This window comes from Gymnoscopelus braueri (genome assembly GCF_963280865.1).
Source record: "Gymnoscopelus braueri genome assembly, chromosome: 12".
Classification (NCBI taxonomy): Eukaryota; Metazoa; Chordata; class Actinopteri; order Myctophiformes; family Myctophidae; genus Gymnoscopelus; species Gymnoscopelus braueri.
In genome coordinates this window covers 847,612-919,700 of record NC_137614.1, presented here as the reverse complement: position 1 = coordinate 919,700, position 72,089 = coordinate 847,612, and the positions used below count along the sequence as shown (strand labels likewise).

Genomic DNA, 72,089 nt, shown 5'->3' with positions numbered 1-72,089 from the left:
TTGTTCAGTGTGTAGAAAGGTGTTTAATTTAAAGGGAAATCTGAAGAAGCACATGAGGACTCATACAAAGGAAAAACCATTTACTTGTACAGTTTGTGGCAAAAGCTTTGGTCACGCGCATGTTCTAAAAGCACACATGAGGACTCATCCAGGGGGAAAAAAACTTTAGTTGCAGTTTATGATAAACGCTTTGATCCAAATGCACATAAACTGACAGGTGAAATATTTATGGTCAACAAGAGTGCACTAAAGACTCTTGCTGGAGCCCATGTCATTTTGATTATGCTTGCATCTCTTGGTTCTCACCTCAACGTCATTAAAAACTAAACTTCAGACCTCCCAAACAAACTGATGCGACTACTACTCGGCCTCAAGCTAATGACCCACCTAAAACCAACTCCCTTTGCTAGTCTGGGGTGGCTCAAGGTAGAAGACAGGCTTAAGCAAATATCAATAGGATTGTTATTTAAGATACTCAGAGGATCAGTGCCCACATACCTGTCCAACTACTTCTCCAGAATGAGTGACACCCACAGGCACAACACCAGAGGTGTTGATCTGGTACCCCCCAAATTTAGAACAAAACGGGCAAAAATTCACTCCACTACTCTGCCTCCATAATGTGGAATACCCTGAAAATCTCCTCTTGAAAATGACAAGTGGAGATAGATATTAATTCCCCTTGAAATGAAATACACTGTCGCCCGTTTTCCCCTTTTCCTTTTTCCTCCTCTGTAAATATAGCTATTAGTATTGTTGATGACATGTACTGTGTTAATACTATATGCAAGTCCCCAGAACTATTTTGTGTTATCCTTTTAGCCCAAGTGTTTTACTTCTGTGCTGTTTACATTTTGTATTGATAAAGTATGCAATCAATAAATACATAAAGCATAAAAAAAAATACAGTGTATATATATATGTTTTTATTAATGCAAGGACAATGGCTTCTATCTCAGCATGCTAACTTTCCAGGAAGCGAAAGGATGCAATTTCTGTTAGCTTGGATTCCCCATCGATGATGTCACTGGTAGGCAGGTTTCTGAACTGTCCACAGCCCACCAATGAGACACAGAGTGGAAGATAAGGTTGAAAGTGAGTGTACCAGAAATACCAGAAAGTTTTCGGTGTGGTGTTGATCAGTCACACGTTTGTTTAGCTCTGTCTCAAGTCTGAAATAAATCCTGAAATAAACATTTCAAGTTTTAAATGCCAAGGAAGGACGCAATTCTTTATTATTAGTCTAAGGAACTTATAATGCCGCAGAATAGGCAACCAAACAGAACATTTTACCTTAGGCGTGTAAGTGTGGTCTCGGAGGTGGACAGTGATTTGTATGCCTCAAGCACGGGCGTTTGTTTTCCTGAAGCTCAGGTGCACATGATAATCCTGCCAGTGGAGGTGGAGAGGACATAAACAGCGGATCATCAAGCATGTGCAACAATGTGAGCTCTGGAGATATTCTCAAAGCTATAAGTGACATGAAAACAGAATAATCTATCAAATCTGAAAGCATACTGTCGGCGGTGAATAATGTTGAAACTGAAGTTAAAGAATGCACTGGGCGTGTCACTGAAGCTGAAGAGCGCATTTCTGGGGCAGAAGATAACATCACAGCCCTGCAGACAACAGTCACCGCTTTAGAGAAAAAAATCAAATCACTGTCTTATAAAGTGGCCAATTTTGAGGGCCGCAGCAGGAGAAATTATCTGAGGCTAATACATCTCCCTGAAGGCGCTGAGTGGGGCATGCCTGCTCATTTCTTGAGCAATGGTTGCCTGACGTTTTGGATTTAGGACCTCTCCGTTCCCCTCTAATCGTCGAGAAGGCCCATGGCATTGGTATGAAAAGATCTAATTCGAATGCAGTGCACCTCAGAGGGCTATGATAATGACGTTCCTGAACTACAAGGACAAGATTCCCCCGTAGTCTGTTAAAACTATGCAGCGTACCTGTTTATCAAACTTAGCACTAGATTTGTATTATTATTTGAAAACATACATTAACCACTTCAGCCCTATATATCTACAAGCTCTAAATGTGTCGCATTGTGAGCTTGTAGATCTGCTATTTTCAAAAGGTTTTTATATGTATTTATACGTCTCGAACCATTGGTTCTTAACCTGTGGACCGGGGCCCACTGGTTGGCCGTGAGGATACTGCAAGTGGGCCCCAAAATAAATGATATAACAGTAAGAATCCAATTATAGTAACATTCATATTAAAATAAATAATGAAAAATATAAAAGTATAACATATGTAGCCTACCCCAATACTAAAGCCTGCACTGCAGAAAAAACTAAACAAAACACACATACACATTCTGGTTCGATTCCCGGCCCCGGCAATGTGTCGACAGTGGTGGAAAGTAAGTAAGTACATGTACTTAAGTACTGTACTTAACACATTGTGTGACGAAAACGGTCCGGACTGTTTTTGAAAAGCCATGCGTGGAGTGCCATAAACGGTCCGGACCATTTAATCCAATTTTGGTTTTTTAGATATTTTTTCCACATGGGGCGCTCTAACGCAACTTCGGGATCATCCACGGAGTCTCAAAGAAGGAGAGGACGGATGTGGATCCATGCCAAAAAAACTACCTCTCGTCCGCTCCCATTATAACTCCTTGACAAAAAGCTTCATATCTCCATTTCTTTTTAACGTGGTGGAAACGACCCGTTTTCTATGGGCTATCACTCTGCAATGGCGGATCGCGTTAGAAATATTATTGTTCCAGGCGATAGTCGGAACCCTCCACCGTCGTGCAAGTACCCTTTGTTTACATCCGCGTCCTCGTAATGGCGACTACAGCGTTAAACAACTCAGCGTAAACGGTAGGAAGCGCTGGCACTAGATGTACATTGTTTTAAAAACTGACACATGTGTTAAGTACAATTTTGAGTTACTTTTAGTATTTCCAATTTGCAATACTTTTACTTCTACTCCACTACATCAGAGGCAAATGTTGTACTTTTACTCCACTGCAATTATTTGAAAAAGTTAATAACTAGTTACTTTGCAGATATAGGCTAAGTTACTATATTATAAAACATATACATGAACCACTTTAGCCCTATTTTAAACATAGGCTATTTGAAAATAGTCGATCTACAAGCTCACAATGCATCAGCATTGTGATGATAATCATGTGGTGTGACGCGTTGTGAGCTTGTAGATCTGCTATTTTCAAACATTTACTTTTGGCACTTGAAGTATATTTTGATGCCAATACTTTTGTACTTTTACTCAAGTAACATTTTGAACACAGGCCCTTTACCTGTAACAGAGAATTTTTATATTGTGGTATTGCTACTTTTACTTAAGTAAAATATCTGAGTACTTCTTCCACCACTTTGTCGAGTTGTCCCCGAGCAAGACACTTAACCCCTAGTCTGGGAGACTTCGGCTCAGAGCCTGGACAGCAGGGGCGCGGCCACTGCGTTCTAATTCAAATTAATAGCCAATGAAGAAAAGGGGGCGGGATCCACATGCAGTGGGTGTTGCATGTAAATAGGAGCGACGGGAAGAAATTGCGGCCGCCATTGTTACTGCTGTTTGCCTCTCGTCGGACTGTTTAGACGAGTTGCACAGCTCTCAGACCGGTAAGAGGCGTGTCCGCTCAGATTCTGAGCGTAAGTTACATCCCGCCCACAAATACAGGGGTTTTGGCCCAGAAGTTCCTCGCCCCTCCCGTTTGTATGCAAGAGCTGGCGAAAACTTCTGGGAACTCATATTACTTAACCCCTAACTGCTCTCCTCTGAGGGCAGCACTGACAACTTAAGCTGAACATTTTCCCCTGCGAGAAGAAATGAATCTATGATTGACCTCATGGTCTACTGAAGGAAGACATGATCAGCACAATTACTTACACCTTGCTTGACCATATCACATCGGAGGGAATCTGGGCGGGGAGGGTTATCTTTGTCACTGTCACCTGTCAGGCCAAGCCAGTTTACCCACCCAGGGCCTGAGCAATTTGGAAGGCTGTCATGGCCAATTAGATTGGAATATGGTAAATCGGACTGATACATCTTAATCACATGACTGCACAGATAATATTTACCGATTTGTGTGAGTTTTGAACACAATTGGCAAAAAGTCTGTTTTGAAGAAAACGTGAAATGGTGGAAAATGTCCCGGCGTACAGTACATAGTTGTGTCATGATCCAAGGAATCGAGAGGGAACAAATATGTTGTTTATATGACTTACAGTTCAAGAGTTATAGGCCGCAATGTGAAGTGGGCTGTTATAGCGCCACCATAAGGTCCATTTAAAAACATTATAATAATAATTAAAAAATAGAGAATGGGGTTCATTGCATTTTGTGCAAAACGGGACCCTCCCCAAACTTTCAAAGCCAATTGTATCCAATCCAGAAGGTAATCTAAAAAGCTGACAGATACATCATTATGACTGTCTGGACCACAGAGTTGATGTTTATCAATTTTGGACTAAATCTGTAGGAGAAGAAAACACAAAATGGCTGAAAATCTGTCCATGTCTGGCGGACATGGGCCTGTGTGGGGAGTTGCATCCCAATCCAAGGAATCCAGAGACTCAAGAATTTGTATATGAACTATGGTTCAGAAGTTAAAGACCAAAAAGCTAAATGGCCTGTAGCACCACCATGAAGACAATTAAAAAAATGGGGCTGAGGTTCTTCTTTGGCCTACTGGCAGTGTGTGTGGCGTGCCGCACAGTTTCACGGCGATCGGTGGAACGTGCTGGAGATTAGCTGTTAACAGACAGACAGACAGACAGACAGACAGACAGACAGACAGAATCCCTCACCTTTGGCTGTTCCGGCCTCCAGGAAAGGATAATTATCTGTCAGTATGGAGTCAGACTGTAGGAAAACATCAATCATATTGTTGTCATCGGACAGAATAAACCTTGCATGTAACCTTGTAACCTTATTTCGGACACGAAAAAGTTTGTGAACAATACTGATTTAGAAGGCATTTGTAGAATCGACATCTAGTGCAGCAATCGTTAGTTAAATCTGAGGCAGGGACAGCCAGAGAAGAACCCAGTGCTACACAGCCAGTACCAGAACAGCACCAGAACAGCACCAGGTGAAGTCAGTATCAATCAGTCAAAGCAGGCATTGTGTGGTATTCACAGTCAATGGTGTGATGGGGAAAGGTGTATACACAGCTGGTAGTATGAACTTCGTTTAGGGCCCCAGGAAGGACTTGGACCAACACTGTGTCTCTCAATTTTACAATGCTAAAGTGTATTTTGTTCAAGGAGAAAAATGTATGAAGTTAACAGTTTTATCTGGTGTAAAATGTCTATTTTATTGATTATGACATAATTAATACATTGATTAACTCATTCCCTGCCTAGAACGTAAAAAACGTAATTATTTCCAATTACCAATTCTGCCAAGAACGTAAAAAACGTAATTTTGATAAAACATTTATTTTATAAAGATCTCAACGTCCTTCATCTCTCGAAGTGACACATTTCATTGTAGCACACGGATACAGAAATGACCTCAATCGAAGATTTCCGTTTCCGCCTGCCGCCGCTCTAAACCTTCCGCTAAATCGCCATTATCTCGGCTTTGTCTTTCTCCGCCGCGGAACGCTGTTTAGAAACGCTGTTTAGAAACGCTGTTAAGCGTTTCAAAATTATTATTATTTTACTTATCTTTTGCTTTGAATCGAACTATATACAGCGATATACTGGCCTGATATGCGGATATATCTTACCGCCCATTATCTTTTTTTATTCGTTAATAAATAGCCTACTGTTGACTATATTTCTTACTTTGCTTAAAAGCATTTATTACATTATACCGTCATATGTAAGCTAAAACACCGAAAGCGGACTTTTCTTTTCTTTCTCTCTCTCTCTCTCCCACTCCTTTCCCTTAAATACTTAAAGGCTATTTTACCTTTCTCTATTTTGAACCGTGATTGTCCCATGATCGCCCACTGATTGAAATATAGGCAGGCCACCTATATTTCGCTTTGAATCACGTCACAATTCTTCTAAAAAGGGATAGGGGTCTGGGCTACTATTTAGTTTAATTATATTTTCCGACCTACAAGCATAACTTCCTCTGAATAGAAAGGATAAACAGACCCCGAACTGCGGGTATTAACATTAGCCCTAACCTACTACTATCATACTTTCTATCACTATTATTATTATTATCATTATTATTATCATTAGTATCATTTTATTTATCTTTTCCCTTGAACTGAACTGTATACAATGATATTCTGGTTTGATCTGTGGATATCTCCCCTCTGATTATTTTGATATAACACTGCCACTCCAATTTCTACTATTACTTTACTATTAATTGTTTAGTTCTGTCTTTTGTTTTGAACTGTACTTTTATCCCTGTTTGTCCTGTGGAAATCTTGTCTTTTATCAATGACAGGCGGATAGGCTTCGAACTGCGGGTCTCGCTCTCTTCTCTTTCTCTCTCTCTCTTCTTCTCTATGTCTCTATGTCTCTCTGTCTCTCCCTCTCTCTCCCTTTTTCTTTCTCTCAGTCTCTCTATCTTTGTCCCGCTCTCAGTCTCTCTATCTTTGTCCCGCTCTCTCTCTCTCTCTCTCTCTCTCTCTCTCTCTCTCTCTCTCTCTCTCTCTCTCTCTCTCTCTCTCTCTCTCTCTCTCTCTCTCTCTTCTCTCTCTTTAATGGACGTGCTGGTGTCTTGAACCCCTGGTATTTACTTTTTCCTTAAGTTGTGCCTTGGAGGCTCAGTCAATATCACCATTTTGGATGGAGGGGGGGGATACATGCCATGATGCTTTGAACTGTGGTTATGGTACATAACATTGCTGTAAACTGAACTTTGGAAATAGTTATATATCTGAACAATGTGGAGGAGGGGGGAATGAGTGAATTTGAGGTATATTACTTTACCCTTTTTTTCTTTTTGTCTCTTTCTAACCCAGTTTATCTGTCTTCTACAATAGATAACATAGGGTACTCCTTTTTGCCTCGTATAGCAGACGCCTGACACATACTGCCCTCTTTCCTCTCTTTTTCCTCTCTCCCATCTCTTTTTACTTTCTACTCAGTGGTAGTAGTTGCTGCCATTATTATTATTATTATTATTATTATTTATATTCATTCTCCCCTGAACCAAAGACACCTGGTTGTACTGAGCATTGGATATTTTCTTTCCTCTTCTTTTTGGACTTTTGAATTAAAGACACCTTGCTGTAATGTTCTGTACTTTTCTTTCTTTTGAATTTATAACTTAAGACACCTGGTTATTATTACTCCTTACTACTTACTTTCTTTAAAAAAAAAAATATATATATATATATATATATATATATATATATATATATATATATATATATATATAAAAAGAAAATCTTTTTTGATTATTATTATTTTTTTTTTAAACAATGGTTACTATTATTATTTCTTACCACATATCTTTACTTTGTATTACAATCCTAGTACTCCATTCCAGTAACAACTTAACTTATGCTCTCATAATCACATTTGGTTATTCAACCGCCTCACAATTTTCTTACGCAATCACAATAAAGTTCATTGAACTATCTATATCTCAACACTGGGCGCCTTCTCTCCGAGCCTTCTCTGTGCTCGTTAGGCGTAAAGCTAGAAAGTCACAATCACTACTCTTAGGAGGATGACTCCCTTTGGAGTCTGCATCGCTGTTCCCATTGCCCGGAGATGGGGACAATTTAGATGCAACTGGGGTGGGCTGCGGGTGCCGGGGTATATCTCTGTAGTCAACAGTCGTTTGTATGTTTTTTTGTTTCGTTTTGTTTTTTGTTCTTTTTGTCTCTCCTCCCCTTCCCCACTTTCCCTTCCTCCCCTCCCCATCCCTCCCCTTACCGGGGGGAATCAGTCAGTCGTATAGACCTCCGTTCCACCATTTCTCATTTATATGACTGGCTAGATGGCTAACACAATAACACAAACCCCAGATAAGGGCCAGGGTATCAGGTTTTTGAGTTGGAATGTTAAGGGCATGAACAGTCCAGTTAAATGCTCAAAGATTCTCTCTCACCTAAAACGTTTGAACGCTGATGTTGTATTCCTACAGGAAACACACCTACGGGACAAAGATAAAGCCAAACTCAGGTAAGGCAAGGGGGGTAGCCATCTTATTTAATAAAATAGTCCAATTCACCCCATCCAAGACCATATCCGATAGAAATGGTAGGTACCTGATTATTGCAGGCACTCTATGTCACAAACCGGTCCTATTGGTAAATATTTATGCCCCAAACTTTGACAACCCAGACTTCACAAATAGACTATTCAGCACCCTCCCTCTCCTAGATACCCACCTCCTGATTCTAGGGGGCGATTTGAACTCTACTATCCTCCCGGCTTTGGACCGTTCGAATCCCCGTACTCTCTCCCAGTCCTGTATGTCTAGGTCAATCTCAGAATTCATGGTTAGGAACGGCTGCATTGATCCCTGGAGATTCCGTAACCCACAAGCTAAGGAGTTTTCTTTTTTTTCAAATGTACACCAATCCTACTCCCGCATCGACTACTTTTTCGTTGATGGCTCCCTCATTCCCATAGTTCTTTCCTCTCAGTACCACCCAATTGTTATTTCGGACCACGCTCCCCTAAGTGTGGACATCCAACTCTTAGACCAAAATCGCTCTCCATCACCATGGAGATTTAACCCTCTGTTGCTATCTGACGATGCCTTCAATACCTTTATCTCTTCATCAATCGATGACTTTATGGTTACTAATCAAAACGACTCCACCTCCTCCTCACTGATATGGGAGACACTCAAAGCTTATTTGCGCGGCCAAATAATATCTTACTAAGAGTAATCCCTCTATATAAAAAAGGAAGCAAACTAGATCCTGGCAACTATAGGCCTGTTTCCATCCTTTGTTCCATCTCAAAGGTTATAGAGCGATCAATCCAAGAACAAATCAACAGCTACCTCGGCGAGCGTAAACTGTTGTTTGAATTCCAATCGGGCTTCAGAACATCCCACTCCACTGACACATGCCTACTGTATTTGACCGACTACATCAAACGTGAGGTAGACTCGGGCAAATACTGCGGCATGGTCATGCTGGACCTCCAAAAGGCGTTTGACACTGTAAACCACTCAATTCTACTTGATAAGCTGAGGGCGATTGGTTTTGATTGCACATCACTAAATTGGACGAGATCTTACTTGAGATCTTAGAGCAAGTGGTTGACATCAACGGAACCATGTCCTCATCCCTCCCGGTGAGCTGCGGGGTTCCTCAAGGCAGCATTCTAGGGCCGTTACTGTTCCTACTATACATTAACGACATGAATACTGCCTGTAACTGCAAACTGTTCCTGTTCGCTGATGACTCGGCACTCCTGATCTCGGGTGAGGACAATATGCAAGTTGAGGAAGCTCTCAGCTCCGAACTTTCCAAAATCCGTACCTGGCTTACCGATAACAAACTGTCACTACACCTTGGGAAAACTGAATCCATTCTCTTTGGGACCAAACATTCCCTCAGTAAGATGAAGGTTAATGACTTCAAGGTCAAAGTCGATGACACAATCATCTGTAGCAAAGAAGAGATTACCTATTTGGGATGTATTCTTGACAAATACCTGTCAGGTGAAAGCATGGCAACAAAGGTGGTCAAAGGAGTAAACCAGAGAACCAGATATATGGGGAGAGTTTCCTCTTTTGTCAACCCTCAGGCCCTCAGGACCCTCTCAGGGGCCCTGATTCAGCCCCTTTTTGACTATGCTTGCTCCTCTTGGTACTCCAACACCTAAGTGTCACTGAAGACTAAGCTTCAAACCTCCCAAAACAAACTGATTCGACTACTTCTCGGACTGGGGCCCATGACCCACCTCTCTCCCACTCACTTTACCAGCCTAGGCTGGCTCAGGGTGGAAGACAGGGTTAAACAACTAAAAATGGGACTGGTCTTCAAAATTGTAAATGCAGATTTGCCCGAAATGCCCCCTATACCCGCTTATCTGTCAAAATACCTCCAAAAAGTTAGTGACACCCACAGTCACGAAACTAGAGGGAGCGTAAACAACAATCTGGTACCACCCACCCATAAAACAAACATGGGCAAATTCTCCTTCTACACCACGGCCACCGAGGTATGGATAGCCTAACCCCATCCCTCAAAAAATGCAGTTCGTTGGGCTCATTCAAAACAGCCCTAAAAACTCATCTTTCTGGAGGCCATAAGAGGAGGTAGTACCAATTTCCCTGTAGACAGATGACCCCCCCCCCCCTTTTTTTGTATAGACATTTACTTTTATTTTTCATGATTCTTTTTTTGTACATAGTGGTATTTTTTCTCTGTTTTTTATGTTGATTTGAACTGTTTGGTTGCTATTATATATGTCTATGAAATTAATCCAAGGACCCCAACGGAAACAAGACCGCAAGGACTTTTTTGGTCGGACCTTTTAGACAAAAGTATTATAAATGTAACTGTGTTGTTTTACATTATTTTGCCTAATACAAATTTCAATCAATCAATCAATTCCTAAACAAAAATCGCAAGGCCAAGTTGCAAGAACTGGCAAGAAAAATCCAGGATCTCGACCTTCAAAATGCAATAAATCCCACTCCGACTCTGCAGAAACAGCGGATTGATTTGCAGGCAGAGTTCGATCGCACTGCTACGGCAGACGCGGAACGCCTCTTATTAAAGTCGCGCTCCAACTATTACAAACACGGCGATAAACCGAGCAGACTACTAGCCCACCAATTGAAACAACAAGCCTCCTCCCGATCGATTCCCACCATTAAGGACTCTACTGGTAACCCTACCTCCGACCTAAACACCATTAACTAGATTTTCAAGACCTATTACACCTCACTCTACGAATCAGAATCACCGTCAGACTCCACAGATATGTCTAACTTCCTTGGGAATCTAATCGTTCCCTCCATCGACCCTATCGCAGCTGACCACCTTGACACTTCTTTAACTTTGGTAGAAATTATAGCCTCAATAAAAAACGATGCAAAATAACAAATCTCCCGGCCCTGACGGATTCTCTGTTGAGTTTAAAAAAAAATTGTTAACAAACTAGCCCCTCTACTTATTTCTGTCTTTAACGAGTCTCTAGAATCTGGCATATTGCCCCAAACTTTAACTCAGACATCCATAGCTCTCCTATTAAAAAAAGGCAAGGACCCCACCTCCTGTGCTTCCTACCGACCTCTGTCCTTACTGAACGTAGATGTAAAAAATCTTGGCCAAAGCCTTAGCAACCCGATTTGAATCGATCCTTCCGACCATCATATCGGAGGAGCAGAACGGTTTTTATTAAGGGACGTCAATTGTTCTTTAATGTCCGCACGCTCTTTAATGTCATATATTCCGAACACTCCCCCTCAACAGCAGAAGTAGTCATCTCTCTCGACGCAGAGAAGGCCTTCGACCGTGTCGAATGGGAATATCTTTTTGCAGTGCTCCACAAATTTGGACTCGGAGACAGATTCATATCCTGGATCAAGCTTCTGTATACCTCTCCCCAAGCTAGCGTTCACACCAACGACACCTACTCTGACTACTTCACACTATCTCGCGGTTGTAAACAGGGATGTCCCCTATCTCCCTTGCTTTTCGCCGCGGCCATCGAACCCCTGTCAATAGCCTTAAGATCACTCCCGTCATTCTGCGGAGTCTGCCGTGCTGGCGTTGAGCTCAAACTATCTCTATACGCGGACGACTTGCTTTTATACATATCAGACCCACTCACTAACATCCCGCCGATCCTGTCTCTGCTGGACACATTCAGTTCCTTTTCAGGCTACAAAATAAAAGCGAATGTTATCCCATAAACCCACCCGCTCTGTTACTCACACAATCTGAGATCCCCTTTAAGCTCAGTCCATCAGGGTTTAGGTACTTGGGGATCAACACAACACGAACCTTAACCTCTCTTTACTCTGCCAACTATGCCCCTTTACTCACCCAACTCAAAGTAGACTTACAGAGGTGGAAGTCATTGCCCTTATCACTGATAGGCAGAATCAACGTGGTCCAAATGAATGTCTTGCCCAGATTTCTGTTTCTGTTCCAGTGTATCCCTTTGTTTCTTCCCATTTTTATTTTTTTAAATCTGTGGATCAAATCATTACTAACTTCTTGTGGAATGGGAAGACACCCAGAGTGAGGAAATCCCTATTGCAACAATTCAAATTCAATGGTGGCCTTGTTTTACCCAATTTTATGCTCTATTACTGGTCAGCTCAGATCCAAAAACTGTCTTATTTGCTTTATTCCCCAGAGACTCTATGGTGCAGGCTGGAGGCGCTGCCAAGCTCCTCGCCTTCCCCCATGGCTCTTCTCTCCTCTACATTAACAATAAACCCCTCCAAAATCACACCCAACCCTGTTATACGCTCCACGCTTAAGATCTGGTTCCAATTCAGGCGCCATTTCAAATTGGTCTCCCCCTCCTCTTTGATGCCCTTAACGAGGAATCACTTATTTCCCCCATCTTTTGAAGATGTTACTTATATTGCCTGGCAGAACAAAGGAATCAAATGCTTCAGAGACCTCTTTAAAGACGGCATGTTCTGTAGTTTTGCAGAGTTATCCTTAGACTTCAACATTTGTTCCGCCACTTTCAAATCCGACACTGTGTCTCCTCCCTTTTTCCCTCTTATTCTTCTCTCCCTCCCATTCAGAAATGGGAAGACCTTTTGAAATTGAAACCTAACCAGATATCCCTCATTTCTAACATATATGAGAAACTAATGTCCTTTGACTACCAACCGGCTGTCAAGGTCCGAGCGGCTTGGGAGCAGGAACTCGGTGTAGCCTATACTAACCAGTGCTGGAATGAAGCCTTAAACAGAATAAGATCAAGTACTCCCTGTGCAAGACTAGAACTCATACAGTTCAAAGTAATTCACAGAGTTCACTACTCTAGATCCCGCCTATCTGAGATATACCCATCTATTACAGACCAATGTGAAAGATGTCAAGCCTCCCCATGCAATCTGAGCCACATGTTCTTTCTCTGTCCTATACTTAACAAATTCTGGAGTGAACTTTTTGCCACCCTGTCAAAGGTTCTTGGCTTTGAAATACAGATACATCCTCTTATAGCAATATTTGGGGTCTCAAGTGTCCCCCTCCAGGCAAATTCTACACAACTAGACATAATAGCCTTTACATCTCTCCTGGCAAGACGGCGCATTTTACTGCAATGGAAATCCTCCAAGGCCCCATCCATTTCTATGTGGCTAAAGGACGTCATGTCTCTTCTTAAATTGGAAAAGATTTGTTTCTCTGTTAACGGCACCCCTGCTAAATTTGCCCATAAGTGGAACCCTTTTATTGATTATTTCAATTCCTTACAAACACTACCTTCTGACTGAATCCCCCCCCCTCCTTTCCCATCCCTTCATTCCTTGTCTTTAAAAAAAAAATTAATGTGATGATTCTATTACTATCATTTCCACTCATTATTTCCTTGCATATATATATATATATACATTTTTATTATTATTATTATTATTATTATTATTATTATTATTATTATTATTATTATTATTATTTTTATAATTGTATTTGTTGTATTATTACTCTTACTCACTTGTTCTGTTTTATTGTACATAAGTCTAAACCCTTATACCATGCAAATGTTCTATTACTATTATTATGTCCCCATGCATACAGAGATAAAGGGGGGGGAAAAAGCAACCAAAAAAAAGGGAATACAACTGTATCTATGTACCCATAACTATGTACTCTTAATTTTCCCTAATAAAAATATTTTAAAATAAAATAAACGCTGTTTAGAAACGCTGTTTAGAAACCGCTACTACTGCAAAATGGAATGTCGCCGATTGAAAATTTCTTCTCTGGGCCACTCACACAACTACCCTGTGTGTCTACAAACAGTTGAACTCGCGATCATAAGGGATTTAGCGAGGTCTGTGGCGAGGTGAAAAAGTAAGTGAGTTTTCCGTATACTGTACATAGAAAAAACATGGTGTTTTTACGTTGGGCTGCTGCACAGAGACTCCGCCCCGATCGGAATGTTTGTTGTCTGAGCAACGTGCACGGATCGACTGTGTGTTTAGAAACGATTGGACTTGCGATCATAATGGAAATTAGATTTTTTTAAAGTTAAGACTAAAAAACACTAAATCGCTGGCAGTGGGCAAACACAGCCAGAAATAAGTCTGGCAGGGAATGAGTTAAAAAGTAGAATAATATCATGTATAAAAAAAACTGACTATAGAAAAGGGACTGATATTAGTAGAAAACAGGCAGACTCTCTACCACACATACACACTCACGCACGCACGCACGCACGCACGTACGCGCGTACGCGCGCGCGCACACGCAAACACACACACACACACACACACACACACACACACACACACACACAAAAAGCGATTAAATTCCACAATGCAAAAAATTACAACCTGTGCAATTAAATTATAGATTAACATAGATTAACATGTGACAGAGACAAAACATCATAAAATGAACTAAATAAGTGTGTAGTGTTCGATTTTACATTCCAGATCCAGATATGTCAATGGCAGCTTCCTGTCAGCGTGGCAGCGAGAGAACTGTGACTTTGAAGAGAAACCACACGCTGATAAAAAGATAAAGCTGTAGAGGAGAGCTGACGTGTCACATGTTAAAGTCTCAGAACACAGTGCATCTTAAGTGATGGTCCAGTTCAAGCTAACAGTGCGGCTGAATCATCTGGTGACAAACATGCATCAAACCGTGATCTTTATCCTTCTGTTTTGGAGCTCAGGTAGGAATCTATTTGAACCCATTTAGATCTGAAAAGCCTATCCAATGTCATACCTGTCATTTTAGTTGTTACTATATATCGTCACTGTCGGGCAGAAACCTTGTATCTCCAAGTTTCACATTTTTATGTTTTTTGTTTTTGTAAATTAAAGCCCTACTTCATCATACAAGAAAATAGCCGATCTACAAGCACATAACGCCTCGCCAATGCGCTTGTAGAACGGCTATGTTCACTATTTTAAATTGTTTTTAAAACAATAATAAAAAAGGGAACGGTTTTGGACATAAAAAGTATCCACACGACGACAACAATGTATAGCAACATGTTTTAAAAATGATAATAATTTGAATAAAAAAATTTACGTTTTTTCAGAAGGATTTAGAAGGTGTTTTTAGAATCAGCCTCAGGTCTAAATGGGTTAATGCTTGTTGGTTGATGTCACTTTATTTTTGAAATACTGCTGATTGTTGTTTCAATCACTCAATGGTGGTTTAGGGACAAAATATATCTCTGGCTTTCTTATGACCCGTCGAGAGGTTGTGACTGCATACCGGACGATTTTAGAAGGCACTGATCAGAGCGCCCTTTCTGGCAGAAATGAGCGTTTTGAAAAAAAGAGAAAAAAAAGAATAATACTAGTTTCATATTTTCAGAAAAACGCTTATGACATGTACCACTTTTTTATACGACTGTACACAAATACACAGCTGGTCCTCGGCTGAGGTGATTGTCTCGCTGTGTGCCGCAGTCGGCCACCAAGGCACACACACACACACACACACACACACACACACACACACAGCTCCATTTGGTTCCATATAGTTAAATTAACACTAGGCTATGGGTCCATTTGGTTCCATATAATCAAATACACACTACGAGTCCATTTGGTTCCATATTTATAGTTAAATTAAAACTAGGCTATGGGTCCATTTTGGTTCCATATGGTTAATTTAACACTAGTGTACGGGTCCATTTGGTTCCATATTTACAGTTAAAGGGATATTTCACTTTCAAATAAAATAAACATAAATAAAATAAAAAGTAATGGAAAGATCACGGCCCCCTCACGCATTAGAAGGACATTCTAATGCATGAGGGGTCGTGTTTTTTTTAACTTACTTTTCAGTAATTCTGTATAATTTGTTTTAATGTTTATTTAATTTCAAAGTGAAATATCCCTTTAAATTAACACGAGGCTACGTGTCCATTTGGTTCCATGTACTGTAGTTAATTTAACATTAGGCTACGGTCCAGTTGGTTCCATATGGTCAAATTAAGATTAGGCTACGGGTCCATTTGGTTCCATATAGTTAAATTGAAACTAGGCTACGGATTCATTTGGTTCAATTAACTAACATTTTTGGTTCCATATTAATCGTTAATCCGTATAGATACATAAAAAAATTGGCTACGGATCCATTTGGTTCCATATTTATAGTTAAATTAACACATAGGCTACGGGGTTCATTTGGTTCCATAAAATTAGATAAAAATGTGGCTACAGGTCCATTTGGTCCCATATAATTAAATAAACACATGGCTACGGGTTCATTTAGTTCCATATTTACCCCAAAATTTGGCTAAAGGTCCATTTGGGTCTATATAGTTAAATAACAATTAGGCAGTGGATTTGGTTCCATATAATTAAATTAACACTAGGCCAATACGGCCTTCCATATTTATGGTTAAGTTAACATTAGGTTAAGGGTCCATTTGGTTCCATATAATTAAATTAACACTAGGCTACGGGTCATGTGGTTCCATATAATTAAATAAACATTAGGTTGCGGGTCCATTTGGTTCCATATGGTTAAATTAACACTAGGCTACGGGTTCATCTGGTTCCATATTTATAGTTAAATCACACTAGGCTACGGGTGCATTTGATTCCATCCTATTGGCTATCCTGTATAATTTGCAAAAAAATGCCTATACACATTATACCCAAAGTAAATTGATTATTGTTCTTCAACTAAATGAAATGCATGGGTATGGTCTCATTTTAACACTGTGAAGATTTTTTCCAGAGATAAAATAATCTCTATGTGCAACTGACATGAGTAATGCAAGTTTAGATAGATAACCACAAAATGGTCTGATATGCTCTATGGGGGTTTCTGTTGGTTTCTTGACGAAAAAAACATGGTTTGGACTTCAAATATCACTGGAATAGATCATGTTTACGCTCCCCCGAAGTAAGAATATGTTTTTTTGCGGAAATATATCATATTGGTGGAGTAGAATTCAACTTTGAACTTGTGTTTGCTTGTGTATGTCGGACTTCGCCATTGATTGTAGCGTCAGTTTTGATGTTGGAATAGTTTCCTTAATTTTAACCCTCCTGCAGTGTTCGCTGCACCCCCCTTAATTCAGTGTTCCCGGTCAAATTTGACCAGCCTGTTTTAACTGCTTTTTAAATAACATAAAACACATAAATCATCATTGTGTGTGTGTGTGTGTGTGTGTGTGTGTGTGTGTGTGTGTATGTGTATGTGTATGTGTGTGTATGTATGTATGTATGTATGTATGTATGTATGTATGTATGTATGTATGTATGTATGTATGTATGTATGTATGTATGTATGTGTGTGTGTGTGTGTGTGTGTGTGTGTGTGTGTGTATATATGCACGCGTGCGTGTGTGTGTGTGTGTGTGTGTGTGTGTGTGTGTGTGTGTGTGTTTACAGTATGTACAATCAGGTTGCAGAGTGCCTCATGTTCAGTATCATGGTCAGTATCGTATCAGTATTGTTGTCAGTATAATGGTCAGTATAATGGTCAGTACCATGGTCAGTATCATTGTCATTATCATTGTTAGTATCATGGTCAGTATCATTGTCAGTATCATTGTCAGTATGGTGGTCAGTATCATTGTCGTTATCATTGTCAGTATCATGGTCAGTATCGTTGTCAGAATCAAGGTCAGTATCATGGTCAGTATCATGTCAGTATCATGGTCAGTATCATGTCAGTATTATTGTCAGTTTCAGGTCATTATCATGGTCAGTATCATGGTCAGTATCATGGTCAGTATCATAGTCAGTATCATGGTCAGTATCATTGTCGTTATCATTGTCAGTATCATGGTCAGTATCGTTGTCAGAATCAAGGTCAGTATCATGGTCAGTATCATGTCAGGATCATGGTCAGTATCATGTCAGTATTATTGTCAGTTTCAGGTCAGTATCATTGTCAGTATCATGGTCAGTATCATGGTCAGTATCATAGTCAGTATCATGGTCAGTATCATGTCAGTATTATTGTCAGTATCATGGTCAGTAGCATGGTCAGTATCATGACAGTATTATTGTCAGTATCATGGTCAGCATCATGGTCAGTATCGTGTCAGTATCATGGTCAGTATCATGGTCAGTATATGGTCAGTATCGTGGTCAGTATCATGGTCAGTATCATGGGCAGTATCAGTGGTCATGGTCTGTGTGTGTGTGTGTGTGTGTGTGTGTGTGTGTGTGTGTGTGTGTGTGTGTGTGTGTGTGTGCGTGCGTGCGTGCGTGTGTGCGTGCGTACAGTATGTACAATCAGGTTGCAGAGTGCCCCATGTTCAGTATCATGGTCAGTATCGTATCAATATCATGGTTAGTCACGGTCAGTATCATGTCATTATCATTGTCAGTATCATATCAGTATCATTGTCACTATCATGTCAGTATCATTGTCAGTATTATGGTCAGTATCATTGTCATTATCATGGTCAGTATCATGGTCAGTATCATTGTCAGTATCGTGGTCAGTATCATTGTCATTTTCATGGTCAGTATCATGGTCAGTATCATGGTCAGTATCATGTCAGTTTTGTTGTCAGTATCATGGTCATTATCATTGTGAGTATCATGGTCAGTATCATGTCAGTATCATGGTCAGTATCATGGTCAGTATCATGTCAGAATCATGGTCAGTATCAGTATCAGTGTGTGTGTGTGAGTGTGTGTGTGCGTGCGTGCGTGCGTGCGTGCGTGCGTGCGTGCGTGCGTGCGTGCGTGCGTGCGTGCGTGCGTGCGTGGCGTGCGTGCGTGTGCGTGTGCGTGTGCGTGCGTGCGCGTGTGCGTGTGCCTGTCTCCTGATGGTCTTTCCCATTCATTTCCTATGGCAGTCATTTTTGCTGAAATAACTGAAAATTCAGTAAAAATGATCATCATCATTTGTATATGTTCACATGCCTAGTGGGGAGGAAATCATAAGGTCTCAAGGCACCCAGATGAAAAACACAAAAGTTATATTTTAACATTAGGCTACGGTCCAATTGGTTCTATATAGTTAAATTAACATTAGGCGGCGGGTCCATTTGGTTCCATATAGGCCCACTGTAGTTAATTTACCAGTAGGCTACGGGTCCATTTGGTTCCATTTGGAATACTAACATTTTTGGTTCCATATTAATCATTAATTAAACACCCGGCTACGGGTCCATTTGGGTCCGTTTAGTTATATAAAAAATTGGCTATGGGTCCATTTGGTTCCATATTTATAGTTAAATTAACACATAGGCTACGGGTTCATTTGGCTCCCTTTAGTTAAAATGAAACTATAGGCTAAGGGTCCATTTGGTTCCATAACATTAAATAAAAATGTGGCTACAAGTCCATTTGGTCCCATATAATTAAATAAACTCTAGGCTACGGGTTCATTTAGTTCCATATTTATAATTAAATTAACATTAGGCTAAAGGTCCATTTGGGTCTATATGGTTAAATAACAATTAGGCTACGGATGCATTTGGTTCCATCCTATTGGCTATCCCGTATAATTTGCAAAAAAATATGTAACAGAGACAGATTTGACCGGGACACTGCAGGAGGGTTAATCACAAGATCTGCACCTTTAAAATGATATATAGCTTGCCTAGGTAGGTGACAGGTGACAGACACACTTGTGTACACGTGTGTCAGTGGTCAGTATCATGGTCAGTATATAGTCAGTATCAGTGGTCAGTGTGTGTGTGTGTATGCGTGTGCGTGTGCGTGTGTGTGTGCGTGTATGCGTGTGTGTGTGTGTTTGTTGTGTGTGTGTGTGTGTGTGTGTGTGTGTGTGTGTGTGTGTGTGTGTGTGTGTGTGTGTGTGTGTGTGTGTGTGTGTGTGTGTGTGTGTGTGTGTGTGTGTGTGTGTGTGTGTGTGTGTGTGTGTGTGTGTGTGCGCGTGTGAGTGTTTTCCTTCTCCTGATGGTCTTTCCCATTCATTTCCTATGGCAGTCATTTTTGCTGAAATCACTGAAAATTCAGTGAAAATGGTCATCATCATTTTGTTCACATGCCTAGTGGGGAGAAAATCATAAGGTCTCAAGTCACCCAGATGAAAAACACAAACGTTATAATTTAACATTAGGCTACGGTCCAATTGATTCTATATAGTTAAATTAACATTAGGCTACGGGTCCATTTGGTTGCATTTAGTTAAAATGTAACTATAGGCAAGGGTCCATTTGTTTTCATAACATTAAATAAAAATGTGGCTAAAGGTCCATTTGGTCCCATATAATTAAATAAACTCTAGGTTACGGGTTCATTTAGTTCCATATTTATAATTAAATTAACATTAGGCTAAAGATCCATTTGGATCTATGTAGTTAAATAACAATTAGGCTGTGGATTTGGTTCCAAATAGTTAAATTAACACTAGGCCAATATGGCCTTCCATATTTACGGTTAAGTTAACACTACGGGTCCATTTGGGTCTGTACAGTATATTTAACACTAGGCTACGGGTCCATTTGGTTCCATATAGTTAGTTTAAGACTAGGCTACGGGTTCACTTGATTCCATATTTATAGTTAAATTAACACTAGGCTACGGGTTCATTTGGTTCCATATTTATAGTTACATTAACACTAGGCTACGGGTGCATTTGGTTCCATCCTATTGGCTATCCCGTATAATTTGCAAAAAAAAATATGTAACAGAGACAGATTTGACCGGGACACTACAGGAGGGTTAATCACAAGATCTGCACCTTTAAAATGATTTACTGTATAGCTTGCCTAGGTAGGTGACAGACACACTTGTGTACACGTGTTAGTTTGTCTGAAAAATGCAAAAATGGCCGAGATCCCACGGGAGGATCCACGGCAAAAATAGATAAATACAATAATAGTTTAATATTTTCAGAAACATGCTTATGACATGGACCACTTTTTTATTACGACTGTACACAAATACACATCTGGTCCTCGCCCAAGCTGATTGTCTCACTGTGTGCAACACACACTCAGTTTATTTAACACTAAGCTACAGGTCCATTTGGTCCCATATACTGTAGTTAATTTAACACTAGGCTATGAGTCCATTTCGTTCCATATCATTAAATTAACACTAGGCCACGGGTCCATTTGGTTTCATCCTATTGTCTTAAGGGAGGACCGGCCGGTGGACCACGGCAAAAAAAAGATAATAGTTCAATATTTTCAGAAACAACTTATGACATGGACCACTTTTTTATTACGACTGTACACAAATACACAGCTGGTCCTCGTCCAAGTTGAGTGTCTCGCTGTGTGCAGCAATCTGCCACCGAGGCCCGCTCACACGCACGCGCACGCACACGCACACGCACACACACACACACACACACACACACACACACACACACACACACACACACACATACACACTAGCACCGGTGTCCCTCCTCCTCTTCTTGCCTAACAAAACAGTATATTAAAACTAGAAGGTACTGTTCCTGAAGAAACAGTGTGGGATCGCTAAGAATGTTGATGGTATTGAGTATTAATAGTGTTAGTAGAGTTGAAGGTTTGAAAGGTTTAAAGGTTTGAAAGTTTTGAAAGGTTTGAAAGGTTCTAAAGCTTTGAAAGGTTCTAAAGGTTTGAAAGGTTTAAGAGGTTTGAAAGGTTTAAGAGGTTCTAAAGGTTTGAAAGGTTCTAAAGGTTTGAAAGGTTTGAAAGGTTTGAAAGGTTTGAAAGGTTTGAAAGGTTTGAAAGGTTTAAGAGGTTCTAAAGGTTCTAAAGGTTCTAAAGGTTCTAAAGGTTCTAAAGGTTTGAAAGATGTAAAAGGTTTTAAAGGTTCTAAAGGTTTTAAAGGTTATAAAGGTTATAAAGGTTCTAAAGGTTCTAAAGGTTCTAAAGGTTCTAAAGGTTTGAAAGATGTGAAAGATGTGAAAGGTTTGAAAGGTTTGAAATGTTTGAAAGGTTCTAAAGGTTCTAAAGGTTCAAAAGGTTTAAAAGTACAAATTATTTCAAAAATTCTAATGGTAGCCGACATGTCCTAAGTAGGCCAAACGTTGTAGAGTTGGAACAGAGTTTGTAGCTAAAATAATGAAGGACTAGTTTGCCGTCAAAAAACGAAAATAATGGATTTTTGGGCAATTGAAAGTGAAATATCTCTAAAAGTACAACTTATTAAAAAAAATCTAATGGTAGCCAATATGTCCTAAGTAGGCTGAACGTTATAGAGTTGGAACGGAGTTTCTAGCTAAAAGTATGAATTTCTCCATTGAAATGAATGGGAGTTTTTTAGAAGTAAAAAGTGAAATATCTCTAAAAGTACAAATGATTTCAAAAATTCTAATGGTAGCCAATATGTCCTAAGTAGGCTGAACGTTATAGAGTTGGAACGGAGTTTCTAGCTAAAAGTATGAATTTCTCCATTGAAATGAATGGGAGTTTTTTAGAAGTAAAAAGTGAAATATCTCTAAAAGTACAAATGATTAAAAAAATTCTAATGGTAGCCAATATGTCCTAAGTAGGCTGAACGTTATAGAGTTGGAACGGAGTTTCTAGCTAAAAGTATGAATTTCTCCATTGAAATGAATGGGAGTTTTTTAGAAGTAAAAAGTGAAATATCTCTAAAAGTACAAATGATTTCAAAAATTCAAATGGTAGCCGATATGTCCTAAGTAGGCCGAACGTTGTAGAGTTGGAATGGAGTTTGTAGCTAAAAGTATGAAGGACTAGTTAGCCGTCAAAAAACAGTGGGAAGATATAATAATAAATAGTGGCAATAACATTAGTGTGATCGCTTTAGCGATCCCACAATGATTATTACCTAATGTAATTACATCATATTCACTATATTTACTGTGGAGTATGGCTGTCACAATTACAACATTTAAGTTGAAGATTAATTGTCATAAAAATTATTGTGATTAATTATTTAATTGTGTTTTGGCGTTGAACATTGGAACATTTTTCGGTTTGCCTTTTAGGCTTCGTAATAAAAAATTGCACAGGGCAGATATGACAAATAACTTAAATATACAAAAAACCTCACTGACAGTATATAACAAAACATTTCAAAACTACAGTTAGGGTTAAGGAAATAGCTGTAGATCTGCTATTACTGCATTTTGCCTGAACATTTTTTAACATGGAAACGATTACGATTTGCAAAATAATAGTGATTATCTCGAATGAATGTGATTAGGCAATTATGTAATAATTGTGACAAGCCTAATGTGAAGTTGTATTTTCTTAAATGCAGGCTTATTAATATATACACACACACACACACACACACACACACACACACACACACACACACACACACACACACACACACACACACACACACACACACACACACACACACACATACACACTAGCACCGGTGTCCCTCCTCCTCTTCTTGCCTAACAAAACAGTATATTAAAATGATTATTACCTAATGTAATTACATCATATTCACTATACTGTGGAGTATGGCTGTCACAATTACAACATTTAAGTTGAAGATTAATTGTCTTAAAAATTATTGTGATTAATGATTTAATTGTGTTTTGGCGTTGAACATTGGAACATATGAATACAATAAAAATTTCGGTTTGCCTTTTAGGCTTCGTAATAAAAAATTGCACAGGGCAGATATGACAAATAACTTAAATATACAAAAAACCTCACTGACAGTATATAACAAAACATTTCAAAACTACAGTTAGGGTTAAGGAAATAGCTGTAGATCTGCTATTACTGCATTTTGCCTGAATTTTTTTAAACATGGAAATGATTACGATTATGCAAAATAATTGTGATTATCTCGAGTAAATGTGATTAGGCAATTATGTAATAACTGTGACAAGCCTAATGTGAAGTTGTATTTTCTTAAATGCAGGCTTATTAATATATCATAATTGTATTTATATAAACACACACACACACACACACACACACACACGGACGGACTAGCACCGGCGTTCCTCCTCCTCTTCTGCATAACAAGACAGTATATTAAAACTATTATTACTTAAAGTTATTACGGTACATATTCACTATATTTACTGTGGAATGGGGCTGTCCGATTAATTCTCATACAAATAATTGTGATTAACGATTTCATTGTGTTTTTGGCATTGAACATTGGAACATATGAATAGCCTACAATTTAAATTTCTGTTTGCCTTTTAGGCTTCGTAATAAAAAAAAATTGTTCTGAAAAGGTGGTTAGCTATACGGAATACATTAAAAGGTGTGTATTGTTGATTTCAAAGCAGTATTGTGTTGTAGGGGGTTGGTGTCCCTGGTGGGTTTGACCAGGGGGTTAGAGTGTCTTTGGTGGCTCGTGTTGGAGGGAGGGAAGCCGGGCGAGGAGAGTGATATTTTTCACTGTACGTTCTCCTACGGGCTGGGGGAGGCACCTGTCAGCAGGGAGTGTTGGGCGTTCTGGTAGTCTAGTTACATTTACACTAGGGTTTAGACAAGTTACACTAGGCTACGGGTCCATTTGGTTCCATCAAGTTAAATTAACACTAGGCTACGGGTCCATTTGGTTCCATAGTTAAATGAACACTAGGCTACGGGTCCATTTGGTTACATAGTTAAATTAACACTAGGCTACGGGTCCATTTGGTTCCACATAGTTCATTTAACACTAAGTTACGGGTCCATTTGGTTCCATATACTGTAGTTAATTTAACACTAGGCTACGGGTCAATTTGGTTCCATCCTATTGTCATAAGGGAGGACCGGCTGGTGGACCACGGCAAAAAGAAGAAAAAAATATAAGAATAGTTTAATATTTTCAGGAACAACTTAAATGTTTGTAAATGTAAATGTCACATTTTTCAACGTGGAAACAATTATGCAAAATAATTGTGATTATCTCAAATAAATTGATTCTGATGATTAGACAATTATGTAATAATTGTGACAGTCCTAATGTGGAGTTGCATTTTCTTAAAGGCAGGCTTATTAATATATCATAATTATGTGTCTATAAAAAACAACACACACACACACACACACACACACACACGCACACACACACACACACACACACACACACGCACACACATTCCATGTTGGGCGGGAGGAGTAGGACCGAGGCGCTACGTTCTCCCGGTGGGGGCTCCTGGCAGGTGAGATACAACAGTAGTGACAACACACAAATGTGTGTGGGAGGAATTAATTGGCACTAAATTGGGGAGAAAATGAAAGAAAGGGGAAAAGATCATCTTTGGTGTGGGTTAAATTCCCAGGTGTTGCTCACACAATACTTATGAATCTGATAGTTTGAGAAAAGGTAAAACCATAATTACACATTCACCTTATTTAAAATATATATTTTTTCACTATAATAAATTCCCTTTATGCTTTAATTTAAACATTTTGAATGATCTGTGTATGAAATGTGTTACAAGTTTATTGCATTTAGTAACTGCCAATGAGCAAATATGTCTGTATACACTTCAACTTTTACATTTTACATAATTATTTTGTTATATAGGTTGTTATACCGTGTAATTTTGTTTTTAAAATGTTATCCTGTTTTATCTGACTAGTGCTTATTGCTGATCTGACCTCACTGTTAGCCACGTTTAGACCATATGCTGGAGTGAACATAATAGATGCAACTTGGAAAGTGAGCAGCTTCAGTTTTTGACAGTAGAAAATGTTGTAAGTAATATTCAACTATTTTCTCTATAGAAGCTAAAAGTATGAAGTATGTTTAATTTGGAACACTATGGATTGAGTGGGATTTTGCTTGGTTACGGTTCACCTGTAAACACACCTGCTGCAAGTACAGGAATTTCAATGTGTGTGTGTGTGTAGCACATCTCTGCAATCATCTGCATGTCTTAGTGGCAGACTGTGAAGCTAGAGGTACAACAGTAAGGTCCAACAATTGTCACTTACACTTCCCTTTTGTAACTGGTAGGGGATATACCCTATGTATTGTAATCCATGATGCATACAAACAGCAGTGTCTATAAAAATTGCTTATGTACCAATTTTATTTTATTTTGTGGTGTTGTGATTGCTGAAAAGGTGTCATAATCCCATCAGGGAGGGGTGGGGCCAGTAGGTGGCATGACAGTAAAATAAAAAAATAGGCAATGGGCAATATAACTTGTCTTTCACCAAATACCTCTATCGATATTGTGTCAATATCGTATTGTCACAATACACCTTTTTTTCATGGTGTGTTCTATGGAATTAAAACTGTAGATGACAAAACCCAACCAGGAACATGCTGTAATCTGTTGCACTTGAATTAAATATCTTCACTGCAAAATAAAGCAAGTTTTCTGTCATTATAGTTCTTTATTTGTGAAAAATAATATTTGTGAAAAATAGATCATGGCATTTGCAGTGGAGCCTGTGTAAGTTGAGGATGGGGAGAAATAATATTGGTGAAAAATAATCATGGCATGTGCAGTGGAGGCAGCCTGAAGCCTCTGTAACTTTCAGATGGGTATAGGTAGCCCTTATTTTGTTGACGGCACAGGATGGGATGACACGACGAACACGTCTTCCCAGGTAACCCCAACACCATCTGACGAAGGACCGGTATGCTGTGTGCCGGTAACGTCTAGACAGAATCAATGACATGAATGTGAAAATGAAATAAAAATACTCAAGTGAATAAGAGCAAGGTAAGACAATAATGGAGGTCTTGAATTCGGACCGAACATTGTATTTTGATTACATGATCAAAGTGAAATGATTTGACAAGCAGTGATACAAAGAGGAAATTGACAATGGCTACAGAAATATACAGAAATACAATTGTTATTCATACTCACTCCTCGACTGGGAAATTCTGATCGAAGTCACCGTGGTGCTGCACCATGGAGGCGTACTCTAACTGCTGCACCCATGGGTCGAGGCACACTCCATCGAAGCCAGGGTGTAGAGTGATGCATGTAGGCTCTGGTTCTGCCTCTGCACATTTGTCCATAACCTGCATAAGAGAGCAAAATAAATAACCTGCAACGATGCTGAATGTTCAGAACATATCCCATTTTACATTGTTGTGGGTTGATTGTTTTGCCAATGAAATAGTGTTATTGCCTATCTTTACCTGTGTACATTCAAACATGCAAAATGGCTGGATATACTGTAGGAGGGAAAATTACGGTGTAGGTAGGTTGTATGCAGGGCAACTAAGTTCCATGTGGGTTGTTAGTGGTGGAAAAATACATTTTTTTTTCTACAGGAAAAGTATCAATACTGCAATGTAGAAATACTGTTAGTAAAAGTACAAAAGTATTGGTATCAAAATGTACTTCAAGTACCAAAAGCATAAGTACTCATTTTTCAAGTTTTCAAATGTATAAAATCTATAAAACTCTTTTGAAAATGGCAGATCTACAAGCTCACAGCATTGTGAGCTTGTAGATCGGCTATTTTCAATTGGACGGAATGTATATAGGGCTGCAGTGCTTGTTTTGTAATAATAATTTAAAAAAAAGTATGACATTTGCCTCTGAGATGTAGTGGAGTAGAAGTGAAAGTATTGAAAATGGGAATAACTCTAGTAAAGTAAAAATTCCTCAGAAGTGTACTTCAGTACAGTACTTGAGTAAATGTACTTAGTAACTTTACACCACTGGTTTAGGGACACAAGTCTAAGTCTAAACAGTGAATTGTACCAACATAATGTATATTTATAGCCTGGTAAACCCTCCCTCCGGAAATCTCATTTCTATTTGATTCCTGGAGTGAGTCTGGCATGAACCGCCTCTCTGCAATATTGGCTGTGTATGCCAAACGGCCGCGCCTATCAGCGTCGTCGCTCATTGTTCTGTGATTGACAGCTTACGTTGGCCAATCAGGTGGCGAGTTCGAGTGAGCCCAAAACACGAACGGCAGCCATCTTTTTCTTGTGCGCTATTTTCTCCGCAATTTTTTTACTTCAAAAAGCTCTCTAACTTCTATTTTGAGGCACGGAATTTACTTATAAGATATCGTTTGGATAGAATTTAGTTGTTTAACTTCATATATGTGGTCAATTAATCATGACAAAGCCTATTTAAAAATAAAAATGTAGAGAACCGGTAGGGGCGGGCAGTGACACCCATGTATCCGAATAAGGCAACCCATTTTGGGCATGGATCGTCTCAAAAGTCTCGTTGCGTCACATTAGACTGGTGAACTGCTGATTGGCTGAAGGGGAAAAATTATCATTGGCTGAAGGGGTTGTCAGTCAACGGTATTACTCCCGCCCAACTCCAGCACAGCCAATATTACAGAAAGGCGGATCAGGCCAGACTCACTCCTGAAATCAAATGGAAATTAGATTTCCGGAGGGAGGGTTTACCAGGCTAGTATATTTATGCTGTTGACAGACTGACAGTCATTCTGCTGTAATACTAACCCTGTCAACGTCCTTACAGCACACCCTCTCAATTGCTTGATCCATGTTATGGCAGTATCCACATGTACACCTGAATGATAAGCAGATAAACATAATGTGAGGGCTTACAGTGATTAGTGTGAATGAATACTGAAAATAACTTAGAGCCTAACAATCAGGGCAGAAAGTAAGATTTATCATACATGTAATTTCTCTTTCCTTACAGGCTATTTTCTAGTAGTGGTAGTTAATATTCCATTCCAATAAGCTAAACTTCCACAACTGCTAAATTAATATAACGTTTGGCTCTTGGTTGTAGGAAAGACTAGGTTCAATAATACACACTATAGGTTATCCCACTAAAAATAAACAAAACTACTTCGCCACTCAGATGGAAATTTACTCCTATGAGATCTACAGATCTGGTCAATGGTAATTTATATTGACCAGATCTGTAGGGGGCGCAGTAGAGTAAATACAAAAATTTCCATCTGGCGGACATATTTTATTTTCTGCCCAAAAAGAGTATTATACAGAGAAGGTGGGGTGCTGAGAGGCTTCCCATCGTGGAGAATAAACTTTCAACAAAACAAAACAGACTTTGTTTCGGTGAGTAGCGACGTGGCTTTGGTTATTTGGACTACAGTTGGAGCCCTCGCAGGGCAGTGGAATTCTTTGTCAGGGCTGAGAGCCGAGCGCCTGGGCTAATCTAACATTATTAGTGCCAGCCGTGCGTTCAACCTGCTACAGCCTACTGTGACGTACTTACTCAATACAATACTGATATAAGAGCTAAATAAATAATTGATTATAATGGAACGTTACCATTGAGACACATCGAGGTGCTGTCGTGGGTGAGGTTCGTCTGCTGCTGCTGCGCCTCCAGCAGCTTCACCCCCTGCAGCTTCACCTCCGTCCCCGTCGTTCTGTGCAGGGGGACGGGGTAGAGGCTCGAACATGTACGGCCTGACGCCGCGGACGGCTTGATACTCATCATTTTCTCCGTCTGTCTCTGGGTCTTCCCAGTACCATTCCTCCTCCTCCTCTGAGGATGACTCGTCGTCCGACACTATGGGGGAAGACGGTGGCGAGTAGTCCTCTACCACTGAATGGAGACCAGAAGCAGCATCCATATCATCCAGCTGATCAACGTCCATGCTTGTTTGTTGCTGTTTGGTTTTCGAGTGGCCCGCCTTATTTGCATATTCATGTCTTCAGCGTGTTATGCCCGCCTACTTTTTGACGATCGAATCACATTCCTCCCAGTGCTATGTCCCTCCTTCCTGGCCCGTTTCAGTAGGAAGTGCGTCACCATACGGAAGTGGAACACTTCCGGAAAGGCCGGTGCAGTGCACCTTTAAAGGTTCTATGACATTCATTTAATTTTTTTATGTTTTTTGGGGGGTTTTGTGACCTCAATTACACCCCAAAAAACTGAAATTTGAACATTCAGTGGATTTTCTGTGGTCTGGGGTTTTCTGAATAATTAGGCTGAAAATGGAGTGGAATTTTCAGTTAAAACTTTGTATACACGTTTGAAGGACCATGACAACTACTTTTAATGTGTTGTAAAACTGAATGTCATGAAACCTTTAATGGAAACAAGCCCTGAATGCTTATCTGGGCTATCCTTTTGGCATTCTTTTTTATAAATCTGTGCCACTGTGCCTTGTTTTTGCAAACTGTTAATAAAGTATTCAATCAATCAATCAATCAATCAAAAAGACCTTCAATGATCTGTGGAAATTCAATCCAGAGACCTTCTTCTGGAAGCAGGTTGAACCCAAGGGGAAAGAAGGCCCAGGTCCAATGTAGCCTATTGCTGTTGCATGGTGGGAGATCGTATCACCCTCTTTGCAGAAGTGAAAACACGCAATGACCTGTACATTTTACAGACTTAAAGGGATAGTTCACCCCAAAAAAAACATGTTTTTTCTATCGATTAGTCACCCCATGGAGACTTGAATTCATGGATATTTTTGTTTGTTTTCGTCGCATTCCTATAAGCCAATAATTTGATGACCAGCGGACCGGTAGGGAACTGCTGCCGGTCATCAATTAAAAAGTCATTTTGCAGCCACTACTACCAACAGCAACTGAAGAACAGTCCAAAAAAAAACCTGATTCATTAACCACAGTCACAGTCCATAATGCTCTTCTGTATTTTACAGTGGAACCATTTATAAGAATGCTTCTTGTTTGGTACCTGCACCAAATCAGCACCTTTTGATGATCAATAACGAGACCAAGTTAGAGTCGTTCCAATATAATAACTGTAGCTGTTGTTTAACAGTAAGTAATAATACATCCCTGGCCTATTTTATGGACATACAAGTTGTTTGTCTTCCCTGGGAAGTAGGCTAATAATAATATTCTAACAGTCCAGTGTAATGTAAAATCTGTTATTTGATATTCAGTGAGATGTTTCACAAATAATAAAATAAAAAGAATAATTAACAAACATGAATTTTCTCAGCAGAAATGTGTCTAAATGTTAAATGTGTGTGTGTGTGTGTGTGTGTGTGTGTGTTTGTTTACGTGATTGTTTGTTTGCGTGACACTCTTGTATGACCAAAGTAGGACATTAAAGCTTGACTATGTAACTTTCCTCTTCTACCTGGGATTTGAACCCAGGTCTCCTGTGCAAGTGCTGACATTTTTACAATTGCGCTAATAGAGCCTGCCTGCTTGCTCAGGGGATAAATTGAATCATCAGGTCAAAATTCGTGTCAAACCAGAAACAGGATGGTGTCAAAGGTCATGTCTCACCTACTGTTGACACAGGATCTAAATGTCTCAATAGAAGAGCAGGGAGACAAAATACAACCACCCCAATTGTATAAGTTATATTGTATTAACATACTCTACCATACAGATTGGACAACATTTAATTTATTCATAAAAGTGACAGGGCCGCTTTAATTTATGAAAAAAAACTAAACGAAAATCATAAAACAAAGAGATACAAGGTTTCCATCCGACAGCAACGCTATCAAACATTATAATGATGAACAGAGGACAGCATTCATGAGCTGAAGGTGGCTGCATGAGGCAGGATACAGTGATGCCACTATGTAACTTTAGATCGTGTCAAAGGTCATGTCTCACCTAGACACAGATTCTGACACAAATGTTGACCTAATGGCAGGACACAAGGCATTCACCACACCTATTGTTTACAAAAGTGAATGCTCTCGGGGACATGGGTGTATTGGGCTGTGTTTTCATTGATTGTAATATTATTCCTTCACTATGTGTAGTAAGTATAATAGCATTAATCCTGAATTATTAATTTTAGTGCTACATAATTCTATTGACAGAAAAAAACCTTAGTTACCTAGTATTTTCCAATTCACTCTGTGGCCAAACATGGCAGTTGATCTCATAATTTGCACCAAATGCATTTCCTCTTTGGGTGAATGTGTCCACTTCCTTGTATTAAAAAAGCAATGCAATAATATAGATTACTATTTGATCGACACTTCCTACCGGACTTTTGCGAGTTGACTTGTTGAGCTGGACGCACATGGCATAATATTTTTGTTTGTTTTAAAGCACTTTATTCTGACAGTAATCATGGCTATAGAGTGGTTTTGTCAGTAACAGGGGTCTCCCTGTCTCTCCAGCTCTTTAATAAACAGAAAATAAATGTTCAGGTGAGCCTATTTCATCCAATCACGAGAGAGTACCCATGTACTGTATCAGCTTCGATTTTGTACCGTTCCGGTTCCAATTTAGTCTGCTCATTTCTATGTGTCATCACTTCAAATTTCACCTGTTTATCCTGTATCCTGTGTGAGTTCTCTCTCCTGTTTGGATAAAATTGGTATCCCCACCTGAAAATGCATTTTCTGTTTATTAAAGAGCTGGAGAGACAGGGAGACTCCTGTTACTGAACAAACACTCTATAGCAATGATTACTATCAGAGTATAGAGCTATTTAACACTTATTTTAACAAAAATAAAAGTATATATATATATCAACCTTTAAATCCTTTTCAAATTAATGGAACTGTTTTGTTGTTACATTTTGTGTCGATGTATTAATTACTTTATTAAGTAGCCGTGTGTTATATGCAGTATAATTAATGGCGAGCATTGTCGAGCATTGTCGAGAAATAAAGCCATTCAAGGTGATTAGACTCCTCCGCTTCACGTCTAATCACCCTGTCGGGGTTTATTTCTCAACAATGAAATGCTGTCGGATAGAAACCTCTTATCTCCATGTTTCAACTTTTTCATTTTTTTCGAAAATGTATGCCCTACAAGAATGTCACACAAAAGTAGTGAAAATAGCAGATCTACAAGCTCACAATGTGTCGCATTGCATCTGCAATTTTTCACAATTTTTTAATGTTTTAAAAATAATGAAAACAATAGATAAATGGTGACATACAAGGTTTCTGCCCGACAGTGACGATTATACATCGATGATGATGATGATGATGATGATGAAGAAGAAGAAAAGGCTGAGTGGAACTTGCTTGTGAAAATCTTAACTATTATAAACTGTAAATCAGAGCACATTCTGCACTTTGTTCAAACTCTGCTGGGAAATATTCAATCAAAAATAATGATGACACACAAACACACACCCACACAAACGCACGCACACGCACACACACACACACACACACACACACACACACACACGCACACACACAAACTGCAGTTCACCCTCCAGACCATGTGGTGGCGGTGATGCACTCACTATTAAAGTCGGCAGTCTTCAGAAGAAGCAGCAGCAACAGCAGCATCAGGGTTGCCATGTCCGCTTATTGTAAGCGACTTTTGGCTTGTTTTTCTGTGAAGTTTTGTTTGTAAATATTGGTAGGCCTAGTTGCAGGTTGCGTTTTTGGCCATGTTTTTAAAGTGTAGTTGCTTATTTGGGCTTGTTTCACACTTTGTTTAATTATTTTCAGTGGGTTCTCAAATATTTCTATGTCATGGACCCCCAAATTATTATGTATTTGTCCCTAGCCCTATCTGAAAAAGTTTTGTGCCTTCAACCTGGTGTTTGCGTTGTCTCCTTTTACAACCCGAACATCTACATAAACGTTCACATTTCAAATATAAAGTGCTTACCCCATGGTCACGGATCATTTGTCTTGTTAGAAAAAATATCCAAATATTCCACACTTTATTGCAAGACTTTTTGAAAATAGCCGATCTACAAGCTCACTATGTGTCGCAATGTGACGCGTTGTGAGCTTGTTAGATCGGCTATTTTCAAAAAAACTCGATGTATATAGGTTTATAGAACATTTTCTATAAGTAAAGGTTTATAAGTAACATTCTGTGCTTCTTTTGCAAACTGTTAATAAAGTATTCAATCAATCGATCAATCAAAGCCTCATGTAGGCCAGCTGCGACAGCGACCTGGGTCTGGGGTCTATTAAATAGACCCCTTAACAGACGACGTCACACTGATAAGAACCATGCGCGCGCAGGCCAAATGAAACCCATTCTGTCATGTCTCGCTAGGAAGCGCCTCACTAGCCAACACACAAGAGGAGGTTGAATGAACTGAAACCAGCGCACCCCAAAACAACATGGGAATTGATTGCATGAAACAATCACCTGTGCTTCCAGTCTCAATGTTGGTAAACAAAAAAATGGTCTATAGTCGCTTCTTTTGGGCTTGTTTTCCTGGACCTGGTTGCTTGTTTCTCTGACAAAACCTGGCAACACTGAGCAGCAGTATTAGCATTAGAGCTCCGTTCCGTTATCAAATATAAGACTTCTGGTTCTTGAGCTATCAAATATATGGTTTCCGGCTGCCTTCAAAATAAGAGCGTAGTATTTAATGTCTTTTCAAAGACATACATTTAATTAAACAAATAAATGTATGATTTATGTATTTTTTAAATGGCTCTTAAACTTGCACTCCAGTGAACAGCATTTATTCATTTAGATGAGTTCCTAATGCTACAGTTAAAAACTGTTTTTGTCACACATAAACATAATTTGTGTTGGTTGGCTTCGTTTAAATGCTTAATTTATAGTTTTAATGTGCAAATTAATCGTTTTTCAATTGGCTTCTTTTTACTCTAGAGTATACTCTTATTCTGAAGAGATCGTCCACCGCAAGTCTCATATTTGCTGGCTTAAATTTGATGAAGGAACGTAGCTTAGCATTTAGCATCATGTCTGCACCGTGTGTGAATAGTTTGTCTAAACTCCAGTCTATAAACGGACTGTTTGCCATTTATAAGAAACCAGGAGCCACTTCCGCTGACGTGTTGAACACACTGAAACAGACCTTACTGAGAGGTGAGTCCTCTCTGTGTACTACACACACCACGTTTAGCTTTACTCAGTGCTGGAAAGTAACTGAGTACATGTACTCAAGTACTGTCCTTAATAGCCATGGTTCACATGACGACAGTCATGTTTCAGGGCTATGTAATTTTGAGTTTTTTTTTATTTTATGTTTTACTTTACTGGAGTATTTCCAATTTTCAGTACTTTTTCTTTTACTCCACTACATTTCAGAGGCTACAATGCGTTGCGTGTTGTGAGCTTGTAGATCTGCTATTTTCAAATGATTTTAGATACATTTTAAAACTTGAAATGGGACATTCTGCCTAATGAGTACTTTTACTATTGGTACTTTAAGTATATTTTGATACTTTTACTCAAGTATAGTTTGTAAATAGAGCTCCACTAACTCTGTTATTAAAGTGAATTGGGCACTAGATACTGTCATTAAAGTGAAGTGGGCACTAAAGAACTGTCATTAAAGTGAAGTGGGCACTAGAAAACTGTTATTAAAGTGAAGTGGGCCTAGAGAACTGTTACTAAAATGAAGTGGGCACTAGAGAACTGTTATTAAAGTGAATTGGGCACTAGAGAACAGTTATTAAAGTGAAGTGGGCACTAGAGAACTGTTATTAAAGTGAAGTGGACACTAGAGAACTGTTATTAAAGTGAAGTGGGCACTAGAGAACTGTTATTAAAGTGAAGTGGGCACTAGAGAACTGTTATTAAAGTGAAGTGGACACTAGAGAACTGTTACTAAAATGAAGTGGGCACTAGAGAACAGTAATAAAGTGAAGTGGCGTTAAATAACTTATTAAAGTGAAATGGGCACTAGAGAACTGTTATTAAAGTGAAGTGGACACTAGATAACTGTTATTAAAGTGAAGTGGGCCCTAGAGAACTGTTATTAAAGTGAAGTGGGCTCTACAGAACTGTTATTAAAGTGAAGTTGGCACTAGATAACTGTCATGTAGATGTGCTATTATACACATTTTTTTGGGACATTTTTGGAAAAATGTTAGAAATAATAATTCAAAACAAAATGTAGGAAACAAAAAATAAAGGGATATTTACTCGCAACCCATAAAAATTGGTCCCCGACCCACATATGGGTTCCGACCCACTGTTTGGGAAGCAGTGCTTAGAGTGTACTAAAATGCTTTACCCGTACGTTAATAATCTTTCCAGCTAAGGAAAAACTTGGGATAATATGAGTTTCCATTAGGACAGACTGAAAATAACTTTATACTTGACATTTAACCACTAGAACCCCATCATCCTCCCCTATTCTGGGGGGAACAATCTTCCAAACAGTAGCTGATCTACAAGCTCACAACACGTCGCAAGGTCATGGCATCCACTTTGAGGAAGCCTGCAACAGTGTTGCCAGACTTTGTGAGAGAAACAAGCAGCCAGGTCTATGAAAACAAGCCCAAAAGAAGCAACTAGATCGTATGATCACACACACACACACACACACACACACACACACACACACACACACACACACACACACACACACACACACACACACACACACACACACACACACACACACACACACACACACACACACAGGAGGTCCAGCAAAGCATCAAAATCTGTCTAGCTTTCATAGACTTGTTTGACAGCACTATCATCAGTAGATGGCTAATGTTCCCCTCAGAAAATGAATTCTAGGGTTCAAGGGGTTAATGTAAAGAAAAACTTCCTACCACACAAACATTTGGTGGCCCCCCTGTAGCCCTAGGGGCCCCGGACCCCCTGTTGAAGACCCCTGCCCTATATACATAAACTATTAAAAATGGCTGATCTGCAAGCTCACAATGTGTCGCGTTATAGATCTGCTATTTCCAAAGAATCTGGGGGGGGGGATAAATATTTGGAAACATGTTTTAATAACAACATATCTTGTATGGGAGGGTGGGGGGGGGGGGGGGGCATCAGATGAGGGTCAAAATACATGTTAATTTAAGGGGTCCTTGACATGAAAATGTTTGAGAACCACTGGTTTAAACTTTAAACAACATTAGGAAGCAAGCCCAAACAAGCAGAGTACACTTTAGAATCAACCCCAAAAAAACGCAACTACCAAATTTACAAGCGACTTTGCAGAAAAAACTAACCCTAAGTCAGTTATAATAAGCAGACCTGGCAACACTGGCTTGCACTAGAGAGGCACATATTGCACTTTGTGCTCTCTCTCCTTACCCCCAACACTGCTGACTGGACATCTAACATTAAATGTGTTTATTTGTTTGTTTGTTGTGTAGAAGCTGGTTTGAAAAATCCAAATCCACGGAAGAGAAAAAAACAAGAGTTGAAAATGGGACACGGTGGGACACTGGACAGTGCTGCCTCTGGTGTACTTGGTAAAATCAGTGGTGGAAAGTAGCCAAGTACATGTATCAAGTACTGTACTTAATTACAATGTGCATGCACTGAACTTGAGTGTTTCCATTTTTAAATGCTTTCCCCCCCTTTTTTTTTCTTCAAAATGAGAAAATATATTATGTTGAGTGCAGACTGTTTCTTGAAACAAAATAAATAAAATCAAATAAAAAGCTGCTATTGCAGGTAAAATAATGAGAGTTCCGAGTTAGCATTGTTGTTGTTTATTTCACATTGTGTCTTTTTGCAGTGGTTGGCATTGGCGGCGGCACAAAAATGCTCAGAAAGATGCTGGCCGGTTCAAAGGTGAGTGAGTCTTTGACGAGGCGTTTATTCATGGTGTCTAAGGTTCCTTAACGTCACTGTTGGGTGGAAACCTTGTACTGCGGTGGTTCTCAACCATTTTCATGTCAAGGACCCCCAGTTTGACATGCATTAGGCTACGGACCCCCATTTAATGGCATTTCTATCTCTGGGACCCCAATTTATATCGTAAAATCAATCTTAATTTAACTCTCTCTCTGTATTTGGATTATCGCGTATAGAATGTTGTACAGTTTGAGGGATTTTGTTGCAAGTGGTTGGAAGCTTGGTAACACTTCCTGTGTATCACATGTATGTAATGTGTTGTAAACATTTATAATGCAGTATAATCTATGTATAACACTATATAATTACAATCTCATGCATACTGACTGTGGTGGAAAAAGTACTCAAATGTTTGACTTAATTAAAAGTATCAATACTGCAATGTAGAAATACTCTGTTACAAGTTAAAGTCCGGAATTCAAAATGTACTTGAGTACAAAAGTATAGTTATCAAAATGTACTTAAAGTACCAAAAGTAGAAAGTACTCATTATGCAGAATGTCACGTTTCACAAGTTTTCAAATGTATAAAAATCCTTTAAAAATAGCAGATCTACAAGTTGTAGATATGCTATTTTCAAATGGCCGAAATGTATATAGGGCTGAAGTTGTTAATGTATGTTTTGTAATAATAATCAAAATCTACAGTAACTAGTAACTAGGGGTTACGTAGGTAACCCCAGTTGTATTAGTTCCGTAGTAAGATTCTTACTTATGGGATATCATCGCTCTCTAGCGATGCACAGAGCACAACACATGAACTCCCGGTTACAATTCTTCGATTGGCTAGGGTTCTGTGACGCAAACCGGAAACCGTTGGGTTATAAAACCCCCTGCGTCACTAGGTTCGTCCTCTTAAACCCTTCACTCTGCACGTCAGTTGAAGCACACAGAAGGGGTTTTTGGTAAGTATCTTACTACGGAACTAATAAAACTAGTTTTATGTCGTTCCTTCATAAGATACTTACTTATGGGACACATAAACGCCCCCTGGGGAGCCCCCAGGCAGCAACCCTTACTCAATCCGTACGCCCATGGCCCCAGGCCTTGCTTTCAGCAAAATCCTGGCCTCCGGACGCATGACCCCTCAGGCCAAGACGGAAAGGACGTAAGGCAAGGACCCTTCAGACAAGTCTGAACCCTCTGACCCGGGAGACCAGACCTCGTCTGCCACCCAGGTGCAAGAGAGTTAGGCCCTTTCTTACCCCCCCCCCCCTTCCCCCCCCGGACCCGGCCTAGCCTGTCCCGGGGAGGCAGAAAGGAGACTACCAAGAGGGGAAGAGGCCAGTCAGACATGCGCCAGCCTCCCCTGACTATAGTCAACCCCCACCACCAAGACTGTGAGTGACACCCGCAGTGTCACCATGGTCAAGTAGGGGTCACAAAGGCCAAGACTTCTGTCACTTTTGACGACAGGCCAGCAGAAAGAGAAACGTGCCCTTAAGTACGTACACTATAGGCCTGTAAACCGGTTTAATCCACTTAACACCGGCCAAGCCTAGCCTTTCACAGGCCAGACCCAAAGGTCCAAAGTCTGAGGGTGCCCGTGAAATACCTCGTCCTTGCCCTGTCTCAGAAAGTCTCTGAACGGCGGGAGAGGCCACGGCTCGGCGTAGAGGAGAGGAGTAATCTCCGATCTCCCCACACCCCATGCTGGAGCCACCAGCAGCACCGTCCTGCCTCGGACCCTGATTCTCTCCAGCGTTGGAGGGATCAGTTCCAAGGGCGGGAAGGCATACAGCAGAACGTCTGGCCAGACGTGTGCCAAACCGTCCACCCCCAAGGAGAAGCCCTTGTGACTCACCGAGAAGAACCGTGGGCGCTTCGCGTTCCCACTGGATGCAAACAAGTCGACTTGAGCCCGGTCGAACCGGGCCCAGATCAGGTTCGCAACCTGCAGGTTGAGAGACCACTCCTCGTACCGAAGCTCGCCTCTAGACAGCAGGTCCGCCCCGCTGTTGAGGAGGCCCGGTACATGCGAGGCGCGTAGCGAGGCTAGGCGCGACATGCTCCAGAGCGTCAGCTCGCGTGCTAACCTGTCCAACACAAAGGAGCCCAGGCCCCCTTGCTTGTTGACATAGCACATCGTTGTGGTGTCGTCCGTTCTAACCAGAACATGGCACCCCACAATACGGCTCTCGAACCATTCGAGACCGAGGAAGACTGCCAACAGCTCCAGGTAGTTGATGTGGTACTCCTTCTGAGCGGAGTTCCACACCCCCCTGGCTGAGTAGCCCTCGTGGACAGCCCCCCAACCCGAGAGGCTAGCGTCCACGGTAATCACCTTACGTGACACTACCGCGCCTATCCTGACCCCTTCGGGCAGGAAGGACACCTGTGACCACGGCTGCAGCGTCGTTACGCACCAGGGTGATACCAGCACCTTTAGAGAGCTCATGGTGTGCGGGATCCTTAAAGCCCGCATCCATCTCTGAAAAGGTCTCATGTGGAATCTTCCCAACCGGATTAGGTGTATGGCTGAGGCCATGAGACCCGCCGCTTGCATGCATGTCCTGTATGTGACTCCGCGCCCCACGCTTAAAGAGCGCACACACGCGAGGAAGCTGGCTATCCTGTCCTGAGACAGGCGCGCCACCATCGTGGTTGAATCCAGAGAAATCCCCACGAAGGTGGCTTGTTGGGATGGGATCAAGACACTCTTTTGAGTGTTGATCGTGAACCCCAGGGATGTCAGGTGCGCAATGGCCAACACTGTGTGCCGTGCCACCTCTTCCCTCGACCCCGCTGCCAACAGCCAGTCATCTATGTACGTCGCCAGACAGAGACCCTGTTGTCGCAGCGGGGCAATAGCCGCATCTGTGCATTTCACAAAGACCCGAGGGCTCAGTGACATGCCGAACGGGAGCACTGTGTATTCTTATACTTTGCCTTTGAAGCCAAAGCGCAGGAACTTCCGGTGTGAGGGGTAGATTGCGACGTGAAAATAGGCATCCTTGAGACCCATACTCGTCCACCAATCTCCTTGTCGTATCGAGCGTAGCAACGTGGCCGTTGTCAGCATTTGAAATTTGAAGACCTTCAGAAATCTATTTAAACCTTTTAGATTCAGAATAGGTCTTACGCCACCTATACCCCTTCTGGACCGTGCACAGCACCCAGGGGTTTGGTTTGCAAGCTTTCCATTGCGCAAGGCAACAAGCTAGAGGGTTCGTGGGGTTGGTGGGGGCTACTGACGTCACCTGCTCCAAAGAGCGCTGGCCCGTTACCAAGGTAACTCGTGACGCTTCCGGTCCGATCGCTCTGATCGTCGGGGAGGCGTCCATGAGGGGCAGCAGCGGTAGCATCGGTCCGTGCAACGGACGCGATGAGGTCACCGCCTCTGTGTACGTGCCTGTTTCCATTAGAACGGGAGGCGTCGTCACTCCGGGCGACGTGACAGCGGAACCCTTCATTGGTGTTGCTGTTTACCCGGAACGATACTTTCGTCCCACCTGGGGAGTGTAACACCGGGGTCCTTTGGTCTGTCAACTTCCGCCTCTTGTCGTCCACCATCTTAGGGAGGTCGACGGGGGCGGCCCTTTCGTGCGGTGTTGTTGCTACACGGAACGAAACTTTCGTCCCACCAGGGGAGTCTCGATGGTGTAACACCGGGGCCCTCTGGAATGTACACTTCCGCCTCCCCTCGTCCGCCATTATGGGGAGGTAGAGGGAGGCCGCCATTTGTCCTTCAACCGTCCTACAGAGGCGCTTTGCAGCCATCTGCCGGACGGAAGAAGGAACTGCAAAGGCGCAGTTAGAAATGTTTTATTCACAGAGGGGCCCTGTTTCATACTTTGAAAACAACACTTTCAGAGACATTTGATTCATAGCAAAATGTTATACTACCTGTACTTTATTCATTATGTTCATGGCACGCACAGGACTTTTCGTGTGGCGGACGTGATGAGGTTACCGCGTCGGAGGACGTGCCCGTTCTCGTGAGAACCAGGGGCACCGTTGCTACCCAGTTCTACACCTTGAATGCAATACTTTAGAGACATTTGATTCATAGCAAAAGGTTTTACTACCTGCATTTGATTCATCATGTTCATGCATGCACAGGACCCGTCCCTACAGTGTTCGGAATGCTGTCCAAGGCGCAAACCGAGCACTGAGGGCTCATTGGAAATTCGAAGGCAGGGCACCTCGTTCGATTCGGGGTATGAACCGCCTCGTTCATTCACACGTGAAAATATGAACATTGGTGATATTGGCAATAGTTTTATTCCATACACAGGATGCACATATTTCACACACATTAGACAAAAAGGACACTGTGGGAACTGAACCTAGTTCATTGTCTTTTAGCGTCTCTTTTAGTCTCTGTGTACCCCTGGATCCGCCCGTGGCCCTGTCCGTAGGGGCAAGAAGAGCGCCGGAACTTTTACCCCAAGTGGGGAGCTGACCCCGCATGATGCCGGCCAAGTGGCCGTGACGGGATCAGCTCGATGGCGCTCGCCAGGGTGAAGTCCATGGGAGGGAGGCCCAAGACCCCAGGTCCGCTCCGGAGAGGATTCTTACTGGGAAGCCCCTTCTGTCCGGTTCCTTCCTCCCTTTCTGCCATGAGAAGTGCAGGGCCCTTCGGACTCCATCAGCCTCGGGCAGTAGTTGGAATCGACCTGTCGGGGAGGGAGGGGTGCCAGGCCTTGGAACCCCAGGATGGGGGCCCCGATGATCACTCTTACATCCTCCATGGGCTGCTCCAGGCCGCACCTGGAGATCGCCCGCTTTAGGATGGCTGCTACGGTTTCTGGGGGCTCCGCCGCTTCGCTAGGAGCCGCTGCCGTCGCCGCTGGAGCCGCAGGAGGATCCAGGCTGATCATCGTTACCTCCTGGCTGGCCTGGTAGGAGGTGAGCTCCTCCTCTTCCCCCTTCGTCCATGACGTCGTCTCCCTCGAAGCCATCGCCGTCCGAGCTGATGTCGTCTGGCGGTGATTCGCCCCAGGCGGGGAGGGATACGGAGGGAGAGAGAGGAGCACCGACCGGCGAAGAGGTTAGCGCCCCACGGGCCGTCTCGCGCCGGACCTTCCTCACAGCACCGCTGGAACGTGGAGCAGCATGTAGCTTTGGGCCCATGCCTGGGCCTGCACTCACCACCGATGCCATGGAGCCCATGGCGAGGCCAGCGTCGTGAGCGCCGCTGCTGCTCCTGGCTCTGTCAAAGCGACATTCCAGCTGGTGCCGAGAGAAGTAGTTAGCTGTTAACAGCGGCTTAGCTTTAGCTTTTGCCTCGTGGCAGGAAAAAACTTGAGAGGATAGGAAAGAAAAATCAAGGTAACGCGGGAGCGTTAATAAATAACAGAAACTTTTATTACGAATCACCCGTAGAGTGGCCTTGGGTGCCTTCGCCCTGGGAGCAGCTGGGATTCGAAGAAGTTTCCTCGTGCTAGTTGTTGTTTCAGGCTTGTGCTTTTCGCTTGTGCAAAGTGAAGGAAGAGGACGAACCTAGTGACGCAGGGGGTTTTATAACCCAACCGTTTCCGGTTTGCGTCACAGAACCCTAGCCAATCGAAGAATTGTAACCGGGAGTTCATGTGTTGTGCTCTGTGCATCGCTAGAGAGCGATGATATCTCTTAAGTAAGTATCTTATGAAGGAACGACATAAAACTTAAGTTTTCAAATAAATGTTGTGGAGTAAAAGTACAATATTTGCCTCTGAGATGTAATGGAGTAGAAGTAAAAGTATTGAAAATTGGAAATACTACAGTAAAGTAAACATACCTCAAAGTTTTACTTAAGTACAGTACTTGAGTAAGTGTACTTAGTTACTTTACACCACTGCATACTGAATACATAAAGCACATGAAACGTTCTATAATGACTCATAAGGTCAAGTGTAAATGCTTTGTAATCTCTGCTTTAACATTACATAGTTATAAGCACTCTTTAGTTCTCATAATGCAATCAACACGCATTGGATAATTACTTGTAAAGCCAATAATTGTAATGCTTCGATTGCTGGCAGACTAACTTGCATCCCATGTTAATTATCTCAAGTTGTAATGCATTGTAATTTTATAATGCTTTATAATCACTGTTATAATGCATTATAATCACTGTTAAAATACATTATACTGTGATTATAGGGCACTTGCTTTAACCTGTTTAGACAAGTTTTCTGAAAAACATCAAATATTTGTTTTAATATTTCAAAAAAATTATGTTGCTATATACTGTATATTGCAACAACAACCCCAAAAGGGTTTCCCGTCTTGAAAGGTATAGTTACAAATAGGGATTTCCGCCCTAAATGGGTTAAGGTAGGGCAGTAGATAATGACCAACCTCTGATATTTACATAGTCCATATCTAGACAACAATATTAGTCAATTCTTCATATAATTAGAAGGAAATTACTTAAAAGCATGCATTTTAAAAAGATGACTGTGCAGGTACAGTAGGAGAATGGCATTGCACAGTGATGACATCACAAGCAGAGGAACTTGCTAGTTGTGCATAATTGTATTAACTATGTACTTGGCCTATAAATTAACATTGTAAATGCGTAGGGGAGGCAGTGGCTCGGGAGGTAGAGCGGACGAAGTGTCCTTGAGCAAGACACTGAACTGCTCCCAATTAGCAGGTTGGTGCCTTGCATGGTTTCCTCTGCTGTTTGTGTGTGACTGTAATGCACATTTTAACCCATTAAAACCGGGAACGCATCTGTGTAACCATTTTAACTATTTTTATTTTATACCTTGGCTATTCAAAAATAGCAGATATACAAGCTCATAGCGCAGCACCAAGTGCCGCACTATGAGCTTGTAGATCTGCTATTTTTGAAAAATCGTGAACAAATCTTTGCTTCTGAGGGTCCCTGGAACAGCATATTTTAAGATGGGGGGGGTCTGCGTCCAAATACATATAATTTTGGGAGGTCCTTCACATGAAAAAGTTTGAGAACCACTGAGATATATATATATATATATATATATATATATATCTCAGTGGTTCTCAAACTTTTTCTATATATATAATAGCAACAAATATTTTTCAAAAAACTGTTAGGATTTAGAAGACATTTGTAGAATCCCCCAGAAGCAAAGATTTGAGTTACAAATGTTCGGTTTAACAAAAAAAAAAATATATATATATATATATATGTATATACACAAGGATTTGCACTCAAAAAATTTAAGATCTACAAGTGCCACGCAATGAGCTTGTAGATCTGCTATTTTTGAATAGCCGAAGTATAAGATAATGGTTATAGTGGTTAAAATCTAAAATGACTTTTGTTTTCCCAGTCTTAATGGGTTAAAGTACTTTAGATAAAGGTGCTATAATGCACCATTTACCATTTTCTAGCATTCAAACCCAGAGAAATGTGCAATGCTCTGAAAGCCTCTCTACTGTAAAAAGGTTAAATGTACTGTATATTGATTATGAAGATTATAAATAACCTTGTATTTGTTTATAGGGAGTTTAGGTGAGTTTACCAGGGTGGACTTATTCCACTCCTGGCATTACACATTATGTTGGGATATAAGCAGATTATAGTACCTTTATAAGTATATTTTATAAGATATTATAGACATGAGATTCATGGCAAGTGTTACCCAAGTTTCAACTTGGCTCACCGTGACTGTTAGAACTCTGGCTCAAGGCAACAAAGGAGAGAGTCCAGTCCACACACTGGTTAAAGAATACAAGATGCGTTGTATTATCCTTACTTTTCAGTATTTGAGTATCTAGGTTATCGGTGTCAGTAATCGGTAGTGTAGTGGGTCTATGTGTGAAGTCTTGTATGCAGAAATAAAGCAAAACAAACGCAAAACAAACCATTCAATCCGGGAACGCAACTCTGTCATTTTAGATTTCTTTGGCTATTCAAAAATAGCAGATATACAAGCTCATAGCGCGGCACCGAGTGCCGCGCTATGAGCTTGTAGATCTATTTTTGAAAAATCTTGGAAATGTGTGCAAATCTTTGGATATATATATATATATTTTTTTTTTTAAGTGAATATTTGTAACTCAATTCTTTGCTTCTGGGGGGTCCCTGGAACAAAACATTTTGAGATGCGGGTGGGGGGGGGGTCTGCGGCCAAATACATATCTAAAAATGTTTTCTAAATCCTAACGGTATGTTTCTATAGCAGTGGCTATATGCTCCAACGTTTCCATGTCAAGGATCCCAAAATGATATGTATTTGGCCGCGGACCCCCATCTGAAAATGTTTTGTTCCAGGGACCCCCAGAAGCAAAGATTTGAGGTAAAAAATATATATTCAAATATTTGCACATAATCTTCGAGATTTTTCAAAAATAGCAGATCTACAAGCTCACTCGGTGCCGCGCTATGAGCTTGTAGATCTGCTGTGTTTGAATAGCCAAAGTGTAAAATAATGGATGAAGTGGTTACACAGATGCGTTCCCGGTCTGAATGGGTTAAATAGAGGAGGCGGCCATGTGTAGGATAGGAGAGAGAGAACTGTTAATCCACGTCGCAAATACTTTGTCTGCATGATGATGCACATAGTCCAGTGGTTCCCAAACTGGGGGTCGGGACCCCCCAAATTATTTTGTTGGGTCCCCAGATGATTAGCTTAATGTGCAACCTTGTTTTCTCACTCGACAGTAAACAATCCAACACACAGTCTAAATGTATACACTGTACAGGGTATCTGCACATTTCTAAAGTGATAATTTAAGGACTTTTTCTAATACCAAATTGTAAAAAATTGTGTAAAATAGCCGATCGCAGTGTGAGGCGTTGTGAGCTTGTAGATCTGCTATTTTCGCAATATTTATCTGTGGAACCGAGTCAACCGAGTGCTTGTCAGGGTGTCAGGGTGGGTGTGTGTGTGACTTGACTTGGAACCTCAGGTTTGAATGATTTTGTTCTTTCATTCCATTAAACAATATATTGGTTATTTTTTATTCTTGCAGAAATACTCTGTCACAGCAGAACTGGGGAAAGCCACAGACACCCTGGATAGCACTGGCCAGGTCACTCTGGAGAAGGACTTTGGTAAATTATTCCTACTGTACATGTCAAATATTGTCAGGCTATCAAAAGATCAAAACGAGTAAACAAAAAAAGAAAGAATTACATTAATCATGTTATGACAAATATAAATACCAAGTGTGCACCCTTTGTTGTGCGACTGAAAAGGAATAATAGCTTGTTCAAAAAATGTTTTGGTCATTTTATCATCTACTCAGGCACTCATTGTTTCCTCATGTATTAGAAGGACAATATCAGTCACCAGAACCAAGGACGGGTGTTTCCGATTAATCTAACATGGTTAAAATGGAGTTTGAAGTTACAATGGGTTTGTATAGGAAGCGGGCGTGTTTGATAAAATGAATATCAAATATCTAAATGAATCAAGCAACTTAAAAACTGTCCGTTTATAAATGTTGAACTATTGAAAAATATGTGCTAGTGACTAAATAATGATTACATTGGATCCATTGGATCCTTTTTTTATTTGTCTTAATTTCCTTGTATTTTGGACAGTTTTCCACCCAACAGCAATGATATAATATATGATATTGTCGTTGTCGGGCAGAAACCTCTTATCTCCATGTTTTAACTTTTTAAAGATTTCATCGTAAATTAAAGCCCTACTTGATCATACAAATACAGTGTCACACAAAAGTATCAGAAATACAAGCCCAAAATGCCGACGTGTTTTGAGCTTGTAGATCTGCAATTGTTTAGCTGTTTTTGAATTTAAATCCTGAAAAATAACAGCAACAATGTATTTGATTATTGATTATTGCCCCACAGATCTGGTCACCAGAGGAGACGTAGAAGAGAAATTGAAATTGTTCACCGGTGACATCATGCAAGTGCCACCCCTGTAAGGCAGAAAAGTGATGTTCTGTGTCAAATATATACGCCTGTCTGACATATTAACCCATTAAGACCTGAGGCCGATTATGCAAAGTCTTCTAAATCCTAACAGTTTTCTGAAAAAACGTATGTTGCTATATCATTGGTTCTCAAACTTTTTCATGTCAAGGACCCCCACAATTATATGTATTTGCCCGTGTACCCCCATCTCAAAATATTTAGAGAGAGAACGGGATCAGTGTCAAAGGTCATGTCTCACCTAGACATAGTATTTAAATGTATCAATAGAAGAGCAGGGAGACAAAATGCAACCACCCCAAGTTATATTGTATTAACATACTCTACCATACATATTGGACAAAATGACATGGTGCCGCTTTAATATTGGCTTAGATATTTGGTATGGTAATATAGTGGTGGTATAGTGATATGGCATGAACATTGTCTTCTCCTGGTTTAAGTAATAGTTCATAGTTAATACTAATGAATAATAATGCATGTCATTGTTTTCCAGTTACTGTGCACTAAAAAAGGACGGCAAGCGGATGTCCGTCCTGCTGAAACAAGGTCACAGCGTTGAAGCCAAACCAGCCAGGCCGGTTACTGTTTACAACTTAACACTGACGGACTTCAGCCCACCTCTGTTCACACTGGGTTAGTTAATTGTCACTCACAGTCCAATCTGGGAACCCATCGTCAAATAAAAAGGAAAAACAGCGCCCTCTGCTGTTTTTCACTTTTCCATTTGACTCTGGGCGGAGCTGTACGGAGGACCCATGCTCACGGGAAACCGGGGTTTTGGTCTGCCCTCAGCCCTCCACTTCCGGTGGTGCGCCTATGTTTTAATTCCCACTAACAATATTTCTCCACGGAACACTAACACCATTTCTCCCAAAGAACATGGATCGTTTTGGTTATACGCCCACTTGTTTCTATGATGAAAGAGCAAGTCAAAATGTTACTAACTTTCCGTCAGATATACAGATATACAAGCAGATAGCAGATATACAAGCTCATAGCGCGGCACCGACTGCCGCGCTATGAACTTGTAGATCTGCTATTCTTGAATAGCCAAATAAATCTTAAAATGACACACAATGGTAGCCTGGTTCCAAACCATAGACCCCGCCCACTCTCTGAGTGGACTGCTCCTCTTGGTCTGGTGTTGAAATGTGAACCTATGGATCTTCACGGTAGAAAAAAAACTGTCATATCAGAGTCGGGGGTGGGTCTAACGACAAGCCAATCAGCGAATATCTTCTAAAACAAGCTGTGCGATGACGTCAGATGTAGGCGGATCCTTGGATCTCTTGTGATTGGTTTAGGGAAATTTGAATCCCCTCCCCCTCGTAATCGCCGACACTGCAGCCAATGTCAGACTGAAGCTCCACGCAGCTTCAGGCTGATAATCAGGCTAACGCAATGGGTTAAAGAGTGTTAGAATTGGTCAAACTAGCAATAGAATACAGGGAATACAAGGGTTCAATAAAACCCTAACGTCTCGGATGTGTCATAAAAGCACTGGTTAACGCCTCATTGTGTGATTTCTTCAACATGCTATACCCATGTTATGGCAATTGTGTTTGCTTTACAGATGTGGAATGTGGCGGTGGATTTTATGTGAGAAGCTTGGTGGACGACCTTGGAAAAGGTAAATTAATGATGACTTGCATAATACCATAATTAATGGGCTAAGATGATGAAATAGTGGAAAAATTTACAGGTGGGATACCAATTTAATCCAATCAGGAAAGAGTACCCACTTATCAGCTTCAACTTATAGCGTTGTAAAAAAATCTCTCTCCTGATTGGATGAAATTGGCATCCTGATCTGAAAATGTATTTTCTGTTAACTAAAGAAATGAAGAGGCGTAACCTGTTACTGAACAAACACTCTATAGAGCAACGATTACTATGGGAATATAGAGCTATTCAACACTACTTACTTTAACCAAAACATATCACTTACTACACCTTTAATTTGTGATGTTCATACAGAAACCATATTCCAAGCAAAACCATGTCAACAGATCACCTGCACATTGACACTGTCACCTTGAAACGGTTACTTTTCAGGAAATGGATCCAATAAAAGTGTTCCAATGGAACTAGTGTAGTTATTACTTAGTCACAAGCTCTTTTCATTGATTCATTATGCATGAAACCCACACAAACTTAAAGCTGCTCTGTTACTTGCCTCTTCTACCCCGGATTTGAACCCGGTTTCCTGTACAAGTGCTGACATTTTTACCATTGAGCTAATAGAGCCTGCCTGCTTGCTCAGGGGATACATTGAATATTCCTCAGATCCTGTGTCTAGGTGAGACATGACTTTTGACACGATCTAAATGTCTCAATAGAAGAGCAGGGAGACAAAATACAACCACCACAATTATATTACCTTGGACACAATTACATTTCAGTCATAAAAAAGATACATAGTGCCACTTTAACCACTTTCTAATAGAAAAGTCCAAAATAACAAAAATAGCCGATTTACTCAGCTAGTTTTGCGACTTTTGTGTGTTTTGTGTGAAACTGTAGTGTGACAAAGTAGGGCATTAATTTATGGAAAAACCTTCTGCCCGACAGCAACATCATGTAACTGGTATTTTCCTAGGGCTGCAGCTGTCCATTATTGTCTTGGCGATTATTCTATCCATTACTTTTGAAGTTAAAACACTGTAGCATATCTGACATTGTATGAAAACTCTTCTCCTCTAATGACATGCATGCATGGCACAATATGCTGCTCTGGGCCAGGTCACTCATGGAAAAAGAGATTGTAATGTCTTTTACCTGGCTAAATGAAGGATGTATGCCCAAAATAGTGATGAATTATTAACCCATTAACACATTAACTGCCAGAATTATTTTCATATTTTTTTAGCCAGTGCCAGAGTTTTTCATTGGAAAAAAAAAGTACTCAGGAGCCGAAATACAGCATTTTTAAGTTTAAAGTTAACAAGGAAGTGGATAGGAGTCTAGATCTTCAACTAATCATATCTCCTTGGTCTTTGGGTGAAATTGGAAATTTTTTTTTCACTTCACGTAGATCTACGCGATTGGCACGTGGCGGCTTTACGGAGGTTCGCGTAGATCTACGTGATTGGCAGTCAATGTGTTAAGACCCAGAAAAGCTAAGATTTGAGTTATAAAATGTTCGCATATTTTTTTTTTTTTGCTGAATTATTATTATTATTATTTTTAAATAGCAGATCTATTTAGATGTACAAAACCGAAATTACATATTTTTTATGGGTACCCGGTACCCGCCATTTCCTTATCGGTTCCTGCTTGGAATCGAATTTCGGTACCCAACCCTACGTGTGACACTGTAGTATGATCACGTAAGGGCATTAATTTACAAAAAAACACAAAACTTTTTGGAGATGAGAGGTTTCTTCCCGTCAGCAACCATAATAGCAACATTTACATTTTTTCAATCGGCCTCAGGTCTTAATCTATTCAATCCGTGAACGCATCTACAAATGTCTTCTAAATCCTAACAGTTTTCTGAAAAACTATTGTTGCTATATCAGTGGTTCATGTCAAGGACCACCCACAATGATGTGCATTTGGCCGGGGACCCCCATCTGAAAATACTTTGTTCCAGGGACCCCCAGAAGCAAAGATTTGAGTTAAAAATGTGTGCTTTAAATATATATATGTACGTATTCAAAGATTTGCACAAATGTTGAAGTTGTTTTCAAAAATGGCAGATCTACAAGCTCATAGCGCGGCACTCGGTGCCGCGCTATGAGCTTGTAGATCTGCAATTTTCCGGTCTCAATGGGTTAAATGTGTCACCCGTCTCTCTCCCAGCTGTGTCCAGCTGTGCTCACGTCAAAGAGCTGATCCGGACCAAGCAGGGTCCGTTCACCTTGGAAGAGCACGCCCTGCACGAACACCACTGGACCCTGGAGAAGATCCTCCAATGTTTGCACCCCTGCTCTGATGAGCACACCACACCCCCGGAAGGCTGATTCACACACACACACACACTTAAACCATCCACACACGTTGTTGAGCGGGAGTCCCTCAGGGCTCTCCGCTAGTGACTTTTCTGTTATCGCTCCACATTGAATGTCTCGAAAATAGCCAATCGACAAGCTCGGCTATTTTCTGCTATCTTAGTGATCTTCCTCACTAATGCTCATCATAAGATGGCACCATTTCTGTCTACAGTTCAGAAACCTGCCTGCTAATGTCATCCTCAATGCAAATTTCGGCAAATTTCAAACTTATTGTAACATCATGCTACAAATTTCCAGGAAGAGAACAGCTGTAGTTTATTTTAGCATGTAGGCACTGGTGGGCAGGTTTCTGAACTGTCCACAGCCCACCCACAGAAATGGCGCCATCTTATAATGAGTGTCAGTGATGACCTAGTCTCGCGTAGCCTGACAACTATTCCACAATCTCCGAATACTACATAGAGTCTGGAACTACACCTCCCCAAATCCGAGACAGGAAGCTGGCATCTGTTTGTCAATTCAGTTCTTGAAAATATATTTTAAAATATCTTTACATTTTATTTTTGAATTTCTATTTCTGCTAAGCAGCAAGCTATATATGCTTATGATTTTTGATTTATATTAGGATAAATGTGCGCGACTGTAAAGACAAAACAGAAGTGCGGAGGAGGCTTCACATTTGCTTTATCGCTTGATCATTCCGAGGTTCCATGCTCCAGACTGTATGACCGGAAGCATTTGAAAATTGTGCGAGGCAACAGTCGGGCTCACAAGACTAGCGAGGACCAATTATATGAAGATAAGGTTGAAAATGGGTGAAGTGCTGCTCCTATTAGGTCCTTGCACACAGCGCTACACAGCGTTTATTTTGTGCGATTAATTCACATTAGTGTAAACTGTTGTGAACATCCACACACAGTATGTGAATGGTACGGAGTGATAAAGCCATGTGAATTTGTATTCAAAATGAGGTTGATTTTTCAGAGTAAAAGCATCAACATATACCAATGAGGCATCACCAAATTAACAGTTTCATGTGGACACATTTTGGGATTTTTTATTTGTCACTGTGCTAGTCTATAAGGACCTTTTTTAGGGTATGTTCAGACTGGCTGTCAAAAATTTGAATCCTCGGCTATCCAGTTTGGAATCACATTGATATTTCCTCATCAGCAGGTTCCTGTTAGCAGTAAGACTCATTCCACTGAAATTAGCTGGCAAGAATTAAAGGGTCATTTTAATGTCTACTCTGGATAGTGTGAGCACCCCAGACAGTTTTTAAGTTGATCCAATATTAAAAGTAATTGAAAAAAAAAACACGGCCCCCCTAATTCATTAGAAGGAAAATATCAGTCACCAGAACCAGGGACATGTGTTTTCAGTGAGTCTACCATGGTTAAAATAGAGTTTGAAGTCCAATGGACTAGGAGGGAAACCTGTTTGATAAAATGAATATCAAATATGAATATCAAAATGCAACTTAAAAAAAAAAAATAATCTCAAAGTTGAAATTACCCCAAAAGTGTTTTCCAGTGAAGCCTGGGATATAATGTCTGGTCACAAAGGCCTCGTTCAGACTGTAGGCAAATCTTGAGTTGTTTCTAAAATGTGATCTCTTTCGTGCACACCAATATTTGCAAGAGATCAGATTGGAGTTGTGTATTCAGACAGTGGCAAAATAGCCGACCACAAGTTCACAACATGAATCGTCTATTTGTGGTTTGTGACACGCGTGTATACAGGACGGCACTGCTGTATGTATCAGAAATGGGGATACGTTTTGATCAGGGATGAACACAATGATTATTATTCATTCACATTGAAGACAATGAAGCTTAACAATATGTTATTTTGGGTGGCTTAAAGTGAGTGTAAGAGATGTAAGTTAAAGCTCTATATTTCTGAGAGTAATCATTATAGAGTGTTTTCTTCAGTAACTGGGAGCTGGAGAGACGGGGAGACCCCTCTTATTGAACAAACACTCTGGAAAAGATTATCACAATATAGAGCTTTAACCTTTTTTACAAAAACCTATTTTGGTTTTAAACTAAAGAATACTTCACTTTATACTTTATTTTCTTTTGGGTCAAATAACATTGCAGCCCTTTTCAGAGGAAATGATTTGAATTGTCCACTAGGTGGAGTGCTATGTTAAGAGTTTGAAACAAAATGCATAGGCATTCCAAAGAATGTGCTGCTATCATGTCAGCTCATCTTGAGACCAGTATTTGTTTATTTTGGGATATTTCTGATGTTTCTGTTGCCTATGCCATGTTGGCGAGTTAAAAGTACAATAAAGTGTAACTGCATCATTATGTCTTTCATTTATCATTACAAACACTAGTGTTGGAAAGTATTGTGTTGTAGTTAAATGCAATTTTGAGGTAATTTTGTCCAAAGATCACATGTGGGCGCGAGGGCTGCGGCACTTCGGACTTCTGCCACCACTTTGTGTGTCTCAGCGGAGGGCTGTGGACAGTTCAGAAACCTGCCTACCAGTGTCACCATCGGTAGGCAGTCTTGGTCATTTCAAACAAGATGTGTATGCATGAACAATGTAATCTATTTCAGTATGCTAACTGTCCAGGAAGTAGTCCATGAGCCAGAGCCCCAAAATTGAGCAATGATTATCGAAAGAGTGGGCAAAACCAAACCTATATAAAATTGTTCATAGGGTCAATACGAGTAAATAAATATATGATAACCTTTCCACAGGAGCAGCTTTTTCATGGTTATCACACATTTTGTTATTTTCCCCATACGTACATGACAGGTGAAAAAATGACAAAATTTAAAAAAGAGTTATCGTAATGAAACTTCCTGAGTTGATTACTTACATGAAGACAATGATTTATCGTATTACAAGTTTTCTGAAATTGTATATTTAAATATGCAAATTAGGCATTAGGAAAATATGCCCACATTTGCATAACTTTCCAGAATCAACATTGGAACATTGGACAAAGCCAGAGTCAACATACTTATTTCATTTTGTTAAGATGTTGGAGTCAAAGGTTTTTAACGAGGGAATATTCAATATCTGGCTCAATTTTGGGGCTCTGGGTCATGGACTAAATGCCTAATTTGCATATTTAAATATACAATTTCAGAAAACTTGTAATACGATAAATCATTGTCTTCATGTAAGTAATCAACTCAGGAAGTTTCATTATGATAACTCTTTTTTAAATTTTGAATTTTTTTCACCTGTCATGTACGTATGGGGAAAATAACAAAATGTGTGATAACCATGAAAAAGCTGCTCCTGTGGAGAGGTTATCATATATTTATTTACTCGTATTGACCCTATGAACAATTTAATATAGGTTTGGTTTTGCCCACTCTTTCGATAATGAAATCTTGTCTGGCTCATGGACTAAAGAGACAGGCTGTGGTTTCTATTAGCTTGAACTCTCCATCGATGATGCCATTGGCAGGCTCCTTTAACTTCGTTGATGAAACTGAGGCTTAGTGTTCTGCTTTGTGAATTTAAACAGTAGTAATTGGTAGTGAAAATGAGACAAACTGAAACATTTTATTGTACGGAAGTACAAACTGTTATAGCCTACCCATAATCACATCAATACAAACCACCAACTGGTATGGCTTAATGCGCAAAGACACTTAATTTGATCGAGTTGGTGAGATATATTGCTCCGTTGCGCAGTTGATAATCCAAAAATAGTTTTGTCTTTGGCTATTACAGAGTGAAACAGCTTTCAATGTCACTCTTTTAGCACATAAATGAACGCAAACGAAGCAATATATGACATCAAAAAACTCTCTGTTTTTATTGAGGATACTTTTAAAACAGTTACTCATTTTATAAAATAAAACTCAACATTTATTTTTTAAATAAAGATTTAGTGAGCTTTTATTTTCGAATAGACAAAATATATAATGGGGATTGGTTTGTTAATGTATGATTTGTAATCATCTAAATCTGCAAAGTAAATTGTAATTAACTTGTTGTAAATTGTATTCAAATATTGTGTAGTGGAGTGAAAAGAAATCATAAACTAGAAAAAGTGCTCCTCGGAGCACAGGTCTCAGCCAGGTTAGGTAGGTTATTGTGGGCCAGCAATGTTCAGAATTTGCCAATCAGGATGGAATATAAAAAATCGGACGGAACCAGCTTGATCACTTGACTATAGAGATAATGTGTACTGATTTGCATGATGTTTGGACAAAATTTGTAGGAGTAATATAAAAAAGAAAAATCGGCCTCCTGGTGGCGCTATAATAGGGCAATGATAAAAGGGTGGCATTTGTTCTTCAACGTAGTGCGAATTTAAGTGCAAAGTTCCACCGCAATTGGACGCTGCGTTCATGATTTGCGGCATTTTGTTCAAAACGGGCCACTCCTGCAAACCTTAGATGTCAATGTTAGCCAATCAGGATGGAATATGAAAAATCAAACAGATCCATCTCGATCACATGACTATAGAGATCATGTGTACCGATTTACGTGAAATTTGGATAAAATCTGAAGGCTTAATCTCAAAATATGTGTTTTACATAAGTCGGCCTGCTGGTGGCGCTATAAAGGCTAATGTGAAAAATGCAGGGCAGATGTTTTTCCTTGGCCTCTGCAAAGTTTCACGCAGATCGGTGCAGTTACAGTTAAAAACGCAATTTGGCCATTTATAGCGCCACCATGAGGCTGATTTGAACATTTCCAAGTGGCATTTCTTCCTCGGCCTAGTGGGAATGTGCGTGTTAAATTTCACGGAAATATCAAGCTGTGTTCATGATTTGAGGAATTTAGTTCAAAATGGACCAATCCTGCAAACTTTGGAAGCCAACCTTAGCCAATCAGGATGGAATATGGAAAATCAGACAGATCTGTGTTGATCACATGACTATAGAGATACTGTGTACTGATTTGCGTGATGTTTGGATTAAATCTGTAGGAGTAATATTAAAAAAAGGATTTTGCACAAATTGGCCTCCTGGTGGCGCTATAACAGGGCCATGTAAAAAATGCAGAGGTTCTGAATTGGCATCCAAGGAGTGTGTGTGCACAGTTTTGCAGCGACCGGGCCAACGGTTTCGGAGATTAGCCGCTCGCAGACAGATGGACACACGGACACACGGACGGACGGACACACGGACGGACGGACAGGGGGTAAAACATACTCTCTCGCCATGCCTTTCGGCCTGGCGGAGACAATAATCAAATTAACTTTTTACATTAAATAACATATTTAATGTATTAACACAATTATATTAATTGAACAATGACACATGCAAATTCAATAGCATTGCTTTTATTTTCTTGTGATATGGGTAAATATATACATAATAATTTCAAAATGCTGTATATCAGAAATGACATTTTATTGAATTAAATGCTCATATTTGTACCATTGACTGGAGTAGATGTTCATTTTGTCAATAAGAGGGGCGGCCATAGCTGAGTGGTTAGATTCCAGGCTATCCCAGCATATGTGCCGATGATATGAAATTTGTCCCTGAGCAAGACTCTTAACCCCAATGGACCCTTCGCTAAACCCCACCCCAAAAGCGATTGTCCAATGCCAGCTTAGCAACCGTTGTCAGCCTGGCATAGGTCTGGCAAGCTTTCGTCGCCTGTCAATGTTATTTCGCCCGCACACACACATTCATTTGCAACATAATAGCAAGAATACCACGATAACGCAATGGTGACTATATGAACCAGCAACAGATTCCACGTACCCAAAACCGTTGGAGGGTTCTTTTCCCAAGCTGAAATCTGCACTTAAACTGCAAGGCTGGCTGTGTTGTTGAACACATACACAGCTTAAAGGGATACTTCACTTTAGGGCCGGGGACACATTTAAAAAAAATATTAAAAATAAATGAAAAAAGTTATGGAAAATTCATGGCCCCCTCACGCATTAGAGTGTCCTACTAATGTGTGAGGGGGCCATGAATTTTCCATAACTTTTTTCATTTATTTTTAATATTTTTTTTAAATGTGTCCCCGGCCCGAAAGTGAAGTATCCCTTTAACGTCAGGAAAGTTACACGACTCACTCGCCCAGGTGGTGTCTATAATACTAATCACCGTAATCGTAACAAAATTCAGAATCACAGCGCTGCCTGTTTCGGATTCCGCACTTGAAAGTATATTCATTCATTTGTTCGTCTAATTTATTAACTGCTACTGTAGTCTGAAATGAATAAACTCCTGTTACAGTCATGGATCAACTTCAACCTGGTGTTTGCACTTTGTCTATTTACGGTCCGTCCATCTATATAAACGTTCAGATTTCAAATATAAAGTGCTTACCTTATGGCCACGGATGTTACAATTGTGCACGGGACTCTCAAAAGTACCCGTATATTCTGTATTGTTCAATAAAAAGCATTTAAATCCAATCGGTGGCCATTTTCTCATGGAGTTATAACGTATCAGAGTGCAATACACTTACCAACCGATAGGGTCATGCAGTTGAAAGCATATGGAGAAAATGGCCACCGATCAGATTAAAATGCTTTTTATTGAACTATACGGATGATACGGTTACTTTTGAGAGCCCGTACATAAATTTAACATCCGTGGCCATGGGATAAGCACTTTATATTTGAAATATGAACGTTTCTGTAGATGTACGGGCCGTAAATGGAGAAAGTGCAAACACCAGGTTGAAGTTTATCCATGATGGTCGAGACAGACGACCGTCGTGTATCCATGGCTATTACTCCCTCTAACATTTCCCGTGTTTTTAGCTTATTGAAATAATGTCATGCACATTTTTCCAGTCCATAGCCTACAGCAGGCCTTGTTGACTAGATTTAGAAGAGATTTTGAAGCTCTTGCTGCTGAAATGATCGATTATTTTTAAGGGGAAAAGCCGTCATTTAACATGAAAGTCAATGGGTGAGAAGCAGATTGTGCCAGGCCTGGGTGTGACTAACTCGCACCACCAGTCACAGAGTGGGGTGGGTGGGGCTTAGCGAAGGGTCCATTGCTCACAGGTTCTCATTGGAAACAAGACCGCAAGGACTTTCATGAACGACCTGTTAAAAGGAATTATCCTTATCCTTATCCTTAAGACTACAATATACCAGTGGTTCTCAAAGTGGGGTCCGGGGACCCCCAGGGGTCCTTGAGGGGGTTCCAGGGGGTCCCTAGCAAAGTTGTTTTTTTAACCAACTTTGACATCGAAATCAATTTAACCACTCTCCCCCTATATATATTGACCATTAGAAATTAGCCAATCTACAAGTTCAGAACAGTGTCGCAATGTGACACGTTCTGAGCTTGTAGATCTGTATTTTCAAAAGATCTTGACTTTTTATTTTTATTTTGGAATATTTACATTTTAACACATTGGGTGCCAAAACCGGGAATCTCCGGTTTTACGTTTTTAGCGCTTAGGTGTAATGTTTTTTTTCCACAAGGGGGGGGCTAGCGCAACTTTGGAACCACCCACGGTGCCTCAGAGAAGGAAGGGAGAGATGGATCACCGTGTGGTCCTTGACATGAAACAGTTTGAGAACCACTGTGCTAGACAGACAGAGCAGTCAGGCACAGGTTCATTCCTTCCTCTATAATTCTAGAACTGCTTCCTCTATGAATATTCACAGTTAGAATCAGGAAGTTCAATGATCACTTTGTGGCTCTAACCCTCGAACACTAACGTTGAATATTGTCACACCATCACTAACGTTGGGTACATTTTACCCAGCATAGTATATTCCACAAGAAATACTTCTCATCAAAATATATTAAGTACAACAATACATGGAAAATTGATTATTTAATGTTTTAATATCAAATATCACACAAAATGTAAAACATCACCAGGGGGGCCTATAAAAAAGCATGTGAAAAATGTGGGAATTGTTAACAAAGAATTTCCCAAAAAAATATATAGGCCTAATGGAGCTGGGAACTTCTTCTTTGGTCCACCCATTCCTGGGACATGTGAGCCTTGTCCAGTGAAGGCACAGTCTCCCTACATGACTGACAACTGTGGGAAAGCCCACCCGATTTATTTTTTACTCTATCACTTCGGGTGAAAATCACCCAAACACCCAAAAACAGAGCTGGAGGCAGGGAAACAAGCCTACCTTCAATGATGTCACTGAGCAGCCCGAAGGTACCCAAGGACCCACCCACCTCAGACATCAGCAACTAAACAAAATCACATAACCATAATTGTGTGGGTGAAAATCACCCAACGTTAGTGTTCTAGGCTAAATGAACCGTGCCGTGAAAATTATTTCACAGGTTCTGGATGTGTTTCCATACCCTACGGCTCAGATAAGGTTCTCAGAACCTAATGTGGGTCCCACTCAGGAGGTGGTGATAACGTGAGTTCTAGGAACACAGAATTCTAAAGTTGCAACGTGTTACAGATTATTCAGGGGTGGTTGTGGTTATAATGGGATCATAAACAAAAACCATCAAAGGAAGAGGAAGGGAGCGAGAACTCGGCTTCACTATTATTCCCAGAAGGACTATGAGACGCATTATTATGGATCCCATGCCAGCTCTTGGCAAACCACGCTGTGATTGGTCAGTAGACGCTGTGATTGACAGTTCTCGTTTTTGCAACTATGCCTAAACCTAACCTTAACCCTAACCCTTTACTGAAGTCTTTCTAACCCTACCCTAACCTCAGTAAAACTATGCCTAAACCTAACCCTAACCCTAACCTCATTAAGACTATGCCTAAACCTAGCCTTAACCCTAACCCTAACCTCAGTAACACTATGCCTGCCAGGGAGCCAATCAGACAGGTAAGGCGGGTCTATATCCTGGAGCGTTGGTGGGATCCATAATCACGCCTACGAGACACCCTGCAGAAACCCTGACAGACCTGAACTACACCGATGACATATGCCTGCTTTCATCATGTGTAACAGGCACAGGAGCTCTTAACCAGAGTGCAGTTAGAGCGTGCCAAGGTTGGCCTCATGCTAAACCAAAAGAAAACCGAGGTCATAACATCCAAGAACATCCACCCCTAACAACAATAAGAGGAACTGCGCTAAAGGAGGTCAGTGACTTTAAATACCTGGGTCAATCTGTAATGGATAAATTAGAATGCCAACCTGTTCTTCTATCATTTCTGTACTATCTAACTTTATCTGAACTAAGAAGGTTTAAACTCACAGCAGGGGTCTTTAGTCAACCACTCTACACATGAATGTGCTAAATGTAACTCACCTACAGCTGTAAATGGAACAGCTGATCTGAATCCTTCATGCTACTGTCACTGTCTCAGCTATGTGTATTTGTGTAGCTATGGTTGTGTCTCTCTTATATTTAGTCCATACCTTATAAGACCATTTAGAAAAGCCTCTTTGGTACAATGTGGAGTATAAAGAACTGTGGTAGAGGAGGTTTGAGAGGCTTGTGCCCCGAATGGGCTGTTGGTCAGGCCAGGAGGCCTGGCTCTGACTGATCTGTATGCTGTTTGCTCTGCTGACATCTTCCTAATAAATGATCTAAAACTTCACCCGAATGGAATATTATTATTCTATTACATTTGGCGTTGTCGGCAGGATCAATATTTCATATTTCATAACTAATTATGATTATGGATACTTGATCAAAAGAACTTAAGGGTGAAGGACTTTTTGGGAAAAAGATTTTCTCAAAGCAGATCCGGACCAGATCCAGACGATGGAGGACAAAGAGGAGCACTACAGAAGCAAGCTATGCAGAATCAACTTCTGATGATCTTCAACAAGGTCTACACGATTGGAACCTTGCAGACCGATCTATTCTGTCTGTGATGACAACAAGGAAACCACAAGCTTCAAGCCACAGAGGGAAGGAGCAGAGCATGCGTTTTCCACAGAGCATGCATGGTCACCAGCCATGAGAGCAGCACCAACAATGTCACCATGCAGCAGCAGAGGTGACGAAATCGACACCATACAAACAACAAGAGACTTTGCCACAGCAGGAGGACAAGGCACAGAGAGCCACAGAGAGCATTTGAGAGCCACTGAACTGGGACCCACCAGCCCAAGGGAGATCACTGCCACAGAGAGACATGCTGCACGTGAGAGACACTACTGGAACCACTAGCAAAGTGGAGATCGCTGTCAGAGACATAACCAAATGGACCCGTACGCCAAGTGAAGATGGAGGAAAGAGCCAGGAAGACTGGAAAACTATATTCAATATCTAACTGAAAATATTTGTTCATACTGCCTAATCTCTGGCATATCAACGTCTGGGGTGAGATAAATTAGGTCGTGAAAAGCGAGCCCTCCGTGAAATTCGGAAAATACCTGTACTCCGGTGCAAAGTTGGTGAAAGCCAAATTAGGAAATTAGGTCGTGGAAGACGAGCCCTCCGTGAAATTCGGAAAATACCTGTACTCCGGTGCAAAGTTGGTGGAAGCCAAATTAGGTCGTGTAGGAAACTGTCAAAATCAATCCGTGAAAGGCGGTCCGAATTGGTAAATGAATCTGTATGGAGCCCTCAGTCTTGAGAAACAGAGATTTAACATACAAACAGAGATAGATTTGACATTATGAGTGAGAGGCTTTCAAACCTAAAACAACCAGGTCTATTAGTCTGTAATATGTTTCATGTGATATGTTTGATATTTATCTGAATAAATTAATATAGGAATTTTAGATAAAAGCTGATATCTAAAAGAAAAAATTAGTCAACTGGGCATTGGCCATAAATGTGGAAATATTTGTTTTGACTGCATAGTCTCTGGCCTTTTAACGTTTAGAAGGGAGAGAAATGTTTAGACACGCGTATCGCCCCAATTAGCCAGCGTGCTAAGGGCCCTTTGCCTTGAAAAACAGAGATTTAATGTCCAACCAGATAAAAGATTTCACATATACTAAATTCTAGAAAATAAGAGAGAGAGAGAGCTCTACAAAAATGGTTGAGTAAATATATAGCTATATCAACATGTAGGTAGGAAAATGTCTATTGATTTGGCATTCTATAAATCACCTGTCGTATGTACATGAATATGATTATTCATGTACAAAAAGAAAAAACTCTGGAATGTAATGGATAAATTAGAATGCCAACCTGTTCTTCTATCATTTCTGTACTATCTAACTTTATCTGAACTAAGAAGGTTTAAACTCACAGCAGGGGTCTTTAGTCAACCACTCTACACATGAATGTGCTAAATGTAACTCACCTACAGCTGTAAATGGAACAGCTGATCTGAATCCTTCATGCTACTGTCACTGTCTCAGCTATGTGTATTTGTGTAGCTATGGTTGTGTCTCTCTTATATTTAGTCCATACCTTATAAGACCATTTAGAAAAGCCTCTTTGGTACAATGTGGAGTATAAAGAACTGTGGTAGAGGAGGTTTGAGAGGCTTGTGCCCCGAATGGGCTGTTGGTCAGGCCAGGAGGCCTGGCTCTGACTGATCTGTATGCTGTTTGCTCTGCTGACATCTTCCTAATAAATGATCTAAAACTTCACCCGAATGGAATATTATTATTCTATTACAAATCCCACAGAGAAAGACCTTAAAATTAGGAAAAAATTAGAAGAAGATAGCAGTTAGTAGAATGAGACTAGCCGGTCATTGCCATTGACACCGAGAACTCCCTTCTAAAAAGCAAATGAGAAAGTGATGCAGACATACAGCACCCCACCAGAGTGACTGCTTGCTACGGACCCCCGACCCCCCTTGCTATAGACCACCAACCCACCCTCGCTACAGACCACCAACCCCCTCTCGCTACAGACCACCAAACCATACTGGTTCTGTCCTCAAACCAGAGTCCTGCAACGGGCGGAGTACCCGCGGATACCCGACGGGTACCCGCGTTTGACGGGTGAAAACGGGTGAAAAATATACTTGTATAAGTTCACGGGTACAGGGACGGGCTAGCCTGATTATCAGACTGAAGCTGCATGGAGCTTCAGTCTGAACTAAACGCGAGTGAGTAACATTTTATTGTGAAAATCAGAGAGCACTGTTTCCGCCCAAACAACGTCACTTGTGTAACCTAACACAGCACAACGGCATGGAGCCTATGCATGGAGCACACCGGTCAGTTATCTTAACTCACAAAAACACTTTGAACATCCTGTTAAACCTTCAAATTAAAACCATCTGACAATGTAAACAACAACATGCATAGTGCGTATATGTGCGTTTGAGCGTGTGGCTAAAGCTCGCTCCTCCGTCTTCACTTTATTTCTGAACGAACCTGACCACTGAATGTAGCACTATTGTTGAAGGTTGCTATCGTTTTCAACACATTTCAACACACTTTTAAATTGAGTGACTGCACTGTAGGCTATTTACATTTTACTCTGCATGTAATCACAGGTAAACGGGCGGACAACGGGTACATTTTTTGGCGAGCAGGGCGGTTCTGGTTAGTATTTCGAAATAATCACGGGTGACGGGTCGGTCTACGAATCTGATTATTGATGGGCGGGGCGGGCGCGGGTTCTCAAAATTGGACCCGTGCAGGACTCAAACTGAAACGGAGGACCCAGTCCTAAGCCAGAACCCAGGATAGAGGGGGTGAGAGAATGTGGACTGGAAGGTGTACAGGTGTGTCAGTGTGTCAGAGGACACTCTGTAGAAGGACACAGTCCCAGCAGGGCAGTCCACATACACTCCTACTCTGTTGGAGTCAGAGGGGCTGACAGGAAGGACAGTTTTCCTACTATTGTGACTGATAGTGTAAATGTCACCATGGTGACCATCTTTACATTCCACACTCCAGGACTTGTCATTGAATCCAAGCAGACAGTCATGACCCTGTCCTTTCCTGGTGAGTCCTCTGTAAGTCACTGCTATATGAACCTGTCCTCTCCACTCTACCTCCCAGTAACCGTGTCCAGTCAGACCCTCTGTACACAGAGCCTGTCTCCAGTAATCAAACCTGTCAGGGTGATCAGGATATGGCTGATCCTGATACACCACTGTCATCTTTCTGTTTTTCTCAGACAGAGAGAGCTCTCTGTGAGCTGTGTTTGTGTCCAGTGTGAGACAATGGGAATCTGATGAGAAAACAAGACAGTAAAAATGAAACATAATTTACGCACACACAAACGCACACACACACACACACACACACACACACACACACACACACACACACACACACACACACACACACACACACACACACACACACAGACAGACAGACAGACAGACAGACAGACAGACAGACAGACAGACAGACAGACAGACAGACAGACAGATACTCACATTGTGTAAGGAGTTGAGGATTAACCCAGTGTTCTCCTCCATGATTCACACTGTAGGAAGTAGAACAACAATGCATTAATGTCTACCTGTCCAACACAACGTCTCCTCTACATTTAGGACACTCATGGATGGTTTGTGCAAATGGAACTGCAACAGGATAATGAGCAATTGTCACTGATATGAGTGGGCAGATATCTGATGTGTAGTCTCCAGTTAGATCTGCTGTTTGAGCTTGTAGATCTTCTATTTTCACTGAATGTGCCGAGTGGGAAGTCGGTCGGAACAGCAGTTGTCTAGAAGAAATACAGACTACAAAAAAATGCTCCTCGGAGCACAGGTCTCCGCCAGGTCAGCTACTGTAGGTTATTGTGGGCCGGCAATGTTCTAAATTCGCCAATCAGGATGGAATATTAAAAATCAAACAGATCCGTCTTGATTACAAGACTATAGAGATAATATGTGAGCGGGTACAGTGCTTTAGGCAGCAACGGGGCATTTTTCATTTTTCATTTTATTACAGATTGTTGAAGTACAGAATATAAGCTTTCATATGATGTATCATTCATTGAAATTGGAACACATTTGAAGAAGATGTGATCATTTGAATCTTGTCATCTATAATAGTCCGAACTGAGATAATCCCTTCTAAAGGATTTCCACTTTCTAGCACCTCTCAGCTCCAGGTAATGGGCGTGAACAATGGGTAATTTATTCAACCTAGCCACTCCTCTAATCACTCCCCCATTTTCGGATTTTTACTGTGGAAAGTAACTAAGTACATTTACTCAAGTAGGCTACTGTACTTAAGTACATTCTTTTAGGTATTTTATACATAGGCTATTTGAAAATAGCCGCTCTACAAGCTCACAATGCGCATTGCAACGTGTTGTGAGCTTGTAGATCAGCTATTTTCAAACATTTGAGTACTTTTACTTTAGGTACTTTAAGTATATTTTGATGCCAATACTTTTGTACTTTTACTTTGCTTGAACGTAACATTTTGAGCACAGGCCTTTTACTTTTTATATTGTGGTATTGCTACCACCAAGTGCTTCTTCCACCACTAAATTTGACCCACTGGTAGTCGACTATAGTCGAGGTTTACCTACTAATGATAAAGATACGCACCAGCTATAGGTCCTGGATTAACTCCAACCTGGTGTTTGCACTCTCCATTTACAACCCGTACATCTACATAAACGTTCAGATTTCAAATATAAAGTGCTTACCTCATGACCACGGATGTTACCATTCACTTCGGGTGGGTCTAAGTACCCGTATCTTCCATATTGTTCAATAAAAAGCATTTTAATCCGATCGGCGGCCATTTTCTCATAGAGTTATAACGTATCAGGAGTGCAATACACCCCCCAACCGATACGGCCGCGTAGTTGAAAAAAAAAAACGGAGATGGCCATCAATCGGATCAAAATGCTTTTTATTTAACAATACGGAAGATACGGGTACTTATGAGGGCCCGTAGATAATTATAACACCCGTGGCCGTGAGATAAGCACTTTATATTTGAAATATGAACGTTTATGTAGATGTACGAGTTGTACATGGAGAAATGCAAACACCAGGTGTACGTTCTGCCATGACGCGAGCTAACAATGCTAGCTCCTAGCCTCGTTACTCCACTGTTGTTTTGGCCACATCTTCAGTGAAATACTCCCATACGAACGTCGAGCGGCCTGTTGTTTAGCTGGGGCTGCCCTCACCTACTGTAGCTGCTGTGTTCGCTACAATGTTATATTGTTTATACAACTAGATTCTGTCCCGAAAAAGACGCAATACTGTCCGCTTCCTATCCCTGGTCCAGAGCGTTAGTGAGATTATTTTTATTTACTCCACTGCGCCCTCTACAGATCTGGACAATTTGAACTAACCATTAACCAAATCTGTAGAGGGCACTGTGGAGTAAATAAAAATAATTTCCGTCTCGTGGACATATTTTATTTTCTGTCCAAAAAGTGTATTTTAGAGAGTAGGTGGGGTGCTGAGAGGCTTCCCACCTCCGAGAATAGACTTTCAACAACACAAAACAGCCTTTGTTTCGGTGAGTAGCGAAATGGTTTTGTTTATTTTCACTACTCTTGAGGGAACTTGAGGGAACTGACTAACGCTCTGGACCAGGGCTAGCCGCTTCCCACCGTGGTGAAGTTAGTTTCAGCCTCAGGTTGAATATTCACCCAGTGGATATTACTCCAGTAAAGTAAAATACCTCAAAATTGTACTTAAGTACAGTAATTGAGTAAATGTACGTAGTCACTTTACACCACCACAGAGAGGAGCGAAACTGATGGGCGGGGATTAGGCTTGTAACCGGAGAACAATGGGCCAACGACCAACCAAAACCACTCATGCTACTGTTGTCCCTGCAAGTTAAAACCACTCTCCGCCCCCACAAGACCGACAGAAACACACAGAAACACTGCTGTGTTTGTAATGTAATTTAAACCACTTAATGATTCTAAAACGGATATCTGTTGGGATCGAAAGCTTCCTCAACATTCGAACTGTGTTAATATGGAAAAAAACGAAAATCAGCCAAAAAAAAAAAAAAAGTTATTTAGCTAGTTTCTACTGTTTTTCAACTCGCGAGTTGATGCCCGAAACACCAGGCCTGCTCACATATGTCCCGATTTGTGTGATGTTTGGACAAAATCTGTAGGAGTGATATCAAAAAATGTGTTTTAGCAAAAATCAGCCTCCTTGTGGCGCTACAACAGGACAATATGAAAAGGGTGGCATGTGTTCCTCGGCCTAGTGGGAATGTGCGTGAAAAGTTTCACGGCAATCGGACGCTGCGCTTATGATTTGAAGCATTTTGTTCAAAACAGGCATCGGCCTAGCTTTGGAATCAATAGCTAGGCCGAACTACCAGCCACTGGAGCATAAAAATAGGGAATCGCTGCACTAATCAACATGGACACAGTTCAAGTCTACTCACTTGAGGGTCTCTAGTCCAGCAAAGACCTCCATCAGTCCAAACTCCGGCAGGACGTTGAAGGTCAAGTCTAATTTTCTCAGATGGGAAGGATTAGAGCTGAGAGTTGAGGCCAGAACTTCATAGTTTCTCTCTGACAACCAGCAGTGCATCAGTCTAAATGAAAAAATGTACACAATATTTTTTAATGTCTGCTATAAAATACATTATTCCTGGAACCTGGATGCAACCACTTGGGCTGTCTGGGTTTTAGGAAACCCAAGAGCTAGAAAGAGCAGGCAGACAGTAACTTTAACTAGAGCAGGCAGACAGTAACTTTAACTGAATAATCAGCTAACAGACAGGAAACAGACAGAAACAGGTTGAGAGGACAGAGTTATACACACATAAGACCTAACAGGTCAAAGGTCCACACCCTGCTGAGTGGGAATCTCTGACTGGCCCAACATTTAAACGGGTTTGTTTGAATTTATCTCAATTGTAATTGTAGCACACATACTGTAGTCGCTGTACCTTATCATTATTCTAGACAATGTTTTACTATGAAATCAACCTTATTCAGACTCTTCAAATTAAATATCACCACAGTATTCAAATTATAATCACATAATAAGTCGCTGACAATAAAATAATTATTGTAAATGAATCTGACCTTAAAGTCTTCAGTCTACAATGTGGACTCTTCAGTCCAGCACAAAGTAGATCGAATAAGGAGTTGGGCATGCAGTTGTAACTTAAATCCAGGTGCCGTAGATGGGATGGATTAGAACTGAGAGCTGAAGCCACAACTTCAATGTGTGTCTGTTGGAGTTTACAGCCAACAAGTCTGTAATTGAAAATTAAATGTAAAATCTGAGATTATAAAAAGAGATTAGACCAAGTTCACTGTCAAGGAAGTTAAGTAAGTATGCAGACATTAACAGGATGTAGGTAAGAACAGGGAACCAGAACAGAGAAGTGAAGACAGATTGAAAGTTGCATTTTTTTTGCATTTGGACTTCATGTAATTGTCTGTTCATGTGATATTTTTTGTTGCATGGTACGTGAATGGAATCAGTCTAATTGATTCAATTGATTGTCAAGACAGGCAACTCTTACTATTACCAAAATGTACCATTATTTCTAGTTATAGTGTTAAGTGTGATGGTAGATTGACTCTGTTCTAGTGAGTTCTCTATTCACATGACTACTAACCGAGCCTTTCTGCAGTTCCTCACGGCTGGGACCAGTCTGTATCGCCCCCCCTCTGATGTGTTGTAACTGTTCAGGTCCAACTTATCCAGAACCTCCTCTGACATCTGCAGCATGTAGGCCAGAGCTGAACACTGGGCGTAAGACAGCTTCTTTGATCTGTCCCCTGACTTCATGTACTGTTGGATCTCCTGATGTACTGAGTGGTCGTTCATCTCAATCAAACAGTGGAAGATGTTGATAATTCTCTCAGGAGAGTAAGATTTAGTGGTCATCTCCTTCAGGTTGTTGATGGCTCTCTGGATGCTCTCTGGACTGTTCTCTGTCTGTCCCAGCAGGCCTCCTAACAGACTCTGGTTGGACTCCAGTGAGAGGCCATGAAGGAAGCGGACAAAGAGGTCTAGGTGGCCGGATTTACTCTTCAGGGCTTTTTCAACAGCTCTCTCCAGGAAGAAGGACAGGCACAGGTCGGACATGGTCCAGAATTGCAGGAATGTCTTCAATACCATCATCTTCCTCTCTGTGATACAGTGGAGCAGGTATACTGCAGCCAGAAACTCCTGGATACTCAGATGAACAAAGGAGTAGACTGTTCTCTGGAAAAGCACACTCTCTCTTTTGAGGATCTCTGTGCACACTCCTGAGTAGAGCGAGGCTTCTCTCACATCAAGACCACACTCTTCCAGGTCTTCTTGGTAGAACATGATGTTGCCTTTCTTCAGATGTTCAAATGCCAGCCTGCCCAGCTTCATTAGAACCTCCCTGTCAGTGTCCATGAGCTGCTGTTGATTCACCTTATCATCATACTTCTGCTTCTTCCTTTTTGTCTGAACGAACAGGAAGTGGCAGTACATCTGAGTCAGGGTCTTGGGTAGCTGTCCTGTCTTGTATGTCCTCAGCATGTCCTGCAGAACGGTAGCAGTGATCCAACAGAAGACTGGGATGTGGCACATGATGCTGAGGCTCCTTGATGTCGTCAGGTGTGAGATGATTCTGCTGGCCAGCTTCTCATCACTGAATCTCTTCCTGAAGTACTCCTCTTTCTGGAGGTCTGTGAATCCTCGTACTTCTGTCACCATGTCAATACATGCAGGAGGGATCTGATTGGCTGCGGCAGGTCTGGTAGTTATCCACAGGAGAGCTGAGGGGAGCAGATTCCCCTTGATGAGGTTTGTCAACAGCACGTCCACTGATGATGTCACTGTGACCTCAGAAACAATGTTGTTGTTGTTGAATTGCAGTGGAAACCTGCTTTCATCCAGACCATCAAAGATGAACCCAAGTTTCCAGACAGCGAGCTGCTCTGCTGTGACCCTCTTTAATGTTGGGTGGAAAACATGGATCAGGTTGAGAAGACTGTGCTGCTCATCTCTGACCAAGTTCAGCTCCCGGAAAGAAAAGGGAACCAGGAGAATTACATCTTGATTTTCCAAACCCTTTGCCCAGTCCAGAGTGAACTTGCGCACAGAGAAAGTTTTTCCAATGCCAGCGATGCCTTTTGTCAGAACTCTTCTAATGGGTGTCTTTCTGTCAGGGAGGAGGGGTTTAAAGATGTCACAGCAGTTGATCGGTGTGTCATGGATGGTCTTCATCTTGTAAACTGTCTCAAGCTGCCACACCTCATGTTGGTTATTAACCCCTTCACTCTCTTCCAAGGTGATGTAGAGCTCTGTGTAGATGCTGCTGAGGGAGGGCACTTCAGTGACGTCTGTCACACGATCAAGACTGTTCAAACTGATCTTGTAATCCTTTAAATCCTCCTGCAGACTGACATGTGCTATGATAAGAAAATGAATACCTTTAATTTAAACATATTCATTTATAACTTTAAATCCAGCACAGTATTAAAGGATTATTAAATGCCCTCCAGAAAAAAAAAAAAAGTAAAACAGAGGTGAAAACATTTCTGACATTTAGTCCGACTATGTCTTCTCACTCTTCTGTGATTTAGCCACTTCTTACTTGGTGTCCCTATGTTGGCAGTCTCTCGAGACAGACTGTTGGCTCACACAATTGTCAAATGCTTCCGTCTAACAGTACAATAGAAGTGCTGAAAATGTGCAGATTGTAAAGCGGATGCCCGTTCATGTTTGTTTTTACATTCATATACAGTATTTCACCCATATTGTACAGCCATCTAGTTGTTACTCTGTATTTTTCATCTGTGTCTGACTTCCTCCTCATGTGTTTGCCATCTGTATGTATGTACCATATCTATATAAGGGGAAACGTGTTTGCTGAGGGTTACACCCTGAAGAAGGCCTTAGGGCCACTACGTGTGGTTTATCATGAAATAGCTATGTAAAAAAGGCTTTAAACAAATTTCACCGGAAGAGTGCCTTGGTTCTTTCCTTTGTTATACCTTTTGGGTCCCCAACCAAAGAGCACCTTTATTTTATAGTTTTACTTCCGAGCACTCCAGACTCCTTTTCTTTTTTCTCACAGAGACGCATGAGTTGGCTCGGTCAAATAGTGTTGATGGATGATGGATGGATCCCCAGGAATCTCCTTTATGGAGAATTAGTTCATGGAAAACGTCCTATAGGCAGACCTCAACTACGCTACAAAGACATCTGCAAGAGAGACGTGAAGGCCCTGGGTGTTGACCTGGACACCTGGCTAGCCGCAGCCTCAGATCGAACTGCTTGGAGACAGACCATACCGGACGGCCTCTCCAAGTTAGAGGAGACGCTTTCCCAGCAGTCCGTGGCGAAGAGATTCAAGCAAAAGAATGTGGCACAGATGATGTGTTTCTTCTTCTTCTTCTTCTTCTTCTTCTTCTTCTTCTTCTTCTTCTTCTTCTTCTTCTTCTTCTTCTTCTTCTTCTTCTTGGCAAAATCTTGCCCCCCTTCTGACAGAGCCTAAAATCTGTGATTAACTGCACCGTTCCATTTTGTCACCATTCCTGTCTTTGCAGTCACTTAAATAATTCCTACTGTAAATCAAATCAGTCAAAGCCTAGCTAGCTAGCTAGCTGCTTAGCAGAAATGTATATTCAAAATGTATATTTTAAAGATCTTCCAGGAGGCGGATCTTTCAGGGGTCTCCAGCATTTGAAGATTGTGGAACAGTTGTCTAGCGTTAGAGACCACTTTTTTGGGGCATGTTGAACATAAAAATAAATAAAAATAAAAACATTTCAAGAATGTAATAGTTTTTCTAAAATAGCTAAAATAGCTGATCTACAATGTAGATCAGATATTTTCGTTATTCATCACACGGCGAAGCATATAGGGTGTAATCGGTTAAGCAGTTAAAGGGATATTTCACTTTAAAAACAAACTTTTGGGTCATTTTATCGTCTACTGAGGCTTATGTGAGCCCCCAGACAGTTTTTAAGTTGCTTGATTCAGTATTTAGATATTTGATATTCATTTTATCAGACACGCCCCCTTCCTATACAAACCCATTATAACTTCAAACTCATGTTAGATTCATCAAAAACACCCGTCCTTGGTTCTGGTGACTCACCCTGCCCTCCTAATACACAAGGGGCTGTTTTTTCGATAACTTTTTTCATTTATTTTTTATATATATTGTTTTAAATTGAAAAAAAATAAATACAATAACAAAATAAAATAAAATAAAGGAAAAAAAATATGGCCCCCTCGCGTATTAGGAGGGCAGGGTGAGTCACCAGAACCAAGGACCAAGGTGTTTTTGATGAATCTAACATGTTAAAAATGGAGTTTGG

The 72,089-nt window shown here is 40.8% G+C and overlaps 2 protein-coding genes across 2 annotated transcripts; one reads left to right on the top strand and one right to left on the bottom strand.

The window, feature by feature from the left end:
• Positions 1-34,421: 34,421 nt before the first annotated feature.
• On the top strand, positions 34,422-53,382 carry trub1 (TruB pseudouridine (psi) synthase family member 1). Its single transcript, XM_080444441.1, has 8 exons — positions 34,422-34,557; positions 36,819-36,917; positions 37,187-37,242; positions 46,197-46,278; positions 47,044-47,116; positions 47,624-47,763; positions 48,704-48,760; positions 50,935-53,382. The coding sequence occupies exons 1-8, from the start codon at positions 34,431-34,433 to the stop codon at positions 51,093-51,095; spliced, it is 795 nt and encodes a 264-aa protein (XP_080300567.1). The 5' UTR covers positions 34,422-34,430; the 3' UTR covers positions 51,096-53,382.
• A 10,128-nt stretch (positions 53,383-63,510) lies between these two features.
• Positions 63,511-70,848, bottom strand: LOC308097419 (protein NLRC3-like; the record flags this gene model as incomplete). Its single annotated transcript, XM_080445179.1, has 6 exons — positions 63,511-64,043; positions 64,255-64,304; positions 67,208-67,360; positions 67,857-68,030; positions 68,399-70,172; positions 70,803-70,848. 6 exons carry the CDS (start codon positions 70,846-70,848, stop codon positions 63,511-63,513), a joined length of 2,730 nt encoding a protein of 909 aa, XP_080301305.1.
• Between the last annotated feature and the right edge of the window lie 1,241 nt (positions 70,849-72,089).

Bases quoted from the DNA above. Each gene is read 5' to 3' on its own strand.
- trub1 (XM_080444441.1), top strand. From the start codon at position 34,431: ATGTCTGCACCGTGTGTGAATAGTTTGTCTAAACTCCAGTCTATAAAC. The intron at 34,558-36,818 runs GTGAGTCCTCTC...TTTGTTGTGTAG, and splicing joins GAAACAGACCTTACTGAGAG to AAGCTGGTTTGAAAAATCCA. The intron at 47,117-47,623 runs GTAAGGCAGAAA...ATTGTTTTCCAG, and splicing joins ATCATGCAAGTGCCACCCCT to TTACTGTGCACTAAAAAAGG.